The sequence below is a fragment of the Ambystoma mexicanum genome, chromosome 6p, assembly GCF_040938575.1.
Source record: "Ambystoma mexicanum isolate Mex_15411 chromosome 6p, UKY_AmexF1_1, whole genome shotgun sequence".
Classification (NCBI taxonomy): Eukaryota; Metazoa; Chordata; class Amphibia; order Caudata; family Ambystomatidae; genus Ambystoma; species Ambystoma mexicanum.
In genome coordinates this window covers 390,575,795-390,647,883 of record NC_090935.1, presented here as the reverse complement: position 1 = coordinate 390,647,883, position 72,089 = coordinate 390,575,795, and positions in this window count along the sequence as shown.

Below are 72,089 nucleotides of genomic sequence, written 5' to 3'. Positions count from 1 at the left end.
CTACATGTGTGGGTAGTCTAGTCAATACTGTGTATACATTCCTAGTGCATATTGCTGTTGTGTTTTACACTGCATGTTGCATTGATGTGTAACTCATCATCTGTGTCTATCTCCCAATTTGCAGGTCCCTTCCTCATGTCTACACAAGGCCCTCTAGTTTGGAGATGGGGTCCATGTTGGCAGCAGTGCACCTACAACTCTAAATGGCGCCAACACTGTACAGTTGGAAGTGGTGAGAGTGCAGGCATTTCCAGGTGGTGAGACTACTAATTTATTACATTTGTGATGTCATGTTAATGGTAGTACCTGCTCAAGTTTGTTGTTGGTCCTGCATTACTGTGAGCATTTCAGGTGTTGCAAGTTTCAATTAGGGACACTGTACATTGTGACACTTGTGTCATGTTGTGGGGATTACTTTGTTTACCTGCAAATAGCATGACATGGCACGGTGTGTCGTGTGGCGGTGCTGGGGATGGGTTGGCTGACATGGCACTGTCCTCTTGTTGCATTTTGCAAGTGGGTATTCATTTTAGCTGCTTGAATGTGTTTCTTCACAAAACTGCCTTGGTGGTGTCTGTGTGGGTAGGTTTGCACACATTGTAACACTTCCAGGTGAACAATCTCAGGCTGATATGGTTTTCACGGTTGATTCTCCAGACATTCAGGATCAGTGTCAGGTTGAGTCATCATTGATTGTCAGATGGAATGTGCCAGGGCAGTGTGCACTCCACAGGGGTGTGATTTCTATGTGAAGTAATTAGCCACTAGCTGTGTACGGGCTGCCTCCCCCGTGCCCTTTCCCCTCCCATGCGCAGCGGCTGTGCATGTGGTTGGGGATGTGGGGCCACCACCATGTCCACGGCCAGGCCCCGGCGTGTTGCAACGTTGTGCAGGACACATGCTGCCACTATGATCCTGCACACTACTGGGGGAGCGTATAACAGCTGCCCGCCAGAACAGTCAAGGGAACAAAAGCGTGACTTTAGCACTCCGAATGTGCGCTCCACTATGCCCCGGGTTGTAATGTGGGCTGTGTTATATCTTACCTCGGGTGGCGTGGTGGGGTTCCGAATTGGCGTCATGATGTGGGGGCTGAGAGGGTAGGCACTGTCCCCTGTGGAGGTGGTGATTGGTATCATTGGTGGGGTTGTGACCTTGCTCAGTATCTGACATGCATGCATGTGCAGTGGCATTCATACTCACCAAGCAGCCATGTATCGCCATGCCGCCCAGCTTCTAGGTCCCGGCTTAGGGTGGACATTCGGTAAATGAAGCTGTCGTGGGTGGACCCGGGATAGTTGGCATATACTGAGGTGATGATTCCCTTGGCATTACATACTACCTGCACGTTGATGGAATGCCAGTGCTTGCGGTTCCTATAGATGTGCTCTGATGCCCTGGGGGGACGTAGAGCCACATGGGTGCAGTCGATGGCACCTAGCACTTTGGGGAATCATGCCACACCGTAAAAATCCAGGGCGGCTGCATGCCTTTCTGCAGGTGTTCTGGGCAGGTATATGTGCCTGCGGACTGATGGGCGTGCAGTGATGATGTTCAAGACCTGGTGTAGGCAGCGTGACTGGGTGGCCTGTGATACCCCACCAACTATGGCACTTGTCCGCTGAAATGATCCAGTGGCTAAGAAGTGCAGTACATTGAGGACCTTCTCCAGGGGGCTGAGTGCTTGGGAGCACAGGGTGGGTGATGTGAGGTCAGCCTCCCACTCACTCACCAGGTCCAGTATTATATGTGGTGGAAACCTGTACCTCCCATACACCTGGTCATCAGGCATCCCGAAAAGGCTGGTTCTGGGTGTGAATATTCTGGCCCTGACTATCCTCCTCCTCCTCCTTTGGTAGCCCACGGCCACTGCTGCTAGGAACGGTATGTTCGTCCTGGGTCTGAGCTTGTTATTTTGTTAGCGCGCAAATGTATGCGTTGCGCGTGTTGTAGGCGAGCGTGTGACCCGCCCACCCCTGAAATCCAGTACCCAGTCCAATAGCGTGTGGAAATTCCTGCACACCCCGGGATACAGGTGCGCTGACGTACTTGCGTGTGTAAGTGCCCGCGCACCCCTGAAATACACGTACATAGGCCAATCGCGTGTACGCGCACTTTTGTCCAATTACATGCGATGACACTCTGACGTGCAGTCTTTCCACATGTGCTCCGTCATCACGTGCTGTGTGGGAAACACCCGTGCAGGTCACGTCACAGACGCGCTTACGCGCTGAGGGCCTTTGGTCCAATAGAATCGCGTATGCGTGCTGACGCACTTACGCGCTAAGGGCCTTTCCTCGAATTTCACGCTGACGTGCAGCATTTTCACGTGCCAAATCACTCCGTATCAAGCTGGCCACGCGAAAACACACGGAAGACCACGCTCCTGCCCAGAAGGCCGAATTACTGCCCCTCAGTGCCCCGAGCAGCCTCCTACGTGCCATCCGCTGCTGCCTGCCTGCCTGCCTGCCTGCTGCCACCGTGCCCTGCCATCTGGTGCCTGCACATCAGCCATCTGCTGTGTCCACCCCTGCTGGAACTGAAGACTCCCGACTGGGATTACATCGCTCCACAGCCCAGCCCCAGGACCCAGTTGCCCACCCACACCTGCCTCTGGGGTTGCCATGTCGGGCACTTCCACATCTGGCACCAGTGCCAACCCCAGGCCAGAGGGGCAGAGGGGCACCAGCTTCACTGCCACCGAAGTTGGTGTCCTGGTGGAGCATGTCCTGGGGCAGTATGATGCCCTCTTTGGATCGTCCCGCGCCAGCAAGGAAGGACGGGAGAGGATCTGGGCCGACTGTGTGGTTGCCATCAACGCGGAGGGGGTGGCAACCCGTGACGTCCAGAAGATCAAGAAGCGCTGGGAGGACTTGAGGTCCAGGACCCTCGTGAAGGCCCGGCACCTCGTGGAGGGGGGCCGGGGCCGCATGAGTTCCATCCAGATGAGGGTCCTGGAACGCGTACGCCCAGCGCTCCACGCCCAGATCCTTTAGAGGGAGACCCGTCTGGAGTTGAGCGGTAAGTGTCCAAGCATTGCTGTGTGAGACAGGGCATGTTGCGGTGTGCTGGTTCTCTGATACTTGCCTGTATGTGTGACATAGGCCATGTATGCATGTATGCGTGCAGGGACATCATGGTAATGCATGTGCGACCAGTGATGTGTGAACCACATGGTTGTTGCATGTGTTTAAATGCCACATGGGGAGCCCTATGCAGATTTTAAACATGAGAGCATGCCAGTCTCTGTTCCTGGACATGGGTGGGGGTGAGGGATGGGTGCTGATGCCAGGTACATATATGGTAGCCATGTCTGTGTGCCTGACCTGCGTGTCTGTGACTTGTGCATGCCATGGATGCATGACACATGTGTGTGACAATGCACAGATTCACTGATGCAGCCTAGTTACCCTTGTATCCGCTGTGTTTGGGGTCTATGGGGCCAGATGGATGTGACTGAGGTGAAGTGTGTGCATGTGATAGGCATGACCCATGATGCATGTGAGTTCCATATCATTGTATGTTTCAAGAGTCCATTGGACATGTATGGAAATGTCCATGGCATGCACCATGCCTGTTACTGTGTGTGTTTTGCCTGGACTGACCCATGTGTTGTGGAGCGACATGATGGAAGTGTACTTTGACAGTGGTACTCATCTGCTATTGCTTCCTGTCTAGGGGACCATTGTACAGTACCCTGATGCTTGTGTTCTTTGTCTCCCTCTACGCAGCGGCTAGTGAAGAAGAGGGCGGAGACGGCGCTGTGGAGCAAGGCGGCGGGGATGCCCCCACGGCTGCAGCGGAAGGGGTGGGTGAGCCCCCACAGGGGCCTGCTAGGGTGGAAGACGGTGAGGAGCCATCCAGGTTGGTGGTTTCCACAGAGGAGGAGGAGGCCGCCACAGGGGCACACATGGGGCCTGGTGGGGGCATCCCTGCTGGTGCAAGTGGTGCAGTCCAGGGCCAGGGGCAGGAGGCAGCACAGGTCACCGTGGAGGGGCCTGTGCATGTCGCTGTCCCTGACCCTGTGAGTGCACCACCATACACCAGCAGGGATGCCCCGTCCCAGGCCCGTCCGCAGGTAGAGGGGATGTACATGTCACCTGACTCCCCTCCACCTGCGGACGAGGGGACCCGTGTCCGTATGGAGAAGTTCCTGATTGGGGTTGCGATGCGCGCGGGTGCAATTCGTGATGACGTGCGTGCTTCCCAGGAGGAGCACGCACATCATCACGAAGAGCACCGTGCCGACGTGGCCCAATTGGGATCTTCCATGTTCGGGGGTTTCCTGCATGTGTCGGCCAATCTGGCGGCCCTCTCCTCCTCTGTGGAGGCTATACGCCGGTCGTTCTCCTTGCCGTCTTCCGGCCCAGATGCCACGAGGGCCCCCTGTGGACCTGCCCTGACCTATGCAGCCAGCTCGGTGGGGATCCCATCCCTGCCACAGTCGGGAGTCGGAGGTCAAGCAGGGGTGGACACCACAGCAACTGTACCCCAGCAGATGGAGGATGTGCCGGCATCATCAGGCAGGGCACGTGCATGACGGCGTCGGTGGATTCCATCAGCCTGGATGCCGTCGTGCTTGCAGAGGCAGTTGCGTCGGAGGCAGCAGCAGAGTCAACGTGGGAGGCATCATGGCTCGGGGCCATCAACATCGGAGGGGCAGGCATCGGCCGGAGGGCAGGAGGACCCAGGACAGGAAATGTCTTCCGTGTGGCTGCGGTTGGGCCAGCAGATAGGTGCGGAGCGGCGGCGGGCGGAAGAAGAGCGGCTCACGATGTTCAGGGCGGAGAACTCCATGCGGAGGGCCCTGAGGCGGGCCGAGTGCCTCGAGGCAATCCGCAGGGGGTTGGAGGAGCAGATGGCGTCGTCCCTGCGGACCCTCGGGGCCATGGAACAGGACCGCCTCCGGGACATAGACGAGGAGTTTGATGATGCCCTGGCCCGGAACACTACGGAGTGAGCCGCTGGACTTGCCCGCCGCCTTTGTATATAGTTCTTTAGTTTTAGGTTTCATTTGTTTATTCTTATGATTTGGAGCCGACGGACACAGCTCCACTTTTTGTATATAGTTGCATTTTTGTTAGGGTTTTTTGTAGGTTTCCTTTGTTCAGTTGGGCTCATGGACCCTTGGATATTTTGTACATAGTTCTTCATTGGATTGTTTTATTGTTTAATTTTTTATTTCTTCTCCATGGAGCAATGGTGTTTGGATTTATTTTTTTTCTGTCGGATTGATTTCATTTTTAATGTGACTTTGAAGTACATTTTTTTTGGATTTGGTGTTTTTAATTTTTTTGGACGGACATGCACCTTTTCTTTTTTTCATTGGCATTGTAGTTTGTTTCATTTCATTTGCATTCATATTTTTTTAATACAATTTTGTTTTCATACTTCACTGTGTGGTATCATCTCATTGGTTTCATGCATGTCATGTTGGGTGTTTTCAAATTCATTTGCAACCATTGTGTGTGACAGACATGGGTTCATTTGCTTTATGTACCTTGGGGGTGTAACATGTAATTTCCATTTCCATGTGGGTGAATGGGTTACTTGGTAGGGCCTTTTGGCTGTGGAGGCTGACCATTACGCACATGGTTGGTGATTGTGAGGACCTGGGTGCAGGGAGACATGGGTGGGGGCCTGGTGGAGGGTGCCCCTGCACTGCTGGGGGGTGGGGGTGATAGGGGACATGAGTGGGGGCCTGGTGGAGGCTGCCCCTGCACTGCTGGGGGGTGGGGGTGATAGGGGACATGAGTGGGGGCCTGGTGGAGGCTGCCCCTGCACTGCTGGGGGGTGGGGGTGATAGGGGACATGAGTGGGGGCCTGTTGGAGGCTGCCCCTGCACTGCTGGGGGGTGGGGGTGATAGGGGACATGAGTGGGGGCCTGGTGGAGGCTGCCCCTGCACTGCTGGGGGGTGGGGGTGGTGGGAGACATGAGTGGGGGCCTGGTGGAGGATGCCCCTGGTGGCTGGGGGGTGGGGGTGGTGGGAGACATGAGTGGGGGCCTGGTGGAGGGTGCCCCTGGTGGCTGTGGGGTGGGGGTGGTGGGAGACATGGGTGGGGGCCTGGTGGAGGCTGCCCCTGGTGGCTGAGGGGTGGGGGTGGTGGGAGACATGAGTGGGGGCCTGGTGGAGGCTGCCCCTGGTGGCTGGGGGGTGGGGGTGGTGGGAGACATGAGTGGGGGCCTGGTGTAGGCTGCCCCTTGTGGCTGGGGGGTGGGGGTGGTGGGAGACATGGGTGGGGGCCTGGTGGAGGGGGCCCCTGCACTGCTGGGGGGTGGGGGTGGTGGTAGACATGAGTGGGGGCCTGGTGGAGGGTGCCCCTGGATGCTGGGGGGTGGGGGTGATAGGGGACATGAGTGGGGGCCTGGTGGAGGCTGCCCCTGGTGGCTGGGGGGTGGGGGTGGTGGGAGACATGGGTGGGGCCTGGTGGAGGGTGCCCCTGCACTGCTGGGGGGTGGGGGTGATAGGGGACATGAGTGGGGGCCTGGTGGAGGCTGCCCCTGCACTGCTGGGGGGTGGGGGTGATAGGGGACATGACTGGGGGCCTGGTGGAGGCTGCCCCTGCCCTGCTGGGGGGTGGGGGTGATAGGGGACATGAGTGGGGGGCCTGGTGGAGACTGCCCCTGCACTGCTGGGGGGTGGGGTGGTGGGAGATAATGGTGGGGGCCTGGTGGAGGCTGCCCCTGGTGGCTGGGGGGTGGGGGTGGTGGGAGACATGAGTGGGGGCATGGTGGAGGGTGCCCCTGCACTGCTGGGGGGTGGGGGTGATAGGGGACATGAGTGGGGGCCTGGTGGAGGCTGCCCCTGCACTGCTGGGGGGTGGGGGCGGTGGGAGACATGAGTGGGTGCCCGGTGGAGGGTGCCCCTGCACTGCTGGGCGGTGGGGGTTGTGGGAGACATGGGTGGGGGCCTGGTGGAGGGTGCCCCTGGTGGCTGGGGGGTGGGGGTGGTGAGAGACATGGGTGGGGGCCTGGTGGAGGGTGCCCCTGCACTGCTGGGGGGTGGGGGTGATAGGAGACATGAGTGGGGGCCTGGTGGAGGCTGCCCCTGCACTGCTGGCGGGTGGGGGTGGTGGGAGACATGGGTGGGGGCCTGGTGGAGGGTGCCCCTGGTGGCTGGGGGGTGGGGGTGGTGGGAGACATGGTTGGGGGCCTAGTGGAGGGTGCCCCTGCACTGCTGGGGGGTGGGGGTGATAGGGGACATGAGTGGGGGCCCGGTGGAGGCTGCCCCTGCACTGCTGGGGGGTGGGGGTGATAGGGGACATGAGTGGGGGCCTGGTGGAGGCTGCCCCTGCACTGCTGGGGGGTGGGGGTGGTGGGAGACATGGGTGGGGGCCTGGTGGAGGCTGCCCCTGGTGGCTGGGGGGTGGGGGTGGTGGCAGACATGAGTGGGGGTCTGGTGGAGGCTGCCCCTGGTGGCTGGGGGGTGGGGGTGGTGGGAGACATGAGTGGGGGCCTGGTGTAGGCTGCCCCTGGTGGCTGGGGGGTGGGGGTGGTGGGAGACATGGGTGGGGGCCTGGTGGAGGGTGCCCCTGCACTGCTGGGGGGTGGGGGTGGTGGTAGACATGAGTGGGGGCCTGGTGGAGGGTGCCCCTGGATGCTGGGGGGTGGGGGTGATAGGGGACATGAGTGGGGGCCTGGTGGAGGCTGCCCCTGGTGGCCGGGGGGTGGGGGTGGTGGGAGACATGGGTGGGGGCCTGGTGGAGGGTGCCCCTGCACTTCTGGGGGGTGGGGGTGATAGGGGACATGAGTGGGGGCCTGGTGGAGGCTGCCCCTGCACTGCTGGGGGGTGGGGGTGGTGGGAGACATGGGTGGGGGCCTGGTGGAGGGTGCCCCTGGTGGCTGGGGGGTGGGGGTGATGGGAGACATGGGTGGGGGCCTGGTGGAGGGTGCCCCTGCACTGCTGGGGGGTGGGGTGATAGGGGACATGAGTGGGGGCCTGGTGGAGGCAGCCCCTGCACTGCTGGGGGGTGGGGGTGGTGGGAGGCATGAGTGGGGGCCTGGTGGAGGGTGCCCCTGGTGGCTGGGGGTGGTGGGAGACATGAGTGGGGGCCTGGTGGAGGCTGCCCCTGGTGGCTGGGGGGTGGGGGTGGTGGGAGACATGGGTGGGGGCCTGGTGGAGGGTGCCCCTGCACTGCTGGGGGGTGGGGGTGATAGGGGACATGAGTGGGGGCCTGGTGGAGGCTGCCCCTGGTGGCTGGGGGGTGGGGGTGGTGGGAGACATGAGTGGGGGCCTGGTGGAGGGTGCCCCTGCACTGCTGGGGGGTGGGGGTGATAGGGGACATGAGTGGGGGCCTGGTGGAGGCTGCCCCTGCACTGCTGGGGGGTGGGGGTGGTGGGAGACATGAGTGGGGGCCTGGTGGAGGGTGCCCCTGCACTGCTGGGGGGTGGGGGTGGTGGGAGACATGAGTGGGGGCCTGGTGGAGGGTGCCCCTGGATGCTGAGGGGTGGGGGTGCTGGGTGACATGAGCAGGTGTGCAGGGTAGTCCCCTGTGGTGTGTGCTGCCTGCAGGGGCCGTGGAGGGTGTACAGGGAATACCTGGGAGCACACAGCCAAATCGCGTGTAGAATTTCCCGCGTACCCCTGTCATACACGTGCCCAGCCAAATCGCGTGTGGAACTTCCCGCGCACCCCTGAAATCCACGTACCCGGCCAAATCGCGTGTGGAACTTCCCGCGCACCCATTAAATCCACGTACACGGCCAAATCGCGTGTGGAACTTCCCACGCACCCCTGAAATCCAGGTACCCGGCCAAATCGCGTGTGGAACTTCCCGCGCACCCCTGAAATCCACGTACCCGGCCAAATCGCGTGTGGAACTTCCCGCGCACCCCTGAAATCCACGTACCCTGACAAATCGCGTGTGGAACTTCCTGCGCACCCCTGCAATCCACGTACCCTGACAAATCGCGTGTGGTACTTCCCGCGCACCCCCCCTGAAATCCACGTACACGGCCAAATCGCGTGTGGAACTTCCCGCGCACCCCTGAAATCCACGTACCCTGACAAATCGCGTGTGGAACTTCCCCCACACCCCTGCAATCCACGTACCCTGACAAATCGCATGTGGTACTTCCCGCGCACCCCTGAAATCCACGTACACGGCCAAATCGCGTGTGGAACTTCCCGCGCACCCCTGAAATCCACGTACCCGGCCAAATCGCGTGTGGACTTCCCGCGCACCCCTGAAATCCACGTACCCGGCCAAATCGCGTGTGGAACTTCCCGCGCACCCCTGAAATCCACGTACACGGCCAAATCGCGTGTGGAACTTCCCGTGCACCCCTGAAATCCACGTACCCTGACAAATCGCGTGTGGAACTTCCCGCGCACCCCTGCAATCCACGTACCCTGACAAATCGCGTGTGGTACTTCCCGCGCACCCCTGAAATCCACGTACAAGGCCAAATCGCGTGTGGAACTTCCCACGCACCCCTGAAATCCACGTACCCTGACAAATCGCATGTGGAACTTCCTGCGCACCCCTGCAATCCACGTACCCTGACAAATCGCGTGTGAGACTTCCCGCGCACCCCGATATACATGCACACGTATTTTTTGTCAGCGGGTGTCCGTGTTTGTGGGTACCCCTTTGCACATCATTTGTCCTGGAGGGCCACAGTAGAGGACATTCATCATGGCTGTATATAGGTGCTATTTGTTGGCGCACCTTTTGGCGCACATTTCTTACAGGCGCAGAGATGCTACCGCCTGCTTTCTTGTGGCGGTCGTGTTTGTGCCTGTGCGCTGGTTTGAGCGTGCGCTTTTTTGCCCTATTCTATTCCATGAATACGTGTTGTAGGCGAGCGTGTGGGCGTTCCGCGCACTTGTACCCTGTACTTCCCCCGTGATGCCCACATTTTGGCAAGTTGTTCCCCATTCCGAGTGTTACGCCCCGTGTTCCGCCTACTTTTGTTGCGTGCGCCGCGCTATGTGCGATTTTCGCTGTGGCCTGTGCGATTTTCGCTGTGACCTGGCGCACGCAGTTAGATGGCCTGTGCGCCAATGGGCGCCGCGCACTTTTTTATCGCACATCCGATGGTTTTCTCGCGCACGGCCTTCCATGAATCGATGTGCGCTGCTTTTCGTGTGATTTTCGCACTTGCACTGCGATTTTCGCTATTCCACTGCGATTCACACGTTTTTTGGCCACTTGCGCCGCGCTAATTATTCCATGAATCGGCCTGATAGATTATAAATAAGGGGTGCAGTGACGCAGCCCTGCTTTACCCCCCTATCTTGGATCACATTTCTGGTCATGTTTCCAACCTGATCTAATCTCAGGCGCGATGTAGTATTTTGATGGTGTAATCTAAGGTAATATAATATGCCTGACGGACATCCCAATTTCTCTAGCTTAGTCCACAGCCTCTCATGATGGATGGAGTCAAATGCGGCCTTAAAGTCGATGTAGAGGGCGTACAGCGGGGGCTGCCCCTTACTAAGCACCCGTGTACGGAGTATTTCCATAACCAAGAGGTTATGTGAGGTGGAAAAGTCCTGTCTAAAGCCGCATTGGAATCTGCTGAGTATTTTGGCATTTTCTACCCATTTCTGCATCTCACTAAGCAATAGTGAGGCAAAAAGTTTACATGAAATATCAAGAATGGATAGAAGCCTGTAATTATTAGGGTCAGAACGGCTGCCTTTTTTAAATACAGGAATGAGAATAGCTGTCTGCCAGGACCGGGGAATTAGCCCCTGCACTAGAATCTTATTAAATAGTAGAGCGAACAGGTCGGCCCAAAAAAGGGGATGGTTCTTGATCACTACGTTTGCTAGCCCATTAGGGCCAGGGGCTCTAGAGGACTTAAGGGCAGCTATTTTATTCAGTATTGCCTCTACTGATACATCGAAAGGCAGATGGGTAGGTGCCTTTTCCGAAACTCTACTCGTGGTTTCCACTCCCGCTGAATTTCGCCTTAGTAGGAATTTTACCCATGTCTCCTCACTTATTGGGTTAATTAAGGGGCCGTTAACCTTCTCTCTATTCTCATTTAGTAGTGACCAAATGCTACGAGAATTTCTAGCGCAGATCGTTTGTATCGGCCGCTGATATCTGGTGTTTTTCTCTGTTATCTTAATGTTCTTGATATCCGCTTTATAACAGTTTTTGATATTTCTTAATTTTTCACGGTATAAAGCTCCAGATAAGTTCATATGTTTCAGGCCTCGGATCGCCGTCCGTAGCCCTCTCTTGGCGTCCCTGATTTCCCTGTTAAAGGGAAGTATAGCACCCCCAATTTTTAGCATATGTCCCTTGTTGGCCGTGGCATGCTGACCTGAAAATCCCGATATCCAGTCTTCGATTTCATTTACCGTCATAAGTTTGAAGTTACAGAAGCCCTGAACTAAAATAGGTTCAAGAGCTTCAGTGGCCAATCTTGTGTTCTTCTCAGACCACACTATTCTAGATCCTGCGCAGTTGGCTTGAATATTACCCATGTTAGCAGGTGAGGAAGTTGGAATAGGAATGCTGAGTGTACACTGTAGCGACGCATGGTCGCTCCATACATTAGGCTTTACTATCATATCGCTTACTCTAATCTGCATCTCGGGGCACATGAATATATAATCTAATGTGCTAATTGATGATCCACTCGCCCAAGTGTGTCTCCCCGGCCGATCTCCCAAAGTACGGCCATTAATCATAGTCATATCCCAGGCTCAAAACAATTGCAGCCAGCCTAGTCCTTCAACCTCCCTCTTTCCATGGGACATCCAACACCTTGCATTAAGATCAGGGTTAGAGGATATAAGTGTCTCGTCCGTCATATGGCAGTTAAAATCCCCCATAAACACCACAGCGGCATTGCCCGTTCTTAACAGCCAAGAAGACAATAGGTCTTGAATTGCCTCTTGTAATGAGTCCCGAAACAGTTCTCCTGGGGGATTATCCAGATTAATTAAAAGAAACCTTCCCGAGCCATTTTCGTCATGATATTCGACCTCTACTGCCAACAGCAGCTCCTCAGATTTACAACAAATCTTTCGGGACTTAAACGTGTTCATTACCCCAGTAAGTAAACCACCATATGGACGACCCTTACTGCCCCGTTTAGCAAACGCTTGATGTATAACAAAACCATCTAACAGTAAAGGGTCAAGAGACCATGTCTCTTGCAGACATATACAACTATGTTGGGACAGTAAGTCTACAGAGCCCTCCAACCTCAAGAGATGGGAGAAGCCTCTGCAGTTCCAAGAAAGTAAAGACAAACATCAATGGTTCTGTAACAGTTGCGGAATGGATTCTAGAAGTGACTTCAGGACTTGCTGTATTTCGACTAGAGCAGAATTGTCCCCTGCTCCAGATTTAAGCACATTAGCCGCAGGAGCTGTTGTCATAGCGTCCTCTGGATCAGCCGAGGGTACCTTCTCCAGCGGGTCCACATCAATGTCAATGTCCACTGCACTCAGATCTTCTTTATATTTTCTGATGTGTTGTGCCGTAGTTGGAAAAATGCAATGTAAGGCAGAGACATTAGGGTTAGGGCCCGACAGGGGTTCAATGAATAGAAAATCCTCAGATTTTAAGACATGAAGTTGAGGTATGTGATATAGTCTTGCTAATAACTCCGAGCGTGCTAACCAGGGATTTTTGCCACTAGAATACAAATTCTTAATGAAACAGATACGATTCGTATTTTGTCCTTCACTGCCTTCTTCTGGTCCAATGATAAGGGCTCGGCAGGTCCTTCCACCGCCCGTATTTCAGGGAGATGCTCCGGCTGCATATGCATACTAGTTTCCAGATCAGGCTCAGAGGACATAACTGAAACTTCGTTTAGGTCCATTCCCATTGACTTCTCTTTGGGTATCAGCCAGTCTGTTAAAGGGCCTTTTGTCATTGCCGCCCTTTGAGCTGCTCTCACCAGTCTTTTCCTGGCCTTTTTTGAGCGGGTCTCTGGTGCCGGTTTGGGTACTGTTATAAGTGGTTGGGCACCTTTTGCAGCGGACTTATTTTTAAGTGCCTTTTTTGCTAATCTTTGTTGTTTCCGTGTAGGAGGACACCGGGGGCTTTGCTCATGCTCTTGATCATCGGCCTCCACAGGGATTTCCTCAATTATGCTGTCGCTGTTGGGTACATATTGCACTTCGCCCCCTTCCACCACCTCATCCTGCTCATCAATCTCCTCAACTGTCTGTAATGCATCAGATAGATTCATTTCTGCCTCTTCTCGGAGGAGATCCTTTTGCCCTAATGCCAAAGTGATGGAATTAGTATTGGTCAAAATACGTCCCGACATTTGTAGGAGTATTTTAAGGGCAAATTGAAGAGCAGCCACTGATGATTGTAGCTCAGTTATCTGTAATGAGCTTGGATGTGATTCGATATTATCTTCCATCTCATTATCCGGTTCATCCTCCATCGACACCATTACCAGATTAGGAGAAGCAGATAAACGTCCGCTGATTCCCCCACCAGTATGCTCCCCCGAGACACTATTCATGCTGTTTTCTTTTAAAGGGATTATGCCACTGGATGACCTCTGGTGTGTTTGTGCTCACATCCCTCTCTGTATCGTTAGACAGAGGTCTAAGAGGGAATTATTGCCTATGTCGTCGAAATTGGAGGTGTTTAAAGAAGTGCCGCCACTATCTATCGGTACGGCTGTTTCCTCAATTACAGTGGAATTCGTGGCCAGGGAAGGATTCACAGGAAAGAACTCAGTTATGGTCCCTTGCGCCACCGGAAGAGCATATTTGGCGTTCTTTTTGGGTTTGCCCCCTTTCTTATGGGATTCCTTGGGTTCCTTTATGGGTTGAGACTTATTTTTACGTAGATTATAGATCGAGTGGGGTGCTCTTCTTCCCCGCTGCAAGTCTACGTTATGGCTCAATTCACGTCAGGAATTTATATCCAGTAAGTCCAGGTCAAACTAGGCAAGTGAGGTAATAAGGGCCGCTGCTAATAGGCGGGAATGATTTACCTCTTAATCTGCACTGGTGAGGTAACTAGATTGAATTTCCCACCTTTTTCTGGCACCCCCACATCAGTATAGTGACCCGGGGAGCTTACAAGCCCGGATCAAAGGCCACAGCCCGCAGTCTCCGGGAGAAACTCACAGGTTCCCCTTCTTCTCAGGGTCAACACCAGCACACTTCAAAGACAATGGATTGTGCTGAATTAGCCAGAGATTTATATAATTGTTCTCCCCGCCACGGCCTTCACAGGCTCGCTCTAAAAGTGGTCACTGTAATTATCTATCCAAGCAGTGACCACCTCTTTCGGGGGGGCTCCTTTCACAGGGGGCGCCTATCACCCAGTACCGCAGCAACTGGCCAGGTACTGAGATCATAGGCTGCAAGGAACCGTTACTGCAGGGAGCCACAGGAAGCCACAGGGAGCTGCCGCGCCGTGCCACGCTGTATTACAGCAGGGAAAGAAATTCCGCGGCTGAACGCGGCACAGCTAGCTTCCGCGTACTTCCGTTCTTCCTGGCTCTAAACCTGCTTCTCACCTTCGGGCTGCTATGTTATCCTTGCTCACCTTAACCTCCAACCGCGAGGCTTCCTGCTCACTCACTCGCTCGACTCTGGTCTCCGCTCCGTCTCCGCTCAACTCCTCAGTCGAGTTCCGATTCTGAGTTGGAGACTCTGAGGAAAGGACCCACATACGTGTGTGAGCGTGTCAAGCCGCACCTCTCTCTCTCTCTCTCCAACAGGTTTTGCACTGAGGCCGCTTCCGACACGACACGGAAGCCATCTTGCAGGCCATAACTGTAGGGGTGGAATTGATGTTTTGGTTGCAAAGAGTTCCAGTGGTGAGGAACAAGTACGAAAAAGGTGTGAGAGAGTTAGCTAGCGCAAAGAGGCAAGCAACAGAGAGGTTAAGAGCTGCTGCAGATAATAGAGTACAGAGGGGACTGTTGAAGATGGTGGTGGACAGGGTGCAAAGTCAAGTATACATTTGTAGGCAGCAGAATGAGTATAAAGAAAGAGTAGTTGTTGAAGGAGGAATTGGTGGCAGGAGGTATTAGCAGATTGGGCAAGAAAAAAGAGGATGCATAGGGAAAAGTTGATGATCTCATCCAGAGGGGAGAATCAGCACTGCAGCAGGCCCACAAACAAGCTGGTTCAGTATTGTAAGTGGCTGCAGAATAGGGTGGACATGAAAGAGTAAAAGATTAGATTGGTTGAATTCTCAGGCTGTTCATGAGGTTAATTCTGGCAGCCATTGCAGTGGAGATGATAAACCGCTAGAGTTTGAGATCACAGTCGAAGAGGGCACCCAAGTTGTGAGCCACAGGATTTGGACTAATGGTGTCCGAAGGAAACAATACAGGAGAGAGGAGGTGGTAAGGGCCAGATATGCTGGAAAATACATGATGTCAGTCATTGGTATCCTTCAGTAGCATATAGCTGTCATGTAGACAATGAATTTTGAAGAGAGTGCTGGGGTAAGCAGTGAAATACATATCTGAGTGTTGTTGTCAAAGAGATAAACAAGGAGATGAAATTGCACAGCGAGGAGGTGAGAAGGATGACAATGAGGGTGCCAAGCACAATGGGAAGAGACATTCCCGATGATGTTGCGCCATTCCATGATATGGAAAACGATCATCCAGGCAGGTAGGAGGCTTTCCCATTCCTCGGAGGTCAAGGAGAGCAAGTGTAGAGAGGAGTAATGAGTGGTCAACAGTTTTGAAGGCCAAAGAGCGATTAGGATAGATGACAATTTACGGTGGTGGGCAGTTGTGAGGAAGACATAGATGAGAGTTGTTTCCAGGTAGTGACAGCTGCAAAACAACACACTGGAGACTTGAGAGGGCTGCTGAGGCCAGGTCCTTCTAGATGTGAGTTGATTTAGTTGAAGAAAACACGTTGGAGTACATTGACTACGTTTTAGCAGTCAGGGGAGATCGCAGAGGAAAGGGATAGATTAACGAGGGAGTGGACAAGGTTCAATCTCAATATTCCGAGCTGAAAATGGTGGTGCAGACATATTTAGCCGACTTGAGGATAGGAAGCAATTTGACTGGAGAGGTAGGTGTGAAATCTGAGAATGTAGATGAGCAGGTTGGAGTTGCAGGTGTTTTGAATCAGGGAGGAGGGATGGCTAACAAACAGGGTGGTGAGGGTATCCTGAATCTTGGAGATATTGCAGGAGAATAAATAGGCAAAGTCGTCCACTGAGAGAGAAGAGGAACTGAAAAGTGGTCAACAAAATGTGGGAGCGCACTGGTTGGTTTAGTCAAGTTTGAGGGGGAGTTAGCGGATGGTGAAAAGGGGATGGATGAAGTAGCTGGATTTAGCAAAGTTAAGGGAAAAGACAAGGTAGCTTAAGGCCTCTTTGTAAGACTTAGGTGTATTTGCATATAAGGCATCCGTTTCTGAATGGCATTGGAGTTCAAGGATTGGTGATGGGGCAAGAGGAGTGTAGAATTGGGTAAATGGGTGGCAAGAGTATTGGAGAAGCATGCAAAAACACTCAATAATTGGGTGATTTGGCGCATGAGCAAATATGTTCACATGGTTAAGCAGATGATGTAACCTAGAGCCCCTCCTGGGCTTGTGCGGAGTCACGTGCACAGTGACAGGTGGTAGACATATCACCATGTTAACAAAAGGCATGCACGGCCGCCTGTGCACCAGTCGAGTACCATCTGACCTTGACTCATGTGTCGACTCATTGTGCAGCATCAGCATAGTAAGTGAGGCAGAAGGCCTTCCTGCAGAGCTCTGCACAAGAGCTGGCCGGCATCCCGGCCTAACATAACAAGCTGAGCAGTTGTATCGTGGTGTGCGAAATCAGGTTGGATAATCAACGACCACAGCAAGGTCCTGCATTAAGCGGGTGCACGCTCGAGAATTCCCAGTGCATTCTGCATAGATATGAAAAAAAAAGACAGGAACGCGCTTTTGCCTGGGGGAGAGAGAGGAGCGGCGTGTTGCAAAGATGGCCGGCGCATCACTGCTTGTTGTGCTCCTGCCTGATGAGAGAGGCGGGACACACACCACCACCACAGTTACAGTACACTGCTTCTGGCTGGGGAGAGAGGTATGGCAAGGACTGCCACTGCATTGGTGGGCAGTGAATTCCTGCCTGGGGAGGAAAGGGGCGAGATATAGACCGCCGCCACGTTGACCTTCAGCGAATCGCCTCAACTGCCAGGGCATGCCTGACAACCATCGGTCCACCAACGAGGACATGCCTGAGTGCAAGCCAGTGCTGCCGGAGAGCCCAAGTGTTCTCCTCCATCGACCTGCCTATCCTAGGGGCCCCCACAGCCAGGAGCAGGCCTTTCTATGCTACCACCCTCCCATGAAAAAAGAAAGGCAGCCGACGTGGCCCCCGATTCCCCTGTGTGTGGCTTTCCTGGTTGCCCAGACGCACAAGGAGTTTCCTTGCTGAACTACAACAGAACTATTACCCAAGAAGGGCAATGTGCATCCTGTACTGTGGCCCAGCCAAGATGCTTAAAAATGGATCCAGTAAAGGTGCATGTCCGGTTTCAACACCTCTCCTAGACTGATAAAGTGTCATCCCTGGAGGTCTGTGTCCCCAATGCCCAGTGATGTGGTTTGGTGCTGTGCTCTTACCCGCATGGCCGGCTTAATTTGGCCCCAATCAAAATGACGATTGTCCGCATTCATGTAACTAAGTAATGTGTTGAGTGCGTTGTTGAGTTTGTCCTCATTTTTTTTATACCCTTGGCATGGAATATTGCAACCTGTAGCCCTTCCTGGGCTTGTGTGAAGTCACGTGCACAGTGATGTCGTACGCGTCTCACTATGTTAATTAAAGGCGCGCACGGCCACCCGTGCGCCAGTCGAGTGCCATTTGACCTTGCCCCATTTGTCCACTCATTGCACAGCAGCAGCGCAGTAAGCAAGGGAGAGAGGCGGCCTGCAGGGCCATGAACAAGAGCGGGCCGGCGCCCCGACCCCGCATAACAGTAGACAAAGCCTTCGATGTAGCGGTGCCACTCCATTTCAACATGGCACATGCATCATATTGAATTCGGAACAAAATGTGTGATTTCACTTAATGCCAAAGAAACAATAGTAATTAATGTCATCTTTTGAATGAATAGGTAGCAATACTTGTTTTCAAACTCTGTCTTGCATTTAGTTGTACTTTTATGATTTCCTGCAAACTAGCAGTGTGGTTTTGCAGCACGAATTATGAGCGGCATTTTGATGACATACATGCCATCTGTCAAGCCTGTCTGTTTTCATTCTGCAAAGCGATTCCCATATGTATTGCGAAGGCACTGCTGACGATACTTAGCATGAAGAATGCTGGCCAGATGCAGTGGGATTCCTTTAAGTATTTCAAATGTAAACATGGCCTTTTGCTCGATGGTGTATGATGTCTCATCATGTCTGAAATACAACTCGTGCCCATGTTTTAGGGCGAGAGACTCGATAAGCACACAGCAAGCCTGGCATAGTTACCATGGGAAAGGTCCAGGGGAAATGTGTTCTCTGGTGACCATGTGTTTTCTTTGGATGCGCGTCCGTGGGCAACTGTCACATCTAAGTATTGGCTAGATAAGATAAATAGTAAAATAACATGTTGTCATCCTCATTGGTGTTTTCTCATAATAATCGTAAATCCTGTCCTTTGAAATGTTCACTGCCTCCCACTTGTTTCTGGAGCAGCGAGCTTTACAAGCGCTTGTGTTCCTAACATCTACAAAGACATGAGCTAACACTAAATTGATTATTACAGAGATTAAAAGAGATTATTTTAATAACGTGCCCGGCAGGCCAATGCAAAGAACTGCATATTTTAACATCATGTTTTACCGAGACTGGAGGGCAGCCGGGATGATATCTCCCACTCGCCATGGGGGCAGAATGATGCCATGCACCATAGGCTCCATACCCTCGTCGGGAATCCCCTACGTCAATGAATTGAGTATTACCTCCTGGCTAATAATGATGAAGTTAGTAACGTTGATTACCATTTGATAACATTCCTATACAAAACAATAGGCAATAATGTTATCTCTAAAACAGAGGTCATCTTCCTTGAGTCAGAAGGACCTCATGGTAGACTAAAGCTGAAGCCAATTGACCCATTCGATTTTTTAAATAAAATTCAAATGCTACACATGAAAAACTCGTTAGAAAACAACTAGTGCCGTTTACACATTTTCAAAACCCCTAGGAAGGGCGTTTGAGTTGGTGCAGAGGTACCTGCCATTTATTGTAAGTGCAGTGATCCTAGCTAGTCTTGTGTATTCTCCACGACAGTGCACTGGGTACAGGAGGAGTGTACTTTTGCTGTAGTTTGTTTGCATCTACGCATAGCAGAAGGGAGTGTGATAAAAAAGGACTTTTGCACCCCGCTGGAGTACAAGGATGAGTAGCGGTTAAACCCCGTACCCATCCCTCACACCTCTACAAACAGGAGCAATAGCAATGAAACAGCCACAGGTAAAAGATATACCTCCTTCAGCTTTTCTGGTAACGTGGGCCGAGGGCAGTGAAAAATCTTAAGAAGGCTGTGAATGTGAAAGAGTAGCCCTGCAAAGGGCAAGGTACAACAGTCCAAAATAAAGCAATGTCCAATCAGGGTTCTCTAAAAATATAAATACTTTAATTAAACATACCATATGCAAAAATAACTAAATAGAACAACATGATTAAGTGTGACCTGACCAGTGACTAGGGCCTAACAATAGAGCAGCGGGAAATTTAGCAGTAAATAATACCTTCTCAAAGTTCTTGGCGGTTCATCAGCATTGAACCAGTCTTCTTGGACCTGCGAGAGTGGTTCAAATCAGGTTTGGATGCAGCGGGTCATGATGATCCAAATGAGGAGCATGTGTTTAGTCAGGTTCAAATGAGGCACGCGACCGTTCAAATTCTTCTGTGTTGGCAAGCTTCAAATTTGTGCCGTGGCAAACACTTTCTCAGTTGGTGCAGTGCAGCGGCAAAATGCTTTGAGAGGTGCAACAACACTGCTATGAAGAGTTTACATTTGAGCGAAAGGCAGCACCACAAGTTCCATTGGTTTGAAGGCATTTGAACACAGTTGAACTACCAGAGACCAGCTGCTTGGCTTCTTCAGTTTCTGTGAGTCCTACTCCAGGGTCTCAGGGATAATACCAGTCCTTACTCTCATTCTCCCAATTATGGGGGTGGCTGGCAAACACCTGCAGTAGTCCTTCACCTTCAGTGAGGTCCTGGGTACCGGTGTTGCTGGCAGAGAGACAGGTCTTCCTCCAGCGTCAATATGCCATGGGGATGAATATGGAGCAGAGATTGTCTCTGCTTTCCATCAGCTGCATTTTTTAAATGAATGTTTATATACAATTGATTACTTCATCATGCTAAGCGTATGATGTCATATACAAACACAATACAATTTTGCTAACAAATGTGAAACACGGTTGTAACAAAAAAAAGTCATATTGCATGTTCTTGTTAAACGAAAAATACTATTATTTAGTTTCAATCTAATCTCTAAATAAATTCATCTTTATGTTATCAAAACATGTTTTATTCATTTGCTACCTCAAAAGCCAATAATATCAAATAACAAATATAATATATATGCCTCTACTTAAGGACTGTAGGCCAGCTCCAGGTAGACAGCCTTGAGTAGGCTGCTGGTCATGTGATCAGACACTGCCACTCAGTTGCTCCGCCCACCACCTATTTAATCAGTCCTTCTTAGACATCCTCATCGCCGGCATCCTCAGCAAAGGACATGCAAAGACAAGAACTCACCTGTTTGTGCCTGTTTGTGCATGATAGAGCCAAGGGCCTGTCCTGCATTTCCTACAAACTAATCGCTAAAACTGCTTCTCACCAAAATACATCATCATGTGTCTCCTCCCTCCAGAGCCCATTCCCACTCTCACTAGGGATTGAATGGCCAAGTGCCCTGGGCAGCCCCAGTAATCTTCGCTAGCAAAAATCATCAATATTTCCCCTGCCCCTATCCTTCACCCACAGACCACATGAACATGCCCTCTCATGTTTATCAATGCTTGCTCAGCAGTCGCTCACGCATCAGACATCACTGAATTTCTCTCTTACAACAAACTTGATGCCTTGTTCATCACTGAAACATGGTTTGCCCCATCCTCCCCACATGTTTTCGATGTCCTCCTACCCCAAGGCTACTGTATCCAACATGCAGACTGGCCAGAAAGGGCAGAAGGCGTAGTGGCAATCATCCTCAGGAGCGACTAGCCATGCTCCACAATCCCCTCTCCCAGAACAAGCTCATTTGAATCACTCACCCATCGGTTCACTCTATTGCAAAATTAATCGATCAACTTCCACCGCATCTAAAGATAACCCAAATTAGCACATTCGAATAATGTCTTTCTCATTGATTTTAATGTCCCCGGTTCACAGGCTGACAATTGAACTCGAAGCACGATTTTTGCACTGACCAATTCCATGCACCTTATGCAAAATGTGCTCTCCCGCATGCACAACAAAGGCAACACCCTATACTTAGTCTTCAGATCATACCCCTACATCACCTGTGCAGACCCTATCCCACTTGACTGGTCTGAACATGCTGCCATCCCATTATCAATCACCCACTCAACTACGGCTCACACAATTCAGGCTAAATGCCCCCTCACTCAACTCTTCTCATTCAAAACCTTCCCAAGCAATGAGTTAGAAGCAAACTTTGCAGTCTTCCCCACAACAGGGAATGCCTCAAGTCTCCAGGAATTTTTCAGCAACTCTGCTATGAAACTGGTGGACACTCATGCCCCCCTAAAATCCTGCCAGGCTAAGACCAAACCATCAGCCCAATGGTACATCCCTGAGCTAGCCTCCAACTAAAGCTGAATCAGAGCCCTAGAGAAATGGTGGTGCAAAAATCATAACTTGAGAGACTTTAGCAACCTCAAATCTCTGCACGCAAACACAGGATTCTGATTACGGAGACCAAAGCTGCTTACTACTCTATCTCTATTGCGGCATCATCTAACAGGAGCAAAGTGTTACAAAGCAAGTTCAGAAGTCATCTTTGTAGTAAGTCCTTAAGTTATTGGGTCACACATTTAAAGGTTACATCAGGAACAACAGGTACAGGAGATGGTAGGCAGGATAATAAGTATTTCAGGGAGATCCTACTGGCTCCCACCACCCAGGCTTTAGGACTCTCTAAATCTCTCTGGGCAGAACCAAGCTCAAGGCATAACATTCCAGGCTGCTGCATCAGCATGTGCTGTTCATTCTATGACATCCCAGCCACCCAGGATGAATCTACACAGATGTGCCAGGAGGTGGGAAACAGGATATAACACACCTCCTTTTGTTAGACAACCGACAAGGCAGATTCTGCAAACGCCAAAAAAGCAGGGGGAAACACACACAACACACTTTCTCTCCTTAACCAACCAAAAAGCAGGAAAGATCTTCACAAGATAACACATGGGAAGAACAGCAGGGGAGAAACACAGGCACAAAACAACCTCCCGCTCCTTCCTGAAAAACACCAAGACATCGAACTGCTTAAGGACTGGTAGATGCATGAATTTCTGAAGGGCGAATGGAACACCCAAAACGAGACATACCGGGACTAACACGCTAAAGCGGAACATTGCTCTCAACACCCATGTGAGACAGAAATCCACCACTCCATCACAGTCACAGTGACCTGGGGCTGACAAACCCAACAATAGTCCTCCAGGCTGTCATCACACTGTGCTCAGAGCTGCTGGCCAGGCAACTAAGAACCAAACTGCTATCGTACCACACACAACTGAGGACCACATGAGAAGATGGAACCTGTCACCGGGCTGAACAAGCACATTGCTCAAACACAAAGGGAAGCGACAGGCTGGGCTGTTGAGTAGCACACAATACAAAACAATCAACACTTGAACGGGTCAGTAAACTACATAATTGACGGTGATCGTGACTGTGTACTGCATGTCTGATCCCCTTCAACTCACTAGTGCCAGCAAATTCTTCCCCTACCTTCAAAAGCAACCTTGAACCACATTTCCAAACACTGCCAAATCACACTCGGCCTCATTATGACTGTGCTGGTAATGGCACCATTGTTACCGGACCAGCACAGTACGACTCTGCGGGCAGGTGCTGTCCTGCCCGCCAGGGTCAGATCTGTTGTTGATAACAGTGCCGGTGCTCCCGTGTGCCCATTCCCATGGAGTCCTATTGTAAGAGAATTACCGGTGCCTGACTTCCTGGCCACCAGACTTGGAATAGCCCAGTGGCACGAGAAGTCAGATGCCAGTCATTAAATACGTGTCTGGCAGCTAGCTGCCGGTTTTACCAGCGCGGCTACCACCGGACCCGTAACGAGGCCCACTGTCTCTAAACCAAAGCAAACTGAGTCCTCAGGGACCATCTTCATTATCATGGGAAACAAATGAGTAACACAGGTCTGACAGCTCACCTCACTACCAGAAATGGGTTGGACCTTTGCAGTGTTTTCCTGACACTTCCAAAACACAACATATTTTCACTGTGGGGACTTACAGCGTCCTACTGACAATGACCCGTGAGACCTTACAGCATCCACCATGATGCATGCCTACACCACAATACTTAAACATGTAGTGGCCTCACTGCCACAGCCCAAAACAATATCTTTGAGGACTTACCATGTCCTCCTTGATGCGTGCCTCATGAAGCCTTACAGAATCCACCCTGCTGCTTGCCAACACCAAAATGCATAAACACGTAATGACCATACTGCTACTGCCATGTAATGGCCTCACTGCCACACTCCAAAGCAATATTCTTGAGAACTGCATAAACACTTGATGGCTCCACTGCCACACCCTAATGCTTAAACATGTCATGGCCTCACTGCCACACTCCAATATTTAAACATGTAATGGCCTCACTGCTATTTGTATTTTATTTATTTTTAAAGCACAACCAAGCCCTGGACAATCTGGGCGCTGGGACTTACATGTTACACAAGCATTTGTATACAGACAAAATTGCAGTTTACAGGCATTGAAATGGAAGCAATAAAAATAACATGAGAAAAATGGTACAAGGCAACAGGTAAAACGAGCAAGGGTATTTGAACGATATATATTGTAGGTGTATATGGTACAAGAATAGAGGTAAGTAATTAAGCATTTTATAGGACAGATATATAGTATACGATTTAAGACAAATTACAGATATATATATACACCATGTGATGATGCTAAAGTAACAGTCTACGCCTAGTACAGGTTTTTTTATAGAGTTGGTAGGTTCCAGACCTGCTCGGAGAACCGAGCTTTGACCTTGCTACGGAATTGCGAGAAGGATGGTTCTTCTCTTATGGTGATAGGAAGGGCATTCAATTTTTTTGCAGCCAGGACTGGGGAGCTTACCCCACCAGCACGTTGTTTGCTAAATCATGTGACAACAACGCAATGCAATTGCGCTATTCTAGTTGGTCGCATTGAGTTGTGACGAGAGAAGGTGTTGCGGAGATATATGTGGGCATGGTTATTAAGGCACTTATGAGTAAGTGAGAGTGATTTGAGGTCTATTCTTTGCTCAATATTTAGCCAATTTAAGTTTTGTCTAGTTGAAGTGACATGTTGTTTCCTTGGAATGTTGCAGGCCACTCTAATTGCATTATTTTGCATAACTTGCATTTTGTTGATATTTTGTTGGGATGTACCCAAGTAGAGCGCATTGCAGTAGTCAAGCTTAGATACAGCTCTTGCTACTGAAATGCAATTGGTTGTAGTCAGATAAGGGCGGCAGGCTGTAATAAACTTGCATGTGTAAGCAGTGGATGATGTTAAGGCATTAGTTTGTCTTGTAAGTGAGAGTGCTGAGTCAATATAAATTCCTAGAGTTTCACATTGTTGGCTACTTTAATTACCGTCAATGTTAAAGGATTTGAGCATGGTTCCTAGTTTGTTCAGTTTAGTAGGTGAGCCAAGGAGGAGTAGTTCGGTTTTCTCATCGTTTAGACATAAACCATGCTTAGCCATCCATATTTGTATAGTGCTGTAGATATCGTTCAGGGTTTTGCTGTCTGCAACGTAGTCACCAGTTACAGGGATGAGAATCTGGGTGTCATCCGCATAAAAAATATACATGACACTGTTAAGCGGCTTCACTTCAACACTACAGCTAAGTCAATGCCTAGTCTGGGATGCTGAGGGAAACCCTTATTGATATATTTTTAGGTCCAGTTCATGTACTCTGGATGACAACCCTTATATAACACCCCTCTCTTAGAATCCCCCTGACCCCACTGAGCCAAGAAGTAGATCTGTTTTGCAAATGTAAAAGGTTTATTTGAGAAATATAACAATATATATCTATCACACTTTTATAATAAATTAATACTAGATATCACACTTAAAATATGACAGTGATCAACAATGGATAATGTTCTACTGGTAAACTGATTTAGTTACTTAGAAGTAGTATAGAGGATGAGGTAGCTGAAATGCTTTATGGTTTCAAGGAAATGCACAGTGGAATAAATGCAGTACAGAAAATAAACTGATATGGTTTCACAAGAGATAATAAGTTCACTTTTCCCCTGGTGGCAATTCACCCCCCCTCTATGCAATGTAAGAAATGGAAGGAGATGGAAAGAGGAGCACACAGTCTTCAGGAATACAATCAAATACAATACGGAATTCAGTCCCCCCCCCCAGTAAGCTTAGACAACAGGTATGCTTTTTAAAACACAGGCCCAAAATGCTTTTAAATGTGATGGAAATGGATGGGAAAATGTGCTAATTGATTTTAATTCCCTCTAGAGATTCAGGGTGAGTGAGAGATGCTTGTTGGTATTAGTTCAGGCTCACTTTAGCAATGCTCTATGAGTTATTACCAGGTTGCAAACGGATTTTAACAAAGGAAGGAATGGAGATGCTATTTTGACAAGTGGAGAAATTGAGCCAAAATTGTAAATCGCGGTAAATTTCGCGAGTGCGTAAATCGCGATTGCGGAAAAAGTATAGGGAGTAGGAAGTCGGTTCTAGGTTCCGGAGATACAGACGATTTAATAAAGGTAGATTTTCGGATTTAAAGTAAAACTCAAAATGACAGGTGACAGCTTGCAGCTTTACAAATGACAGATGACATGATTTCTAGGAGGCTGTTCTAATTAGGTTAAAATAGTTTGGATTAGATTATTTTAACTAAGAGATTGGGTTCTGCACAGTTCTGGCGGATATTCACTCCTAATTTTGAAATAAATGGGCCTCGTCACGGATCTGGTCAACATGTCCAGCGGCGGTTCTGTCTGCTCGGCGGGTCAATCAGGCACCGGTTCTGCTCACAGCGATCCGGATCTCTGGTTCTGCTCACAGTGGTCTGGGTCTGGTCTGCGGTTCCGGCACAAGTTCTTGGCAAAGAATTCAAACAGCTCACCCGGCTATTGAATGGTTTGGTTAGGTTTGCTGGATTCTGAAGGCCTGCTGAGAATACTTTTGCTTGCAGTGGGCCTTCTTGGTTCAAAGTTCTGTAGCCTCTGTTTAGCTTGGAAGTCTAAGTGTTGGATCTCTGGATGTGAAGTCGTCGGTCAGCATGCTCCGCAGCAAATGGAATTGAATGTCTCTACCTGTCCCAGCAGTCTCTTTTTATGTTTTTTGGAAGTGGGAGTGTGCGTGGCATAACTGAGCCTGCTCCTCTCTACTTGTCATTGGCCCAATTCTCCCCTCTCCCATGATTGGGGGAAGGAAATGGATTGTCATCATGATGAGGTCTGTTTATGGGTCAGAGGATCCTCCCCTGGTCAATTTGCCCACAAATCTATATTTGATTCAAATACATATTTCCCAGATACACAATTTGTTGAAATTACATGTACACATTATATATTCCTTATAGTCCATGCTTGTCCGCCTCTGATCTTCCTGGGGGCTTGCATTAAAAAATGACAACATTTTGCGCTTTTTGACTGGTTTACCAATATCGGACATTTACCAAAAATTACACACATGTGCGCAAGGAGTATGGACATTAATTGATGAAGTGTCAGATTTTTAACATGCAGACATTTGGAGTGAGACCCTATTTTCCGCTAGCAACCCCCCAGAATACACCACAGGGTCCTAACGCCTCTTAAAATGTGCACAGAAAAATCACAAGAATAATGATATTACTTATATAATTTTGACCAGTCCGCACTATGAGTTATCTATCTTTATAACTTATGCCCCGGTCAAAAAGGGGTGTGGCTTCCCACAACACATGGTGGAAGAACTGGTTTATCCACTTGGTTTATCCACTTCCCCCAAGCTCAGCTGGCTCTCACAGGCACTTCTCCTCCCACTTCTCCCAAGAGGAAGCCACTTTACGGCCCCCCCAATATAACATTTGCCTGAGTCCATTGTTCAGTTTCCTGCAGTCCCCAGGTAATTCAATCAGAGAGGTGTCACCTCCTTTTTGTGGGGGCAGCAGAATGCAGCCAGGCCTGGGAGCACAGCTGTTGATCCAGTTTCAACTCCTGTCGGGGGTAGTTGTCAGGCAGAATCCAGTTTCATTAAGCCAGGTTTCAGCTAAATGTCACTTTTTGTTCCCAGTTTCTACATTCAAATCAAACTGACAATTTTTACACATGCAGCTAGAATGCTGATTCCAAGTTAAAAACTATGACATTTTAACAGTTACAAACTATGTGACACTCAAAAGTAGGTCCCTCATTTAATTTAAACATTTCGATTTTAGTGGTTTTCAGTTCAGTTTAACTTAAGCTGCTGACCTCCACAGCTCAGCCAGTTTTGTTATGAACATTGTTTTGGGCTCTTTTTCTTTCCAGATTTTGTATGCACACAAAACGTCATTCTGCCAAATGTCTGCTGGTGTTCAGTGAGATTTTTGAATATCCTGCAATGTTTGAAATAGGCATTTTGAGCTTGCATTCAGAGAAACCAAGGTGATTTCAAAGGGCTTTTTAAGCTAACAGGCACTGCTGTTTTTCCCTTGGCACACATTCCACTCATGGCACCCCTGGCCCATCACGCTCGCACAGGTGGGTGGAAAGTTAGGCGACCATTTTGATGTACGCACAAACTGCGCGGTTCTTCTGGATTCTGGCGCACATGTGGGCTTTTTGGCCATCTTGGATTTTCTAAGCCCACAGCACCAAATGTTGCAGCTTAATGACTCAAACGTGGGTCAATACACCTCACAAAGCCCCCCCACCTGACTGCACTTTGAATTTGAGTCGAGGGGGAGTCAGGTGCCAAGAATGTTTTGACCCACGCACTGGTATGTCCGCATCATCTTCTTCCAATTCCGCAAATGGCACAGTTCAGCATCTTTTCCTCCATCCCGTTGGATCGATCGGTTCTCCTCGCCGGTCCTGATGGGAATATTGGGCGGTACCCCGGGCCCCTCGGATCTTTGCCCCCGGTCTCCGGATCGTCCTCCTTGGCCAGTCTCCAGGTTTTCTTTCTCCTAGGACGACACAGGAAAGCGGCAATACCTATTCGTAGATATTTCTTCCCCACCATTGATATAGTGGGGTGGCATATACATTTTATAGTCAAAACATTTGCGTTCTTATTTTAACAAAAAACAAGATACAATTATAAGACATTTTTTTTCCAAATTATAATATTTTAGAGACTATATGTGGGATATTGTAGGGTTGGAATGGAATTACTCTGGAGCGGTCCCCTCTGGTATTGCAGAGGACTCCTCCAGTTGTTGCAGAGTGTGCCTGGATTGGCAACACTTTAGCTGATTTATATGGACCCACTTATCTTCCCCCTCTGCCAACTACCTTTGGAGATGCAGATCTTATAGGCAACAGGGGAGATCTTGTCTATAATTTCAAACGGTCCCTTCCATGTAGGCAAGCCTTTTCGCTGTTTGGCCTGGTTCCTTTGGAAATTGTATAGATAGACCCAATCACCCACCTTATATTCCTTTCAGGTAGTTTTTAAATCATAGTGGGTCTTCATGCTCTCGGCTGATCTTTCTAGATTCCGCTGAGCATAGGCAAAAGCATGTTGAAGGTGTTTCCTTAAATTCTCCACATACTCATGAGTTGTGGAGGCATTTATCAGTGTCTGCTCTTGGGTCCTGTAGAGCAAATGCTGGGGAAGCACCATCTTGTGCCCCGTCATCAACTCAAATGGTGACATTTTGGTTGCAGATGAAGGGGTAGATCTGATGGCCATTAGGACCAGAGGTAATCAGATATCCCAACTTGACCCAGAATCTGCCACAAACTTTTTTAATATGCTCACAATGGTACGGTTGTATCTCTCTACGGCTCTAGAAGAAGCTGGCCTGTAAGCAATATGTAGCTTCCTTTTGACCCCCAGTATCTCCCACATCTTTGTCATTACTTCACTGTTGAAGTGGCTACCCCTGTCTGACTCAATCCTTTGAGGTAGACCAAACCGAGAGAAGATGTGGTTAATCATCAGAGCAGCTTCTGTTTCTGCCTTGCAGTTTGGGGCCGGGAGACATTCCACCCACTTGGTAAACAAGCATGTAATGGTCAACATGTGCTCGTATTCTCTAGACGAGCGAATTACAGGGCCTACAAAGTTGATATGCAAATCTGACCAATGCAGTGTCATCCCCCTCTTTTGGAGAGGCGCAGTATGCAACCTCTCTTAAGATTTCCAGTGTTGTGTGAAACCCCCTATGACCGGCGGTGGCCGCATCATGGGCTTGACTTAACATCAGGCTCCGAATGAGGTAGGAACCACCCACTGATCGTGGCCAGCTTTGGATTTCCTTACCAGCAAACTATCTTGGATTCGGAACATTTTTGGACATTTCATCAACACTCTTAGGTCCTCTTTCCCAATGTAATCGTTATCCGTCAGGGGAAAGTTCTCAGGGTCCTCAAGGTGTTGGTAAAACTTACCAATAATTGGATCCCCCTTCTGAACTGTAATTAAATCAACATCAGGGGTCTCCTTACTCCATTGTGCAGTTGAGAGATCATTGTGAGCATTTGTCTGGGACCTAGTGATAGCAGTGACCTGGATTTCCCCCAACAGGGACTCTGTTTCTATTAGATCCCTTTGGATGGCCCCGGTTTTGGCCAGCTGATCAGATAAGTCATTTCCAGTTTTGTCTGGTCCCTCTACTTTGGAATGACCCTTGATCTTTTTTCAGTAGATGGTCATCCCATTCGATGTGACCAGATCATCAATATTTTGGATTAGCTTCCCATGTTTCAGGGTTTGTTATTAGCACATAACATGCCTCTGGTTTTCCAATTAACCAGGTGCTCCACGAACCCGTTCCGTACATAGTCCGAATCTGTGATTATGACCAGTCGGTGGAGTTGATGTTGGACAGCAGTGAGGATGGCCTGATGCACAGCCATCAATTCTGCTACCTGACTACTTCGGGGACCAATTTTGTATCCAGCGGAGGGTTCTGGAGACTCCTTCACCCATGCATTCCCTACGCCGGCCACCAGTTCTTTCTCCCCGTTGTTGTCAACATGGTAAGAGCATCCATCCACATAGACAGTGGGCATTCCCTCACACTTGTCTTCTTCAAAGACTTTGTGTGGGGAATTAAGGTATGCCTCCATGTTGTCCTTGATTTTTAGACTTTCGTCCTCGAGACTCTGGCACAATCATGAAAGTCAGCCAGACCTTGCGCGAGGGGACTCTTCTTGTTTTGGCCATATCTGACCTCCACAGGAAAGCCTTGCATTGACAGAATCCAGGAAGTAATTCGGGAATTACTCACATTTCCGGCCCGGATTCTGTCACTTTGGAGATATTGCAGAGGCTGGTGTGGAGTCTCCACTATGATGTGTTCCCCCTGGATGAACGGGCGGTAATTCTTCAATGCCCACACTGTGGCCAGGAGTGCCTTCTCAAAATTGTTGAATTTTTCCTCCCCAGAGGATAAAGTTTTGCTCGCATAGGAGATTACTTTATTGACCTTGTCATGCTTTTGGTATAATATTGCCGTCAAGCACGTATTAGAAAACCATGTCTCCAGGAAGAACTCCTTGTTTCTGACAGGGTAAGCTAGGCAAGGCGCTTGTGAGAGGCTTCTTTTGAGTTGTCTTACTGCCTCGGATTGTTCTGGACCCCATTCCCACTTGACCCCCCCCTTCAAGAGATGAATCATGGGTCTGGTGATCTCTGTGTAGCCCTCAATGAACTTCCTGCTGTAATTAGTCAGTCCAAGGAGGCTCCTTAGTTCCCGCAGAGTGGTGGGGTCTTTCAGTTTCTGAAGTGCTTCCATTTTCTTTTCCTGGGGACAGACACCCTGAGGAGTAATCTCATGCCCTAGGAAATTAACACGGGTTCTACACCACTGTGCTTTCTGAAAGGAAAGTTTTGCTCTGGCGGCCCTCAACTGTGTCAGAACATAACGGATCTCCGCTATGTGTTCCTCCACTGATGAACTTTTGATGAGGACATCATCTACATAAGCCAGGTTACCCCTCGCACCCAGGTCGGGCATGGCCTTGTGTAGGAAAATGTTGAATTCATTGCCGGAGTTGAGGTCTCCGAAGGGAGTCCGGGTCCATGTGTACTGCTGGCCCCCAAAGGTAAAAGCTAGTTTGTATTGGTCCTCCCTACTGACAGGCACGGTCCAGTATCCATTGGTCAGGTCTATTGCAGTGAATACTTGTGACCCTTGAATCTGGGCCAGCCCTTGGTCAATGTAGGGCAGAGGCCATCGGGAAGTATGGACCCGTTTGTTGAGCTCCCTAAGGTCGACGCAGAGTCTCCACTGGCCGTTTGGCTTCAATATTCCCAGCACCGGATTATTGAAGGTGCTGTGTACTGGACAGATTATTCCCCGGGACTCAAGGTTCTTAATTATTTCAGTAAGGGACTCCATGGATGCGAGAGGCAAATGATATTGCTTCACAAACACTGGAGTCATTCCAGGGTCCGTGGGAATTGTTGTGGTGTGGATGTCGGTGCGACCACAGTCATATGAGTCTACCGCAAAGAGATCTTGGAAATCCAAGAAAACTTGTTTCAACTTTTGCTTTTGTTCCAGAGTCACACAGGCATCAGCTAGGTTGACTCTCTCTTCCACCATCTGCCTGAAGCCTGGAAAGACTTCCGGTTTGGCTATCTCAGCGGCCTCCTCCAGTTGGGTGGAGAAGTTCCTGGTCAGAGTGCTGATTTGGACCGGAGGCTACAGGTGGGAAAGGCAGCCCTCATGGACCTGGAAAATCACCTCATCCCCTCTGAAGTCACAAGTCACATCTTCCTTACCATAAGGGCAAGAAGTGCAAGAAGTGTACACCAGGAGGTTCCTCCCATGCCAGGTGAAAATCCTGTCTGATGTTGTATTGTCATCACTGCCACTGTCAATCGGTCCTAACAGTTCATTTCCTAAATCAATGGAGAAATGTCGGTCATCAACCGCCATTCCAATAATGGTGCCTGCGGCTAGAGTAATACTCTTTAAGTTGCTGTTATCCACCTCTATTGGAATGGTGTCTTGTTCTATGTTGACTAATGGTGTTGGGTTTACCCCTAACCGTTGCTGTTGGAGAGATGCATTTAGATGAATATAAGCATCAGGGTTTTTCAATTTTTGTCCTCTTTTAACTTTCACTTCCAGGGAGAATTGTCGGGTCCTTTCTGGAATGGTGACTTCCTCTTTAAGCTTGATTTCAACTGCATAAGGTAGCAATTGAGCTGACCTAAATGCTTTTTCTTGATCATCCAAGCCCATGGGATTATCCGCTAATCGGGACCAAGCTTTGAAGTGTATTAGGTCCAAACTAATGGCAAAGCGATTGAGAATGTCACTGCCTAAGTAAAAGGCGGCAGTGACGTCTCGCACGACCCAACAGTTATGGACTATGCTCTTGTTGCCAATGGAGATTTTGAGCATACACCTGCTTGGCAGGAGATCTTTGGAATTAGGTGCTTCCAGGTCCATTTCCCATTTGTCTATCAGTTTGAATGTGGGAATGGCTGGATCTTTTGGGAGTTGGCGGAACATGGCTTCGCTGATGAAGCTCTTACCGTTGTTCACACACACTCGAGCGAGGACAGAGTCCTTCCCATCATTTAACTGAAGAGGGATGAACAACTGCTCTCCAATTTGCTGAATATCAGCCAGGCTCTGAGCTGATTTCACATCTTTCTGGACTATAGGAGTGGGAGTTTCTGATTGTGGATTAGTAAAGAATTTCAGGGTGTTTCCTTCCAGTGTGGAATACCACCTTAAACTTGAAGGAAGGTTGATTTTCAGAAATAGAGAGGATACCCCGTCACCAGTCTGTTGTCCTACTGCTATTACTGTCACGTCTGGAATGTGGTTGTCCTGGAAGTGAAATTCTACTTGGTCAGATTTTTGTTCAACCATGTGGCAGGTGCCGTTTAAACTAACATGGTTGACACTCTGTTTTAATTTTATTGGTCGGCTAGCCTTGGTCCAGAGGACCTTGTTTGCACAATCTATTAGGGGTGACAACCTTCTCAGGAGGTCATTCCCTAGTAAAGAAGGGGTGCCCTCTGGAGTCACTACTATGACCGGGTGTTTCACCTTGTGTCGCCCAATTTTGATGTCCAAATCTGCAGTCCCCTCGACAGGAATTTCCTTCCCGTCAAAGTTCTGCAGTTGTCCAGGAAGAGAGGTGAGAGGAATACGGTAATTCTCCCCCCTTCCTGCATTTTGTTCCTCAAAGGCCCTTTTGGACAGAAGGGTAGCTTGGGATCCAGTGTCCACCAGTGCCAAAATTGTACCCTGCCCCTGTACTTGTACCGGGGCATAGTATCTTCCCTCCTTCTCCTCAAGGGGGCACAGATAATGCACATTTTTGGACAACTGGTGGGCTAATTTTCTGGTTTTGGACATGGCGAGAGAAGAGATTTGGGCGGAATTCTGTGGAGAGTCTTGGGAATCTGAAAGAAAAAGTTGGCAACTGGAGATCAGAGCCATTGTGGGTTCCCCTGGTTCCGTTTCTGGGCCGCCCCCCTTTTTGGAGGCAGTCACCAGGATGGGTTTGACCCATGGGATTTTGGTATTGTCGGTTCTGGGATGAGATGATGGGCGGCGGTAGCTCAGTCTCCACATCTCCCCAGTCTCAAATGGCATCCCTTGGGACCCATTTTTCCTTGAGAGGAGTTCCCCCATCTCTGAAGGAGAAGATCCTTTCCCCAGGATCTTCTGAGGATCCCTCTCCCTCAAATTGGAAGCCTGTACCTCCTCCACAAAGTGGGTATGTTTGGGTCCTTTGTTTCTCCTACCCCCTCTCTGCTCCTTGGGAGGCAGGCTTTCAGGGGCAGGAGATTTTGTTTCCGGTTCCTGGTTTTCCAGGGGCTGTTTACAAGTTGGGAAGGAAGCTTCCTCCAAGGCTTTACACCCCCCTACCCCTTGTGCCTCCTCCCTGGGAACCGGTGGGTTATCGGGGTGCTGCCCCGTCATTGTTCTGGAGCACCAGGCCCAGAGTTTGGGGCATTCTGCGGTGGCATGCTCATCTGAGGGTTCTGTTGAGCCCTCAGTATGTGACCCAGATCCCGTGCCATATTCTGGACCTGGCGCTCAAGTGGTGAAACCCGCTCAGGCTGATATGGGGCTCTATTTTCTCCCCTGGGCTGATCCCGGGAAGGGTAGCTATCCCTTCTCTGGAAGATTTTGGTACCCCTCCACCCTTGGCCTCCTCTCTCCTGGATTAGGTTGTCTGGGCTCAGGGAATTGGGGAAAGAAGGATGGATGATTTTGGGGCTGGAAACTGGGTGGGTACCTGGGAAAAAAGTTCTGCCCAGGATTTGGAGAATTCCTGCCCTCCTGTGGGAAGTTGGGAGGGAAGTTCCCTGGGTTAGGTGCTTGGCTGGATCCCCCCCCTTGGGCTGCAGGAGTCCACACATAACCCAGGATGGGTCGGTTTCCCTTGTAGCGGGGACATACATAATCAGGGGAGCGAGGGACCCCATTTGTGGGACTACCTCCTTGACTCCCTGTCTGTGACTGGCCCGAGGGCCTTCTGGGCTTGGCATTATTAGGAGCAGGTAGGTTTTTAGGCCCCCCATCTCCAAATCCAAAACGGGGGTGCCCTTTACCTCTGCCACCTTGGCAGCAGCAGGGGTGCTGTTGGTTTTGGGTTTTTTCTGCGCATTATTTTTATTTTCGATGGGCTTCTGCACCTCAAAGATCCGGGTAGCCTGTTCAATGACCCAGCCTAAAGATCTTTTCTCATGTAAATCTCTCACGAGCTGGGTCATTATGTATTTGGGTAAGGCATGGAAAAACGTATTTATAAATTCTCTGCTATCAGTGCGCACCTTTCTGGTGGTCTGCACAAAAGCACGCTTTAATTCTTGCACAAACTCTTGTGGGGCCTGATCCTCCCCACATTGCAAATTGTATGCTGCATTGCGAGCCTCTTGAGGATTTCTGTGCACAGAAAAATGTATCAAGATGGCCGCCCTGTATGTGGACCACCTTGAATGGTTTTGATCCTCCAGCCCTGCAAAGAAACTGGAGTATTCTGATGAGAAGGTCCATTTGACGTACTGGATGCAGCTACTGCTGTCCTTCAAATGCAAAGTCTCCATCATTTGCTCATAGAGCTCCAAGTGTTCCCAAACAGAATACTTGGCGTTCTTATGATAAGGCGTGATGACACTCCTTATTGCCTTTATTTGTTTCAATGGGTCCTTAAGCAAGGCCCTTTTTGCCTTATTGGCCTTGTTGGTTCGGGTAACCCTGGTCCATTCATCCTCTGACTCAGAAGCACTACTCCCAGAGGTGCCCGTCTGATCTTCCAGGTTTTCCTGTATTCTGCGAGCCTGGGAATGGCTGGCAGAATGTGGGGACCTGGTCTCCTGTGTCCTGTAATGCTCAGAGGAGTCTTCAGATCCCTCCTTGCTGCCAGGATTTGATGGGTACCCCCTCACTGACCTAACTGGGCAGAGGTTTTCAGGATGCTCTTAATGGGCCTACTCTCCTGGGGTTCCCCACTAAATTGCACTGTGCTTCGGTGCCCATACCCGTATTCCCTCCCCTCCATTCCTGGGAGATACTGGCCTATGAGCCCCATACTTCTAGCTGGGTAGTAATCTGCCATCCCTGTGGCCCTGGGCTCATGTGCGCGAGGGTACATGGGGGTGGCAGAGTCCAGGGACTGGGAGAGATGAAGGCCTCTGGTACTAGGGCTCCTGAGGTTATGCTCTCTTTCCCAGCGAACCTCATCTCTATCCACCCCTGTTCCCTGTTGTAATGCAAGAGCCTGCGCTTTCAGTTCCTCAGTTAATGCCTTACTAGACTCTATCAGTCTCTCCTGCATTGCTACCTGTTGCTGGAGCCTATCATTGTGCTGGCAGAGAGCCTCATTCTCTCTCTGTGCCTCCTGATTGGTCCTGGAGTACTGGGCCAGTCTTTGCTGCAGGAGGGTTACCTCCTGAGCTGTGTCCCTATTGGCCTGCTCCTTTCTTGCCAGAGCATCCTCCACCCTCCTGGTGTGCTCTAACAAATTCTGGTGTTCTTTATGGAGGTCACCCAGTCCCTGGAGGGCCAGGTGATTTTCTTCCATTTTCCTTTTTAAGTGGCAGACTTCCTGGCCTAAGGTATCCCTTTCCTGACTAAGAGCCTGCATCTGTGCCGCCAGGTCGTCCCTTTGCATTTGGAAGGCACCAGCTTTGTGGAACTCCTGGTCAAACTCTGCCTGGGTATCCAGGTCTTTCAAAATCAGTTTATTGCTCTCTGCCTCTCCCTATTTAGGTGGCTTTGCAGGGTGATTACCTGCTCAGCACATGCCCTATTGAAGTCTAACTGTTGCTCCAGCTTTTTCTGGCTCTTCAGTAGGGAGTCCAAACCTTCTTGGTACTCCTTCTGCAAGGCCAGAAATCTGGTATCCTGGTCCGCTTTTTCCTGTTGCAGCACATCCATATCCTCCTTTATTTTAGTGATGTACTGTCTGCTGTCCTTTTCTGACTCCTGGCTCCTGAGCAGCCTCTGCTCAGAAGAGTCCAGATCAGATTGGGCCTTCTCTAATGCCATCTTTTGCCTATTTGCCAGATCTTGGCCTTCAGCACATTTGTCCTGCATGGCTCCCACATATAGTTACAAATATGCCGCTATCCTGGCAATCTTATTATGTTCATCTTTGTCTTTAGGGGCCATATATAGTTCACTCAGGGCCACATGTAGGGGACCCTGATCTCTCCATTTATCTGACCGTGTTTCAGTGACCTGTTGCGCGATTGCCTGCAACCAGACAGTTTGGTCCTGATGAGTCCACTCACCTCTCACAAATAGCTTATGTAAGAAGTGTTCTCTGGCTATTTTGATGTCTACCAGTGTTGTCATTCTGGAATTTGAATTCCTTCCTGACTTACAGAAGTTTGTATTTTATTTTTGCAAAACAGACCATTTCCTTAGAGCGTTCCTTTGAGTAGTGCTTTACAGCATAACGCAGCGTGGTGATCCGACCGTATGTATGTCTCCTGTCAGTTAGCACACTGTATTAATCTGCACAAGTGATAGATCTAACCCAGAATCTCCGGCTACGAGCCCCCACTTTGTTAAGCAGCTTCACTTCAACACTACAGCTAAGTCAATGCCTAGTCTGGGATGCTGAGGGAAACCCTTATTGATATATCTTTAGGTCCAGTTCATGTACTCTGGATGACAACCCTTATATAACACCCCTCTCTTAGAATCCCCCTGACCCCACTGAGCCAAGAAGTAGGTCTGTTTTGCAAATTTAAAAGGTTTATTTGAGAAATATAACAATATATATCTATCACACTTTTATAATAAATTAATATTGAATATCACACTTAAAATATGACAGTGTTCAACAATGGATAATGTTCTACTGGTAAACTGATTTAGTTACTTAGAAGTAGTATAGAGGATGAGGTAGCTGAAATGCTTTATGATTTCAAGGAAATGCAAGGTGGAATAAATGCAGTACAGAAAATAAACTGATATGGTTTCACAAGAGATAATATGTTCACTTTTCCCCTGGTGGCAATTCACCCCCCCTCCCCTCTATGCAATGTAAGAAATGGAAGGAGATGGAAAGAGGAGCACACAGTCTTCAGGAATACAATCAAATACAATACGGAATTCAGTTCCCCCCGCAGCAAGCTTAGACAACAGGTATGCTTTTTAAAACACAGGCCCAAAATGCTTTTAAATGTGATGGCAATGGATGGGAAAATGTGCTAACTGATTTTAATTCCCTCTAGAGATTCAGGGTGAGTGAGAGATGCTTGTTGGTATTAGTTCAGGCTCACTTTAGCAATGCTCTATGAGTTATTACCAGGTTGCAAACGGATTTTAACAAAGGAAGGAATGGAGCTGCTATTTTGACAAGTGGAGAAATTGAGCCAAAATCGGGAATCGCGGTAAATTTCGCGAGTGCGTAAATCGCGAATGCGGAAAAAGTATAGGGAGTAGGAAGTCGGTTCTAGGTTCATTGGAAAGCCTAGAATCACAGCTTTACAAAGTTAAACCATGTTCCTAGGACAAACGGTTCCGGAGATACAGACGATTTAATAAAAGTAGATTTTCGATTTAAAGTAAAACTCAAAATGACAGGTGACAGCTTGCAGCTTTACAAATGACAGATGACACGATTTCTAGGAAGCTGTTCTAATTAGGTTAAAATTGTTTTGATTAGATTATTTTAACTAAGAGATTGGGTTCTGCACAGTTCTGGCGGATACTCACTCCTAATTTTGAAATGAATGGGCCTCATCACAGATCTGGTCAACACGTCCAGCGGCGGTTCTCTCTGCTCGGCGGGTCAATCAGGCACCGGTTCTGCTCACAGCGATCCGGATCTCTGGTTCTGCTCACAGCGGTCTGGGTCTGGTCTGCGGTTCCGGCACAAGTTCTTGGCAAAGAATTCAAAAAGCTCGCCCGGCTGTTGAATAGTTTGGTTAGGTTTGCTGGATTCTGAAGGCCTGCTGAGAATACTTTTGCTTGCAGTGGGCCTTCTTGGTTCAAAGTTCTGTAGTCTCTGTTTAGCTTGCAAGTCTAAGTGTTGGATCTCTGGATGTGAAGTCGTCGGTCAGCATGCTACGCAGCAAATGGAATTGAATGTCTCTACCTGTCCCAGCAGTCTCTTTTTATGTGTTTTGGAAGTGGGTGTGTGCGTGGCATAACTGAGCCTGCCCCTCTCTACTTGTCATTGGCCCAATTCTCCCCTCTCCCATGATTGGGGGAAGGAAATGGATTGTCATCATGATGAGGTCTGTTTATGGGTCAGAGGATCCTCCCCTGGTCAATTTGCCCACAAATCTATATTTGATTCAAATACATATTTCCCAGATACACAATTTGTTGAAATTACATGTACACATTATATATTCCTTATAGTCCATGCTTGTCCGCCTCTGATCTTCCTGGGGGCTTGCATTAAAAAATGACAACATTTTGCGCTTTTTGACTGGTTTACCAATATCGGACATTTACCAAAAATTACACACACGTGCGCAAGGAGTATGGACATTAATTGATGAAGTGTCAGATTTTTAACATGCAGACATTTGGAGTGAGACCCTATTTTCCGCTAGCAACCCCCCAGAATACACCACAGGGTCATAACGCCTCTTAAAACGTGCACAGAAAAATTACAAGAATAATATTACTTATATAATTTTGACCAGTGCACACTATGAGTTATCTATCTTTTTAACTTATGCCCTGGTCAAAAAGGGGTGTGGCTTCCCACATCACATGGTGGAAGAACTGGTTTATCTACTTCCCCCAAGCTCAGCTGGCTTTCACAGGCACTTCTCCTCCCACTTCTCCCAAGAGGAAGCCACTTTACGCCCCCCCCAATATTACATTTGCCTGAGTCCATTGTTCAGTTTCCTGCAGTACCCAGGTAATTCAATCAGAGAGGTGTCATCTCCTTTTTTTGGGGGCAGCAGAATGCAGCCAGGCCTGGGAACACAGCTGTTGATCCAGTTTCAACTCCTGTCGGGGGTAGTTGTCAGGCAGAATCCAGTTTCATTAAGCCTGGTTTCAGCTAAATGTCACTTTTTGTTCCCAGTTTTCTACATTCAAATCAAACTGACAATTTTTACACATGCAGCTAGAATGCTGATTCTAAGTTAAAAACTATGACATTTCAACAGTTCCAAACTATGTGACACTCAAAAGTAGGTCCCTCATTTAATTTAATCATTTCGATTTTAGTGGTTTTCAGTTTAGTTTAACTTAAGCTGCTGACCTCCACAGCTCAGCCAGTTTTGTTATGAACATTGTTTTGGGCTCTTTTTCTTTCCAGATTTTGTATGCACACAAAACTTCATTCTGCCAAATGTCTGCTGGTGTTCAGTGAAATTTTTGAATATCCTGCAATGTTTGAAATAGGCATTTTGAGCTTGCATACAGAGAAACCAAGGTGATTTCAAAGGGCTTTTTAAGCTAACGGGCACTGCTGTTTTTCCTTTGGCACACATTCCACTCATGGCACCCCTGGCCCATCACGCTCGCACTGGTGGGTGGAAAGTTAGGCGACCATTTTGGTGTGCGCACAAACTGCGCGGTTCTCCTGGATTCTGGCGCACATGTGGGCTTTTTGGCCATCTTGGATTTTCTAAGCCCACAGCACCAAATGTTGCAGCTTAATGACTCAAACGTGGGTCAATACACCTGACAACACCCAGATAGTCGAGTATATCAAATAATGGTTTGGTAAATACATTGTAGAGAGTTGAGGGCGCACACAAACCTTGCTACACTCAAAAGCAACATCCTTGAGGACTGCATAAACAATCAAAGGCCTCACTGCCACACCCCAATACTTAAACATGCAAAAGTCTCACGGCCACACTCCGAAATAGGATCTTACGCCATTATCTACATTTGTTTGCACACATTCACATCAAAAATAAGGAACTTTTACATTAGACAATTTTTGAAATATGTAATATAGCATGATATTTTCAAGTCCATTGCTGTATGATGTGCAGCATAAAGCTGGAAATTCATCAAATTCATTAGCTCTATACATTTCCCTTTGCATAGGTAATATCGGCAGTAAACATTTCCACACTCTCATAGCTAAAAGCAAAATCTCCACTTCACACACATTTGAAAGGCAACAGCAGCATTTTAAACAACCTCACGCATCGCACAATATTCCCATCACACACCTTTCTGACATTGCAAAAATAGATAAAAGTGTTGCATTATTTTTCCAAAAGTCCTTATTGCATTTGCGCAATGTAAATCTGTAATTCCTCAAACTGATTATACTGACATGCATATCTAAAAAAAGCTGTAAGGCCGTTTCATTCCAAAACACAAAAAATCGCATTTCATCCTCCCATTCATCCACACCTGGCTGCACTCACAACCACTAAAGGACATTGAACAATCACGTTGACACATGCGCCTAACGACATTTCCATGAGATGTAAACAAACTACACAAGCACCAAATAAGGAGAACCTGAACAGACAATAATAGTCTGGCAACATTACTGAATAACAATAGGTGTGCACATCACGTTTACCCATAGCTGTATTTTGATTGCCTGAAGCCAACAGCATTGCAGGACAGTTCCGATGAGCGCTCACTTCCTTGACAACTGATGTCTCTTGCTCGCCAGCAAGATGTGCCCTGGATGAGGAATGACAAGGAGCAGGGACCAGGCTGACCCAGGTGAGTACAAACAGACAAGATGCTTTATTCTTCTTAGTTTCATAGATACAGCTTATAGAGGTGGTAGAGAAGGTCTATAGCATCTGCCCTGGTCCCTATTCATACTCCAAGTCCCCAACTGTCAACCTCAGAACCCCCATGCCCTCAGCCTTCCACATTCCACCCAACATTCCATGAGGCCTGGCTTGCACACACAGTAATTCTCATTCATTCAAGATACCACAACATGTCCTTCCTTAACAACAAACAGCCATTTAGATGACACCCACTCACATGCCAAGACTAACAGTCAAAACCAAACTAGACTCCTTCTACCCTGGCCTGCCATGCCAGGGTCTCAGTGCTGCAACCATCGAGCACATAACTTGTCACACAGCGACAATGAAAACAAACCTACAATCTGAACCCTCAATTTGCTAAACTCCTTCCGCCAGACCTGCCACCCCTGGCCACAGGTCTGCCTCACCTGAGAACAAACCTAAACCTCAACCCGGGGTAACTTCACTTGCCAAAACAGCGTAACCCCAAACCTGGGACTACTACGATGGTCTAGGCATACCAACTAAATACAACAAAAACACAACCATTCACTCACAAACAAAACCTCATCCCTTTTCCCTCAAGAAAACATAGAACAGAAATGAAAAGTATAGTAAAGTGACTCACAAGACAACGAACACAAAAATCACAAAAGACACAACCACAAAAAGAAAGATGCATTGCGTATGCTATGCACAGTCACAACCATGCAAACAAAAACTATCCACAACCACCACAAGAATGGAAAATGTAGTGGTATGCATAGATTCAACTATGCGAAAAAACGTATTCAAAAGCACAACAAGAATGAAAAATGTTGTGCTGGCTAACATTGTTAAATAAGAAAAATGATCTTTTAAATAAATATATCACTCACCTAATAACTTACCAGTGTATAGTTCACCTGGTCCTCACCTGACCACAACTTCACTCAATGAACTACACATAACAACACTGGCTTCAATCTGTGTGACCACCTCAACACAATTTAAAAGTCAACTAGTCTTGCTTAAACCTACACTCCCACTTTACTTATGCACTGCCTGGCACCACAGAACTCAGCAAGGAGTCAAAACCATCACTCCTAAATGACACTATTCAACTCACTATTAAAACCAGAGACATGTGCGGTTACCTACAACGCACTTTATCCTAATGCATGGGTCCACTATCCCACACTTCACATGCCCAAACTGCACTTTATCAGTCTCCTATGTAAACCTCAGGCTTCTAGCCATAGTGTCTTAAAATACTACTACCCTACTCTCTAGGGTTCAACACATCAGAACTCTGCTCCTCTAAGAGTTCAACCCCTCTATTATGCAGGGTTTCGCATAGGTTTTCTTTTAACGGCACCACACCTGGCCACCGTGTGAGAGCTACACTGTCTCACTCATGCATGCTACATCTCAATTATACTAATATTATCAAGTATGTCCCTACATACTTCACTCTGCATTCTCTAATGCAACCTCAACACGTGCTTGTGCTACCTCTCACACGCATGCTATATATCACTCAAACATCATAACATTATACACTTGCGCTCACTCAACGCAATCTCAACATCACGTGCAAATATCAGTATACTTGCTCTCAAATAAACACATAGGGCCTCATTACAAGTCAGGCCTAAGGGGTTAACGGCACCGGTAAAGGTGCCGGCGCAGTCAACCCCGTACCGCCTGATTACGAGGTCCCCTCACCAGACGTGCAGAGCGGGTCCCACGAGGGGAAGAGGGAGCAAACAACGGGCCGCTCATAATCGGCCCGTTGTTTGCTCCCTCTCCCATTCCCATTCAGCCCTATGGGGGCTGAAATGGGAATGGGGAAGGCCCGGGTCCGGGTTCCCAGAGGGAGGAATTACGGGTCCTCCAAACTCGGAATGGCCCGGCAATTCCTCATTCTGGGAACACGTACCCGGACCCGATTTTGGCGGCAGCCATGCCGCCTATAGTGGCATGGATACCACCAAAATCATAATGAGGCCCATACACTCAAACCCTGTCCACACACAAAGCACAAAAAAACACATGTGCTTTAACAGAATACATTCTCCAAAGTAGGGATGTGTCACACCAACAGCAATGGTGGTGATCAATCACCAATCTGAAGGTGTTCTCAAAATCACATGAATATAAAACATCCCCATAACTCCTTTTGACTCATCATTTAAGAAATGTCATAATTCAAAACACTTCTAAGCAAACTCATACATTTAAAAAATGCAGTGGTCTTTTCATCATTTAAAACTAATAATCATCATTTAAGAAAACCTCATTTTCAATGCTTCGTGAAACATCATTTAAAAATGTCATCATTAAAGAAATCATCCCTGCGCAGACCTTATGTAAAATACTGTACATATTATCCAAAATGCAATTTTCATCCTTGCTCTCTCAGCACATAACGCGCATAATTAAATAATGCACACCCTATACATGCTGTGTAAAACATTTGCCATTACGATTGTGGACTTAAAACTCATCAAACATTAAATTAATTATGCACTATTAGCATCACACACGTAACAGTGCTACTAACGTACATTCAATCTCATAGCACAGTCTAATTGCAGCAGTACACTGTGTTCTTCTAACTTTAGAATGTTAAAACGACTCAGTAAAAAAAAATGAACTCTGCTATAGCGCTTCAAACTCATGTAGTTGCAGGAAAATTACTATAAAAATCAGACTCCATACGCCGCCAGCCTCTTGCTTCCATAACTTCTCCATGTCGTCGCACTTTTCCAATTACAGTACTTCACAAATGTCTAAACTGCCAGCATACCTGCTACGCAGCTTGAAGCACACGTATGAAACCAAATGTTCTCATTTAGTTCTGGAAACAACCACTCACTATTTCCGTGTACATAGTTATGCGTGTACACGTTTCAAGGGCCGATCCTCTAATGTCTTCACTGAACACGGAAAGGAACACTTATGGCGCTGTGTCTTTTCAACGCAGGGTCTGCTCGGAGCGCGCATTGCCAGCAGCTACTACGACCCTCACCAAGGGTCCAAACATGTCTGCCCATAATTTCTTTTAATTTTTTTCCTTCACAGTACCTTGTGGCTACTCATCTTCCCGCGTGGATTGGACCTCATTAAAACTTCTTTTCATGTAATTACGTGCACCGGCAGTGTGCACACACTCCTTATGGCTGCCTGCACGGGTACTCTGCTCCAGCCTCATATACCCCATAGCACAGGACTTATACTTGTGCCAGTCCCCTCCTGGACCTTCCTGCTGAAAACTTCCAGGCCTCAGCTCCTGCTTCCATTTGCTCCAATTGCTCTTCCCATGAACTGCCATCTCTTTTGGGTCCTTTGAGGCCTCACTTCTTCTTTGCCTCACTTCTTCTTTGCCTTCACTCTCCCCTCATCTCAGGACTCGCTTAGTTCCTCGACACCAAATGATGTATCCTGCTCGCCAGCAAGATGTACCCTGGATAAGGAATGAAAAGGAGCAGGAACCAGGCTGACCCAGGTGAGTACAGACAGAAGAGATGCTTTATTCTTCTTAGTTTCATATATATAGCTTATAGAGGTGGGAGATAAGGTCTTTAGCATCTGCCCTGGTCCCTAGCCATACTCCAAGTCTCCAACTGTCAACCTCAGAACCCCCAGGCCTCCAGCCTTCGACATTCCACCCAACATTCCATGAGGCCTGGCATGCACACACAGTCATTCTCATTCATTCAATATACCACAGCAACCTCTGAAATCCCTTTCTGCTGCAAATGGGCTGGCAGTACAACGTGACCTCATCACGCTCAAGTGGGTGCTGGCAGTTCCTTTTCTCCATACCTGCGGGCATCCTCTGAAAGCAACATCCAGAATTCAAAGTCACCACAGGTCTTCACAAGGAGACACGCATTGTACTCTCTCTGCTCTTTCCCCTTTTGCTTTACAGCTTGTCCCTTTGTTTTCTTCTCAGCCGGGCTTACATTATTTTCTTATAATGGTGCAGGGACTTCACCCTTTCCTCCTCTACTTCATGGCAAAGTGAGGCATCCATTATAACCACAGAAGCCTTCTGCCTTTTCCAGGGAGGCATATGCCATCTAGCTTTTTCTTTCCCCAGGGAACGTCCTGGGTGTATCACATTGCACTGGTGTATCACCTTGCCCTGGGTGTATCTCCTGCCCCTGTGTGTATCACCTGCCCATGGGTGTATCACCTGCTCCTGGGTGGTGGGACTGTCTCGTGGGGGGAGGGACATTGGGTCTCCATCTTCCTCATTTTCTTGATCCTGCACTCTGCACCCCCTGCAGCAGTCACCTCATACCTCTCTCATCTTCTCAGGTACCTCATCTCTTCCTTGGTTCACTTGAAGTTCCTCGTCGCCAGTGTTACAAAGCAAGTTCAGAAGTCATCTTTGTAGTAAGTCCTTACGTTACTTTATTGGGTCACATGTTTGCAGGTTACATCAGGAACAACAGGTACAGGAGATGCTAGGCAGGATTTTGATTATTACTACCCAGGCTTCACATCTCTCTCTCTAACTCTCTCTGGGAGGTACCAAGCTCAAGGCATAACATTCCAGGCTGCTGCATTAGCATGTGCTGTGCATTCTATGACATCACAGCCACACAGGATGAATCTACACAGATGTGCCAGGATGTGGGGAAGCAGGATTTAACATAAATCCCTCTTTTTAGTAGTAAAGCACTGTACCAAACCCTCACCCAACCATGAAGTACGAGCAACTCAGGAAAAATGTGAAAGGATCAACACATTTTTTTGGAAAAACAGACAAAATCCCAGAGACCATTGAATCAATCTCTCACAGCATTAGCATTCCATGCCCGCCGAAACTCACAATGCCCCACTGGACCGAATTCTCTCCTCTCTTTCCCCCACATCTCCTAAAAAAGATTGCCTCCCTCAAACCTAATACTTACTTTGATGATGTAATTCAGGCATCCATCATTAAACACTTGACATGCTCAGCACTCAATGCGCTCCTCAGCATTATCAATGCCTCCCTCGCAGAAGAATCATTCCCAGACACCCTCAAGACTGGTCTCATACGACCTCTTTTGATAAAAAAACAACCCTAGATCCAGATGGCCTGGTCAACTACAGGGCCATTACAAACCTCCTGTTTATTGGCAAAATCGTGGAAAAAATAGTTGCTAGACAACTACTTGCCACAATTGAACAACTCCACCTCCTAAATGACTATCAGTCAGGGTTCCTCCAAAAGTGTAGCATCAAGACAGCCACCATCCAGGTGGTGGATGATGCTGTCCAAATCATGGATAAGGTTGACTCAGGTTGACTCAGGCCTTGTCATCCTCTTTGACCTCTAGGCTGCATACGAAATGGTTGACCACCACATGTCTCTTTCCCTCCTTGCTGACAGGATGGGATTCACTGAACTGTCCTGAATTGGTTCACCTCCTACGTATCAGGCTGACACCAGGCTGTCCAGATTAACTCCAGATCCCCTGTGGGGTCCCCCAAGGCTCCAACCTCTCACCCATCCTTTTTAACTTTTACATGGAGACTCTAGGCACTCTCTTCAAAGATCCCAATATAGCCATCCACCATTACGCAAATGATACTCAGTTGTGCATGAGAATAAACAGCGCACTTCACATCATTCTTCTCCACAGTTACCTAGCCATCATCCAGTCCAGGATGTCGACTTCCTACCTCAAACTAAACCCATCCAAGACTGATTTGATCCACAAATCTCAGACTCAGCAAAATCCTTAGGCTTCACATTTGACAGCAATCTGTCTTTCCAGAAACACATAGCAAACCAGGTCCAAATAGCCTGGTTCAGAATCGCTACTCTTCAAAAAATTGAATCCTTCATCCCGCTGGAGGACTTCCAGACAGTAGTGCAGGCCTTGTGGCCTCGCACATCAATGGCGGTAATGCTCTCCTGACAGAGCTCCCAGCTGCTCACTTAGCTCCCCTAAAAGCAGTCCATCATCCTGCAGTATGTCTTATTATGGGAGCATGGAAATGTGACTGCATTACCCCATCCTACTCGAACTACATTGGCTTCCACTCCAAGCCAGGATACTATTCAGGACTGCATGTCTCATCTACAAAACAGTCACTAAGAGCCCACCACCGTACCTGCTGGTTAAGCTCCACATATCTGGTGACACATGCTCCCCGCACAGCAAATTGACCAACCAGCTTGAATCACAACTCGTATGCAAAGAGAGGATGCACAAACAATCTTTCTCTTAACATGCACCCACCCTCTGAAAATTTGATCCCAGTGTTGTCTCCCAATGCCTCCACAATTCCCCAATTTCACAAATCTCTCAAAACATGGCTCTTGCAGCAACACCTGACCAAGGAATAATTCCAACATACGCACATACCGACGCAAAGTCCTCACAGTACTGCACTAATGTTTAAAGATGCCAGTCCAAATTCCAGCTACCCACACTCAGTGCAGAACTTTCTCATCATCCAGTTGATGCATTTCATTCCAGTGGTTATTTTGTGTCTTTATTACCATTCCTGCTCAGATGTTCCTGTATTCTCACACATAATTTGCGGTCCATGCTACCTACATATTTTCTTACAGATATGTATATTATCAAAGACAACATATTTACTATGACAGTTCCCCAAATGTCTAATGTCAACAGTAAAGTTATTCATGGTATGTAGTGTTTGTATATTATTCTTTGGGTATTGACACATATTTCAGTGCCCACTTTTTAAAATAAATACCCTCATTTGTTGACCTTGTTGTAACCAATCCATTGTATGACTTGATGTTTATGTAAACCCCATTTCCTGTGGGATTTCAGCTGTTGAGGGCTAAATGTCCTGGTATAGGGACAGGCTGGTATTGTATAGTCCTTCCTCTATGGCCGCACCCCTCGCCATTGTATGGGTTTGAAAAAATTAAAGGACCCGAGATAGTAGGCTACACCAGCAGGGGGAGCGGGGCCACTGATGAGGGGATTCCACTTCAGGTGCTGATGGAGCTCCCTTGCTGGTGGTCAAGAATGGAAGAGCCAAGCAGGGATATTAGCTGGAGGAGGGATCACAGAGGAGGGAGCAGGAGAGAAGGAAGGCAAGGTAGAGGTCCAGGCAACTCCGGAGGGCATCGAGGCCCTCTGTTGAGTTGGGGACTCCCTCCCCATTGACCAAAGTCTGACTGCCTATCGGTGGCTGGCTTCTCTCCCTCTGCCCCCCCTGGGTCGAGAGATAGCGAGCCGGCAGAATGATAGGCAGCACTTGGCTCAGACGGCAGCCAGTGCCATCCAGGTAGGAGAGAAGAGAGAAGTGAAGTTCAGTGAGGTCACCCGCAGACCGCATGTGACAGCGTAGTTTCCCAGCAGGCTATGGTTTGTCTTGAAAAGTACTTGGGTGACTTAGCCACCGCTCCAAACTGGCGTCACCTGGTTGGTTCATGCAGTTGGATCAGGAGTAGGAGGCCGTGGGCAGGATCTTCCCATTTGTCGCCCTTAAGCTTGCTCACTGGAGTAGTGCCCGTAAGCTATTTGTTCCTCCCGAATCTTGCCTTAAACTTTTAGGTCGGGTGGTATATTTCCCGGTTCTTAGCGGCCACTTCCCTGGGGGTCTGTATTAGTAGCTTCCTTTGTAGTTTGTACTCTTCAGGGGATACCTGGGGTCAGATAGGTATTCACTTACCTAAGGTGAAATAATTCAGTCACAACAGTAGTGACAGTACCAGTCAGTTTATTTAGCAAATGGAAAAGTGATTCTCCTCAGGGGATACCGTTGGTCCGAAATGTTATGTGTTTATCAAAGGAGAAAGCGTTCTGTCACACAAGAAAGAATAGTGGCAGAACCAGTCAGTTTATTTAGCAATTCTCCTCAGGTAATACCGTTGGTCAGAAATGTGGTGTATTTATCAATGGTGGAAGCATTAAGTCACACGAGAGAGGCCAGTGACAGAACCAGTTTTTGTTTAATGAATGAGAAAACGTTCCTTCTCAGGGAACACCTGTGACAAGAAATGTGTTCTATTTATCAAAGGTTGGGTTGGAAATATTCAGTCACACGAGAAAGGTCAGTGACAAAACCAGTATTTATTTAATGAATGAGAAAGCGTTCCTTCTCAGTGATTACCTGACAAGAAATGTGGCGCATTTATCAAAGGTGAAAGCGTTCAGTCACACGAGAGAAGCCAGTGACAGAACCAGTATTTATTTAATGAATGAGAAAGCGTTCCTCCTCAGTGATTACCTGTGACAAGGAATGTTGTATGTTTATCAAAGGTGAACGCGTTCAGTCACATGAGAGAGGCAAGTGACAGAGCACATTATTTAGGTAGCTAATGAGAAAGTGTTCCTTCGGCGGGGATACCTGTGCCATGAAATGTTATATATTTATCAAAGGGGAAAGTGTTCAGTCATTAGGGAGGCTGGTGACTGTAAAGCTTATTCATTGGGTAAATAAGAGGTTGTTTACTCTCCAGTGGTACTGGTTACAGGGGAATGAATACATGTAAAGAGTGAAGTGATGGTTATCTTCAAAGGACACCTGTGAATGAAAAGTGTATGTACAGGTCAAATGTATAACCACTCATCACCAATGGATGCCTGAAGTAGTGAAGGCTCAAGTTTTTACCACGTGTGCCACTTTAGTTTTGCAGTGGGACTGGAGAGGTTCCTTTTTATGTTTATGTGACCATGTTATCCAATGTATGTGATGAGAGCAACTCTGTCAATGGCCTATTCATGTTGTACAGACTCAGTGATTGTATTGTCTGATTTAACCCTCTGTCTTTATATAAAGCAAAAGTGAGCCTCGCTCAGCCAAAATAAAGAAGTCTGTGCTTGTTTACTTGATCTTTGACACCTGCTGCTGTGGGTGCCTCGGCAGACCTTCCCCCAATTTGAGAGCTCATGGGGTTATCTCCCTGCTGGCAGCCATCTCACCCCCCTTGGGCTATTCAATACTCTGGCACATGTGTGCAGTACGGTGTTACACACCCATACTCAGGTCTCCTACAGGCTAAGCACTCACTTCAACAGAAAGAAATCAAGCCATTTCAACCCACAGGGAGAAACACTTTACACTTTTGGAGACACTGCTGAGATCCCATAGGGGGAAAGGGATTGCTCATCCAGGTATTGTGGAAAAAAAACATCCCCCTATTAGCATTTGGCACCCATAGTGAAAATGGCACAAGATTACGTGATACAGTGGATTCAGACTGAGGGACTTTGTTTCATCATAGGGGAGGTTCCTTCACACATAACCACAGATGACATTTTACCCATGACTGGTCCTTTAGAATCTGTCGCTGGTAAAGTGAAAAGTGTGGGATTGCATACCAGGGCATGATAATAAATGTAATATGTTATGTTAAGGTGGAGTTTCTCTTTCAGGAAAAGTCCTGGATATTGAAATTCAAGGCGGGGAACCTGCGTTTACCTGCCCTGTGTGGTAGCAAGACACATGGCCCGGAATACCTCAATGCCCTGAAGCTGCAAATCCCACTGAGGACGCCATTGTTATTACTGCTGTGGTGGCTGAACCAGTCCGGTTGACCATGGACAGACAATCCTCTTTGCCGTTGATCAATCAACATGGAGCCTAAACTAAGCTGCGCCCCTTTTCAGGAGACAAACCAGTGCCCAAAGGAGAAGAAGGGTATGAGGTAAGGGCCAACCTAGCTCAGCTTATGCTTCAGGATTGGTAAGTGTCAGAACATAAGAAACAGAGATTTGTGTTAGAGGCCTAGTGAGGACCAGCACTGCAGACGTTACAGTCCCTGCGCACTCTGAAACCAGATCCCACTTTGCTGCAAGTGATGACTGTGCTGGAAGGAGCATTTATACTACCAAGCATGCCAAGGATTTGATGATGAGGTTCCATTCCACCTCACTAAAATTGGGAGAGAAATTATCTTTATTCCTTGTGAGGATTGAACAAATTTTGCGTTTGGCACATCATAGGAGGAGTAGAGACTACCCAAATGAACCGGTGTAACTTGAAACAGATCCTTCGAGGAGCCAAAGATGCTGCCATACCCATCCTTCAACTGAGGCTGCGAGAAAAGCTAGACTCACCACCTCCGTATGATGAGCTACTGAGGTCAATAATAGCTTTGGAGGAAGAAACAGGTGATGTCAAGGCTCAAAGTCATCCAATCCAACTCAAGATCCCAACTCCCCACAATGCTTTCGTTCAACAGAAACAGATTGAGGACCTGCAACAGTTAGTGAAGAGATTACAGACAGGCAAGGGCTTGATCGCAAATCCCAAGAAGAAAGACAGCATTAAGGGGATCAAAATGATCAACAGGGTCAAAGGCATCGGACAGAGAGAATTAGGATAGAGGATAAGTTGGACAAATTCATGAGAGCCATTTCCGTGGAGTGACAGGAGCAGAAACCTGCTTGTAGGGGGTCTCAAAGGTTGTGGATGTCTAAGAAATGATGGTTGAACATACCCCTGCAAACACTTTAGAGTAATGCAGAAGGAGAGACACAGGAGAGAAAGTTAGCCAGTAGGTTTGGGTCAGTCCCTTGGATTTTTTAGGAGTGGGGTGACTGTTGCAGTTTTGAAAATAGAGAGAAGGTAAGCAGAGTTGAAGGCCAGGTTGAAGAGTTCAGCGAGGTGAGAGGTCACTAAAAAGGCAATAAGGTTGAATAGTTGAGGAGCAAGACGGTCTGATGGGGCACAAGAGGGGTTAGCTTTCATCGGTAGACATAGCACTTTGTCAGTATTAGTGTAACTATAGTGGGAAAGATAAGCAGAGGATGATACGTTAACTTGCAAAAACATTTGCACACAGCCATGAAGAAGTTCACAGTGGGTGTTGTATTGATAATATTGATACCCACATTCTGAAACATGCATAGGCATTTAGGTTTTTTTTGTGCACTAATCAATCTTTATGAACTCCAAGTAGTGTACATAACGTAGTTCATGAATCGATAATAATTATTATATAAAAAGTGCAGTGAAGAATTGTGCCTTTCACAACGTTTTTTGACAGTAGCAGGTGAAATGTTTGAGGCATATTGATTTCTGTGTACTGCTTATCAGCAATAGAATTTATTGGAGGCAAGAGTTAACATTTTGAATAATACAAATTGAGAGCAACCACCCTTACACCATATGATTATTGAATAATCAAGTTAAAGCAAATGACATCAAAGCAGACACCCAGACTTGCTAAAATGAGTACCTCACAACAACATTATTTGTTAATATCTTCACACCACATTTTATACAAACAACAAGTTACATTCATAATCAAAGTACAGACACACACACACAAACAATACACAAACACAACACAACACACTGCTAATTCCATAGCACATTAGGCCAATAATCCAAAATACATGATTGAGTTAAGTTTTCAGGGAAATTGGTTTTATTCTATATTATGTTTAATAATTAATATAGGCTAAAGCTTAATGTTTGCATTCCCAATGTCATCGATTTTACATTTTTAAACGGTCTCAGGTATTGTAAATTACCATAAAACATGAAATAGCCCACTGTATACATATAGAGGTTCATATATTTCAAATTCTCAAAATCAAAAACGTCATAAACATATTTATTATAAGCTGACATGCAGCCACTTTGGCCATATCACAGTCACTGCAATCACCCTCAGCAGTCTCATGATTTCTACCGGATGGTCCAATTCCCTCATATAATTTCAATAAGATTAAAAACATCCAGAAAGTTTGTATTCACTGTGCAGAAATGAACCCTCCATTAGGTTGAGGTGCGGGGAGGTTTTGTGAATGGAAGGGAGGCAGGGAGTAAGCCTGTCGGCGGGCACACGCCAACATGGCATCCAGGATGTGGGGCAGTGGAACCAGAGCTGTGCGGGAGAATAAGGAGAGGCTGGAGAGAAGGTTTAAGGGAGGGTTAAGGGTGGATGAATGGGGAGTGGGTTGTCCCCTTAGGGTTTGCATGGGGCAGGGTCTGGTGGTTGAAGGTGGGATCCCTTTCGAGACCTTTTGTGGAAAAGAGCCCCACAGTAATTACATGCAGACTTGAGCCATGGAAGCTTTTATGAATCAGTATTATGAAGATGCCAAAGTAGATTACAACATCAGAGGTATGACATGGCATACACTGCAGAAGCTGCATCCCCCTTTGAACTTTGACAGTGGCTTTAAATTGAGCTATATCACATTTTCTCAGAACACCAGGATGGAACCTGGAAGACAGTGGATGCTACTGGCTCCACTGGTGCCCTTCCTACTCGCAGATCAGTCAAACATATAAAGTGTTTCTGAGTATATGTGTTTTCTTGACACATGGGATTTAGAATTTCTTCACTACATCCAAAATATGACCGATGGCGAGCAAAGATCTCAGTTCACATAGATGTCTGCACCATGTGCATTAACCGCCTCAGCTCTAATAATGATGTTGAATTTACTGGCTTACGCATATCTACAAACAGTGTTCAACTCACTGATCTATTTGTGTGGGAATCGGTCCTATAACGTGCATTTATTTCTGAAGCACAGATACATTAATTCCAACAGACCACCATGTGCTCCCTCATTCCTTATAACTTTGCTATTTGAATTTAGGGTGATAATCATACTAAGCAATCCCAGCGGGATGCCCCAGTCATAAAACTTCTGCCACAGCCTCTCCTTGCAAATATTATCAGGCTGCACTAAAGTCAATAAAAGCGGTGTAAATTAACTACTGCTGCGTAGTCCGATTATACTCATTTATATCAAATAATGTAAGTATATTGGTCAGGTTGCCAGCGCCTTTTATAAAACCTGTATGATAAATGGATATCAGATTAGCTCTTCAGACCATTTTGTTAATTCCAAAAGAAGGTCCATGGCAACTGTTTTGTCTCTTGTATAAAGCATTGCCAGCAGCTTATAGTTTTATTTGAGTCAGAGTTAGAACCTTTTTTGTACTTAGGTACTATAATGCTTTCTCACCGGCTCTGGGGTATCAAGCCAGTAAAACTAATAGAGCTGACAAGACTAGAGAGAAGATTACTCCACCAATTTGGGTCAGCTTTTATCAAATCATTAGAGATGCCGTCCGGGCCCGGGTCAGGCAAACTCTTTATCGATCTTAAAACATTAGTTAAGTTGTTCAGTGCTAAAGTATAGTGCCAATGTTATGCATTCAGATCACCTGTAATTGCAGCAACCTATGTTCTACCCAAGGTACTATTAATACACTCTTCCCAGCTTACTTTCAGAGGTCACATTACAGCTAGTTTTTGGAAGGCTAGCCTGGGATATCACTATCTGCCAGAAGCGGCGGTGGTCCCATATATGAACCATGTGTGCTAAGGCCTGCCACTGCTCTTTCCTCTTCTGGTAGTGATGATGCTCCAACCAGGCTGTATATAAACGCTTAAGTCCCTTGACCAGGCCTGCTACTACAGAAACATACGTAGTGCAGTTTAACACTAGTCAAACATCGCTTCTTAGCATCCTCCTTTCAGTATGTATCTTTCTGTCATATGTATGCTTATATAGACCTTGGGAAGAAGCACAAGTGCCATGATGTTGCATGACTGCCACCACATGCGTCCGCATATTGTCCAGCAAACAAGGAAAGGATTCTAAAAAATAAAGTCTGTAGCACCAGATATAGGGTCTATATCCCCGGAGTAATCAGTGGCTTCCACTAAAGAATCTTTAGGGATAGAAATCAAAAAAGTGTAAAGCCAGACTTCTACTTGTAGGATTCCCTATTCATCTATGTGTCTTGTATTCACTTCTATGATATCTATCGATGACACAGATTCAGTATTTAGGTCCAGGTCAAGTACAATAAACAATGGGAAGTGATCACTTTCCTCCCTTGAAATAACAAACAGATCTAAGTTCCGCTGGAACATGTTTGAAGAACAAAAGGTATAATCAATAGTGGTAGATAAGGACCCTGGTACATGCAGTATAATTACCTGCTTGGTCATGTGGACAATGGCCATTCATCATTCAGACATCGACAAGTGCAGACTCTCTTTTCAATGCCTATACAAAAGCCAAAACTATTCGCTTTGGCAATATTTGGTACACTAACAACTATTATTGATGTTATTATTATTTAGAACACGTTCGAAAGAGCTGTGAGGATTAATTGACCACTCAGTTGTCTGGAGAGATAAGCGCCTTTCATTCAGAAAGGTTAATTGTCCAAGGTCATTACCGATTGCTTGAGTGGATAAAATGTCAGGTTGCAACGTATTTGCACATTAAAGCAGCATCTAATGTCTCTGTGCATTTGCCTGTGCATTTATCGATTCAAAAGAAATATGCACACTTAATAAAATCTCAGTGTATCATGCTAGCAGGCAACTCTTTTCCAAGTTCACATTGATCACGTTTAACATAAAAGGCTGCAATATTTTTAAAGCCACATATTTGCAAATGATGTATTAAAAGCAACAGGAAAGCACACTGCCAATCCGTAAATGTGACACGAGAGCACAGGAAACGAGGAATTATGGAGCCCTTCATCTGTCAAAGGTGATAAGGGTGGTTTGGAAATAATTGTGTTTTATATTGGAGTTGATTAGTCTCACAGAGCCTTCGGTGATTGGGATCATGATGAAAACACATGAAGGAAAATTAAAATTTAACAAAAAGCCGAGTACTGGATAAGGCTCAGCGAGCTTTCCCAGAAGTGATTATCGAATCACATATTCACGGTACCAAATGATTGGTTACCCACGAATATTCATTGATCACTTTTGGAGGATACATACCAGTCCAACTACATCCCCACAGGCACACATATCCACCCCACCACCCCCACACTGCTCTCCTGGGCCTCCATTACCTCCTGCAGCATCTCAAGATTATTACAAATCTTCTTATTGTAGTTATTTCCAGCATAAGAGTGCTGGAAATAGAACAACCTGAAGGAGCTGCCCGGCACCAGTGGGGTGGTGAGTCATGTTATACCACAGGATTCAGGATGCAGGCCCCTAACTTGGACCTCTGGGTGATCTGGTACGTCGCTGGATGTTCCTTTGGAAAAGTTTGAGACGTTCATATGAACAAAGAAGTGCCTAAAATTGGATAAATCCTCGAACCCTTTTGCCCAGCACCAGTTCTGTGTGGGAACATCCTCTGATGGGTGGAAGCTGCAAGCACCACCACAGTGGCTTAATTCAACTATACTTTCCTCAGTTGACAGCAGAAGCTTAGCACTCAGGGGAGTTGGCTGTGGTCTTTTCACAGAGAATATATTGGCGCCATTCTTCCCTCCAATTGCCCCATCCAGGAATAAATCCCTGCTATTTACCTGCAGTCTGCATTACTCCTATGTCAACTCCTCCTGCTCACAGTTCTTATTGACAGATGAGAATAATAGCTCCAATAGAAAAATCTACTTTAGCATGTCCATTATATAAACACGTTATTCCTTTTCTGCTCACAGGAGGCCATGCTTTCACTCCTCCTTACCTGATGAAGGAGCCCTACTCCAAGCATTCCGTATTTCATTCCAAGCCAGTCCAACAGCCTGAGGTCCTAGTCAAGTGGGGTAGTAGGGCCATAACCTCCTCCCCACGTTTAGTGACTTTGTGAATAGCTATGAGGATTTGTCAATCTAAGAAAAGGCAAACACAAATCAGGTGCACTACGCCATTCACACCATTGAGTGAGCAGTTCCAAAACATAACAAATCCTGAAAAACGGTGACAAGTTTCCAAAGCCTGTCATCAAAGTAGGGCAACAATAATACCACAAGAGAACATTTTTGGGAAGAACATACATGTTGAGCTGCCTCAGCATCATCCCTACCAATAAGCCAGGGGAAGAATTGAATCTGAGCTAATAACTCAGAGGTACAGAGAACCATTCCTGCGCAGTTCCATGAACACAAAGCTCATGACAAATGAGAGATTAGCGCAAAACAGAATGTCAAGGTCAGGGACGTCATTTCACCAAAATTCCAGGACTAGCGGAAGTGAAATCACAAGACCCTTAACCTCCGATGACATCACAAGAAATTATGTAATTTGACCGCAGCGCAAGGTGATATCATGGGAAATGATGGAACATGACCTTTCACCTCTAAACAAAATAGTCAGGGCCATCACATACCATTGGTCCTAAGTAAACTGTGAAATGTACGGTTACAATATCACTCTAATGTGATATACATTTCCTACAAGTATGAATCACCATATGTATTGTTAATATTAGTGTGTATAGGCCCATATTCCCAAATTAATGTGAATGCAGGCAGACGTCCAAGGTGAAAGGATAATGATGTGTTGGTACTCATTTATCAACCTCAGAAGGATGAAAGGCTGAGTTGGTCTTGCCGGGAGTCAAACCTGCAACCTGCAAATCACACACACATTACAGCAGCAAGTGTTCAACTCACTGAGCTATCTTACCTGCTATAACTAACTTACTGGCTATAGTAAAATGAGCAATTACGTGCCTCAATGGTCCGAAAGTCAGAAAGCAAATTACACCCTGTGGTGGATACCATTAAACTGGTAACTGACATTTGACATCAGGCTAGTTGAACTGCAGGTCTGGTGCAAAGTTCTCCACTTGTTAAGCCTGCGTGGATATACTTTTCAGGCTTCAGAGGTTGGCAAAATACATACCATTGGGCGGGTTCATAACTGTGTATTAAAAATTTTAGAGTAGAGCAGAGAAAGCAGTGCACACCCACTGCATCCCGAACTCTGGGCACCCGTTATCTCATACATGCAAACAAACATCCCAAACAGCATGCCAGGGAGATAGGAAAAATAGACACATTACAACAAAGCATTCATTGTGGCACAATGAAATCAAGGGCCACTTTATGTTAATGTTAATGTGAAAGGTATTTGTACTGTGCACCGTCACCACCGGATTGGTCTCTAGGTGCCCTGGCGGATTTGAAAAAGGAGGGGGAGATGGGTTAGTAGGGCACAGAGGGAACAGGAGAGTGAGAGGTGTGATGTCCTAATGGCAGTTTCAGTTTGGTTTCAACTGTTCGCTGAGGTTATCGGGTCGGTGCTAGACCCGATATGCTGATGGTCTGGGTTATGTGTTGTTTGTCTGTTGTTGGAGGGTGGTGAAGTACATATGGCTTGCTGTGCAGAGAAGTGGTTGTTAATGTTAATGTTAAAGGTATTTATACAATGCACCGTCACCACCGCTGTGGTCCCCAGGTGCTCTGGTGGATCTGAAAAGGATGGAGTCAAGAGGAGGGGACAATGGGGGTTAGTAGAGTGAAGTGGGAGTAGGAAAGTTGGAGTCTGTTGGCCGCTTCAGTTCGGTTTGAACCGTTTGCTGAGCTTAAGTGCACTTTTCAATAGGTGCCAGAAATCCCATGAGCTGCTGGGGTGGGTTATGTGTTGTTAGTTTGTTATTGTAATGTGGTGAAGTGCATGCGGATTGCTGTGCAGCGAGGTGGTCATGTAGGTTTCTGTATTTTGAGCATGTGGAAAGTTGACATTTTTAAGGTATGTTTATCATGGTTTTCAAGTATTTGTTGATTTCTTACCACTTTGTCTTCGCATTTCTGTGCCGAACTTTCACACCCATCCTGTGAGTTTGGTAGTCCAACTTGACCGTCTAGTTGGCATGCAAGCTGCGTAGTCAGAGCTCTCTTTTTGTGGCTCTAGTGGCTTGTCTACCTATCTCATTTCCACTGCTTTGCCTGCACTGCAGCAGGTGTAGTTTTGGTCACAGGACTTGTCCCTTATTGTCCATACTGTTGGGTGTTCCCGCCTATCCAAGTACCCTTTAGGAGTGGTGGCGTGTGGGCCTGGATGGGTGGTGCACGTCCACCCCTTATTTTATAATCGAGTGGAGGCTTAGGGATTATGGTTTCCTACCGGGGTATTCAAGCTTTCGTTTTGGTCCTTTCATCCTAGTTGATTCCTCCTGAATTTGGAGCAAAGAGCCATGTTTTTAGTAGTTTTCTGAACTCCAGATGACCCCTTGTGTTGCGTATGTTTTTTGGTACGTTATTCCAGGTTGAAGTTGCCAGGTGAGTGAAAGATGATCCTCCGAGGTTTCTTTTGTTGTAAGCTTTGGAACTAGGCAAATGTCATTGCTTGAGCTGAGAGATCTTGTTGGGTGGTAGATGGTTATTTATTTCTTTAGGAACTCTGCTCCCTAGCCATGTACTGCTCTGTGCGTTATGCCCATCGTTTTGAAATGTATTCTCTTTTTTATTGGCATCCAGTGTGGCATTTTCAGCGCTGGGGTAATGTGTTCTCTTCATGCTAGTCTGAGAAGGAGTCTTGCCGCTGTGTTCTGGATGTGCTGAAGTTTTTTTAACAATCGTTCTGGCATTACTCGGTATATGCTGTTGGCATAATCTACTCTGGACATGATGAGGGCGATGATGGTGATTGTTTTATGGGTGAAAGAGAGGAATTATAGGATACTTTTTACTGATTGTAGCAGGAAGAAACACTTCTTGATTATGGCATTTACTTGTGGTTCAAGTGTTATTTTGTTGTCCATCAAGACTCCCAGGTTTTTTACTATCATTGATGGAGTTGGTGCTGTAACCATTTATGTTGGCCATGGGATGTAGCGGTTGTTTTCCTCGCTTTTAGCTATGATCATTATGTCAGTTTTGGGGATGATTGTGAATTTCTGTATGGGATGTGTAGAGGAGGAGTCAAGTACCGCTACTGGAAATTCCGCCCCTATTCTGCCTATATGTTGGCAACCGGAAATTGCAACATGCACAAAGCCAATAATGGTGCCTATATCGCTAAATGTTATTGAAACAAGGTATCCTCTGAGAAAACCCTATATGTATCCGCTGAGAGATTACAGTCTTCTGAAGAAAATTCTGGAAGAAGTGTGAAAATTAATGAAAGAGAAGACTGGTGACGTCACATAAAGGAGACGTGACACACCCAGAAGAGATGCGAATGAAGGAAAAATATAGACCTTATAGAAGCTGATGACAAAGTAGTGAAGAGAGCAACATTTCGAGAGTGAAATTAAGATTGCACATGCGGAGAAGCACTGAAGAAATGCAAAACAATTTTACAAATGTATAAATGCAGTAACACAAGTAGACAAAGTAATCATAAATCTGGCTATGTAGTGAATATATTACAGGTGATGCACCAATATATATATATAGGAATGTATAGAATCTGGATGTTCTACAACACATTTTAGCAAACTTGAACCCCATGAATGAAAGGGCTGGAAGTGTGGCTCAGTAGAATAAGAATAGCTGATGGTGAAGGAAAATTCGAGAAAGCCTTGTTTGGCCCCGTCTCAAGAGATGGGGCCACCGAGAGCCTTGCCATGTATTCAAGAAGATACAATAACGTGAGAAGCAAGCTGAGCTCCTATTTGAGGTGTAATGAAAACCACTGAGGATGCCAAGATGTCTTCATTTAATAGTATTACATACAAAAAAGGAGCTAAAAACGTGGTCATCAGTCACATGGTCCGATGAAAATAGACTTTGGGGCGAGCTACACCGAGACCAGAAGATAAAGCCATGCCACACACCCTTTTATTCTCAGGCACAGTGAACCTCTGCAAGGCTGAGTTCAAAGAGCTAATTGAATGGCAGACCGGGTACCTGCTTGCGTGCTGCTAGCGAGTGGAATATTCTAGAAGGGTACAAGCGCGCCAACCAATTGTAGAGGGACACATATTAAAGAGCCCTATAGTTTGAGAAGCCAATAGTGTGTTGTGTATTAGTCTGACACGGAAGATGACTTACACTTGGGATGGGCTTAGTTGTCCACCTGATCTTAGAGACCCAATCACGTCCCTGTATCCCATAGAAAGACCACATAGATGTTCCCCACAAACCAACCACAACCCCTAGTAGGTTTTTTTATTTGCTCTGTAGTTTGAAGTCACTTATGATTAATTATTGCTATAAAAGTATTGTTTTTTATGAAATGCGTTGAGATCGTGCTGTGCGATGTCCATTGATGTCTGTTGTACTCCCTGTTTTAAAGACTTGTTATTAAAACAGCCTTGATTTTGACAACTTCTTGAGTCGGTCTGATTATTGATGTATGGGTAAAATCTGCATTCCCATCTATCTCAGATTCTGTTACCTCGTCTTAAAGGATCCGTTCCTCCGGTTCAGAAGTTTATGTGGAAATTGAGGTTTTAGAGTTGGATTAGCGTTGTTTTTTCTCTTTCTTTCTTACCGCTTTCTCTTTGCATTTATTTCTTATGCAACTGTGATTTTATTGTTTGTTTGTTATTGTAAAATGCCCACCTAGTTGGCAAGTATGATGATAGGTGGCCGTTCTCCTCTGTTTACATTAGTGTTTTTTTTGTACCTGGCTGGCATGTACCCCCACCCTGGGTTGGTGATGTTTAGGTTGGTGGATTATGGTCCCTGCCTGACAATTCAAGTTTAGGATCCTTACCTACCTTTGTTTCCTCTTTGGACATTGTCCTTTTGCCCACACTCACTGTCCGGCCTTTGCCATTCCGTGGGTTGTCCCAGCCTACCTATGATTTGTCTGTGGGCTAGTGGTATGCGGACATGGTGTCTTCACACCATCCTTCGGTTAGTGAAAGTTAATTTAGGGGTGCAAGGTTCCCTCTCTAGGATTGTTGTTTCCCACTGCGTATATCCTTCCTAGTCGTTTTATGCTGGTTCAAGAAAAAGAGCCAAGTTTTAAGTAGTTTCCTGATTTGAAAATGACCCCATGTGTTGTGTACATTTTTTGGTAGCTCATTCCAGGCTACTGGTGCAAGGTGTGAGAAAGATGATCCTCTGAATTTTCTTTTGTTGTATGGTTTTGGTTCTAGGCGGATGTTGTTGCTTGATCTAAGTGGGCTTGTTGGGTGGTATACGTTTATTTTTTCTATTAGGACCTTATTAACGATGGATTGCTCTGTGCGTTAGGCACATCGATTTGAACTTTATTTGCTGTTTTATTGGCAGCCAGTGTAGCATTGTAGCATTGGCTCTCTCAACTTAACCTTCATTCAGATTCTGTTGGCTGTCTTCATGACCACCAGTCTGGCTTCAGAGTGGCCAGAAGCACAGAAACTGCTCTCCTGAACATCCGTGAAGATCTGCTCTCCAACCTGGACTCTAACATTCCCTCTGTCCTCATCCTTCTTGATCTCTCTTCTGCCTTCAACACGGTCAAGCACACCACCCTGCTCAAACGGCTCCATGATAACCTGGGTATCACTGATCAGGCTCTGGCCTGGCTGACCTCTTTTCTCTCTGATCGACCCTCCCAGGTCCAACTCGGGTCCTTCCTATCATCTATCTTCCTCTTTACCTGCGGAGTTCCCACGGTTCTAACCTCTCACCCTGGCTTTTCAACCAATACCTGGCAACTCTTGCCCACTGCATTGCCATTTCTGCTCAAATTTCCAGTGCTACGCTGATGACACTCAACTAATTTTCCGGCTGCCCTCATCCACCTCCTCCACATCTCTCATCTCTGACTGCCTAACCGCCATTCAAGATTGGTGTGCCGCCAATGATCTTTGTCTGAATGCCAGCAAGACTGAGATCCCCCTCATCGTCACACCATTTCCTTCCTTTTCCCTCTCTCTCTGGCCTGCCTCCCTTGGCCCACCTCCTACCACTACCTGCGAGGCTAAGAACCTCTGGGTCATCTTTTACTCCACACTTTCCTTCACTGCCCTTATCTCTGAGGTCTCTAAAAAGTCAAACTTCCTACTGAACCTCCTCAGAGGTACTTTGCCTTTCCTCTCCTTCCCTCAGAAGCTCACTGTCTCTCAAGCTCTGGTTCTCTCTAGGTTGGACTATTGTAACAGCCTCTTTCTAAATCCACCTGCCTCTACTCTCTGCCCTCTTCAACTCATCCAGAACAGGACTGCGAGACTTGTCCTTGGCCTCAAGCCATGGGATCGTATCTCTCCAGCTCTGAAATCTCTCCATTGGCTCCCAGTGGATGCAAGGATTAAATTCAAAACCCTCTGCATTGTCCACAATGCTTTCTGGGGCTTTGGTCCAAAATATCTTCATCTATCCCTTCACAAACACCTCCCCTCTCGAGCTCTTCGCTCTACCTCTAACTCCCTCCGGTTTAATCGTTTTTCAAAGAAACAAGCTCGGGTAGATCTCTATCTTCGGCTGGGGCCTCCCTCTGGAACAGCCTCCCTGCCACTCTAAAACTTGAGGAGAACCCTTTCTGGTTCCGGAAGCACCTAAAGACCTTCCTCTTTGTTTCTGCCTTCTCTCCCCCTCTCCCCTGCTGACCCGCTCTCTCTTGGCACTGTGCACCTGGCCATCCTCTTTCCTCTGGGTAGAGGTACCTGCTCACCCTGCCGCCCTCCTGAACTGCCTCCCGGCCGCCCCTTGCACTGGATGGACTGTATCTGTACCCATACAGCCCCCACCCCATTTTCTTCTTTTCTGCACTTATCAGACTTACAAAGTCTGCCGCCATAAACACAGCACTTGCCACATGCTGGCTGCACTATCACTGTTTATTGCCTCCTTTCTATTTTTTTTATTTATTATTTATTTATCTACTCTCCTCTGCTCTGCACTTTCAACTCTCCCCCTTCCATGCACTTTTTCCCTTTTCCCCGTCCCATGCACTTGCGTGTTCTCAATGTCACTGGGCCTAGTAAGATCGTTGTTGTTTTTGTGTTCTCCCTTGTTTCCCCTCCCTTGACTAGTCACGCTCTGAAACACCTGTGTACGAGCGCGATACAAATAAAATATCATATCATATCATATATCATTTTCAGTGATGGGGTAATGTGTTCTCATCGTGGTAGTTTGAGCAGGAGTGTGGCTGCCGTGTTTTGGATGCCCCAGAGTTTCTTTAACTGTTGTTTTGGTATTCCTAGGTATCGGCTGTTGGTGTAGTCTACTCTGGACATGACGAGTGTGAAGATAGTTCTGTCGGCGATGGGTTGTAGTGATTGTTTTCTCTGCTTTTAGATATGATTACTATTTCTGTTTTGCCCAGGTTGAGTTTGAGGTTGTTTGAGTACATTCAGCCATAGAGGTCTTATAGGCAGCGTTCCAGTGCTGTGTTTTCTTCTCATTTGTCTTGTATTTTGTAGACTGTGTCATCGGCGTAGTTGTAGCATCTAAGCCTATGTCCTTTAATGAGCTTGATTAGTGGAGGCAGGTAAATGTTGAAAGGTAATTGGGAGAAGGATGATCTTTGTGGTACTCGTAGGTGGGTTTCCTTGAGGAGTATTTGAAAGGTTTGATCCATATGGTTTCTGTTCTGTTTGTTAGGAAGGATTTAATCCATAGTAGGGCTAGGCCAGTGATTCCTATTTCTTCTGATCTCCCAATGATTATGTTGTGGTTGACTGTGTCGAATGCTGCAGATAAATCCAGAACTATAAGAGCTGTGCTTTTGTCTGAGCTGCATTCACCTTTCAATCATCCCAGAATTAAAGCAGTGCAGTTTTTGTTCCTCTCATTGGTCTGAAGCCTTCTTGTGCCTGCTCCAGCAGAAGGTGTTCTTCAATGAATTCTTGTGTTGTTCTATGGACGTATGTTTCAAGCAGTTTTCTGTGTACAGGATGTTGGGGATGGGTCTGTATTTCAAAAGGTCCTCCACAGAGCGGCTTCATGTAGGCTGATTTGAAAGATTGTGGTACTTTCCCTACTGAGATTGACTGGTTACAAAGATTTCTTTAGTATTGAATGGGTGTTCCTTGTGTGAGGATTGATTTGTGTATGTCTGGGGGGCAGCGATCCATGGGGGAGCCTGCTTTTTTGCTATTACTTACCTGCTTGACAAATGTCTCGGCTGATATTTGGGGGAAGCTTCAGTGTTTGTTCTGGTGATCCTCAGATGGGTGGGCGAGTTGCATGTTGAGGTTGCTTGGTTTGCTTTGTATGATCTGTTGGATGGAGCTTATTTTGTTTTGAAATTTTCTGCAAGGTCATTTCATAGTTTCAGTGAGGGTATCAGTATGTTGTTGCAGCCAGGGGTGTTTCTCATTTAGTTTAAGATTTTAACAGTTCTTTTTGGGTGTTGGGAGCTTTAGTGAATCTGTAAGTATTCCTTTTTGGCCTTTTGGATTTCCTTTTTGTAAGAGTGGATTTGACATTGGAATTTCAATTTCTTGTACCAGTGCTCATGGCACTGAGTAGTGGGGTAAACCATTTTTCTGTCACTCTTTTGTGTGATTGGGAGAGGGGTTTTTCTTTGGAGATCTCCTCTATTGTTTTGATGATCCACTTGTGCAGTAGTTCTGTTTTTCTGTCAAGGTAAGCTTCATCCATGTTTCTTGCTGGTGGTTTGTTTATTTCCAGTAGTTTAATTAGGTTACTATTTTTGACGTTCCTCCAGTTTCTTTTCATGATAGTCGGTAGTTTGTCGGTTTGTTTGGCTGTTGATGTAGCCAGCGTTATCACGAAGGGGATGATGAGGTAATCGCTCCAGAGGATCTGTATTGTGGTGCTGTGGTAAATAGGATTTTGTTGGAGAAGATTGCGTCTAGTGTATGTCCCACCGTGTGAGTTGCTCCTTTGACTAGCTGATGTAGTTTCATTGTTTTCGGTTGTTTGGCTAATCATTTTTGTGTGTTTGTGGTTTCTTCATCAAACCAGATGTTGAAGTCATCAAGGATTATCAGGTGTTCCTGTTCGATGGCTAGGTTGGTGATTGCATCCACGAAAGTTGCACCATATGTCGGTGGTCTGTATACCAGATTGAACTCAAGATTTGATTTGGGGTTTGTTGATAGGTGAAGGATTAGGGATTTGCAGTTTCCGATGCTTAATGGATCTTCTGTTTTGATGTTTAGATTTTCCTTGTGTGCTATTGACAGTCCTCCTCCTATTTTGTTTTTTTCCTGTTTGCTTGTCAGGGAGGCAGTTATGGAGTGTGATTTTGTAATTGTCGTCTAGCCATGTTTTGGTTTTGAATAAGATGTTGATACCTCCGTCGAACTGGAGATCGTAGATCTCAGTGGCATGTTTGGACATTGGCCTGGCATTGATTATATTGCAGTGGATTTTTTTGATGTGGGTTGGTTTGTTTTTTGATCCTTTTATTGTCTTGCAGATGTTCAGTTGGAGAGCTTCTGTGTTGTCACAGATTGGATGGGGTTCAGTGGAGGCTACTTTGTCGTTGAGACATTCTCATAGGTTGATTGTTGGGTTTGGGAATTCTACAGTTTCATCTTCTTTTGTGTTTTGATTTGGTTGCTGGTGGTGCCCTTGGGTTTTTGTGATATATGGGGTAAGGGCGGTTGTATCGTACATTTCTCTTCTTGGGTCATATTTTCTTTTTTTTGCGGGGTTCCAATAGGTTTCCATCATGTTTGGATATGTCGGTGGCATTGCAGTGTTGCTGCTCTGTGGATGTTGCGAGTTACGAAGTAAGGTATAGGGACAATTCTCTTATGATGTTTGTTCTGTTGGTAGTAGTTTTTGTTGGAGTTCGTTCTGTATTCATTGTAGTAGCTACTGAAGGAGGGTGAGGGTGTGGATCTGCTCTGATGGATCCTTGCTCCATTTCTCTTTGGCAGCATCCAGTTCTATGGCAGTGCATTTCTGGTCCTGGGTAGTAGGATGGTTTGGTTATGGATGATATAGGGGCGGTTGCCCACCTGCAGGGCCTTGTGTTTGGATAGTATTGAGTTGTGTCCTCTAGTGTTGTGATAGCTGGATGTCCTTTACGGGTGGCTGTCCCCCTAGTAGCTTATGTTCAGGTGTTCCTTCATCCATGGGTGGACTATCTTGGCTGGGTGCTACGTGTTGGCCGGGGTGGCACAGTTGGGTCATGGAGGTCAACTATGGGTTCCTGGTGTGTTCCCAGGTGACTTGAGGGCCTATGGTTCAGCGACGGCAGGCAATGAGATAATACACCTAGTTCTGAGATTCCTAAGTAGTGGGAGAAAAGGCCTAGTTTTTTCAAAATGGCAGGCAGTGATAAAAATCATAAATGCACATAGATTTGAGATTCCTAGATAGTGGGAAAAAGGCCATGGTTTCCCAAAATGACAGGCAGTGATAAAATTACACCAGGATTTGGGAGTCCTCGATAGTGGGAGAAAGGCCATGGTTTCCCAAAATGACAGGCAGTGACAAAATTACACCCGGATTTGGGAGTCCTCGATAGTGGGAGAAAGACCATGGTTTCCCAAAATGACAGGCAGTGATAAAATTACACCCGGATTTGGGAGTCCTCGATAGTGGGAGAAAGGCCAAAGTTTCACAAAATGACAGCAAGTGATAAAGTTACACCTGGATTGAAGATTTCTAGATATGTGGAAAGGCCTAGGTTTCACAAAATCACAGGCAGTGATAAAGTTACACCCGGATTTGAGATTCCTAGATAGTGGGAGAAAGGCCTGGTTTCACAAAATGACATACACTGATCAGAATTACACCCGGATTTGTGATTTCTAGATAGTGGAAGAGAGGCCTAGGCTTCACATAATGACAGGCAGTGATAACATTACACCCGGATTTTAGATTCTTAGATATATGGGAGAAAGGCCTATGTGTCAGAAAATGTGCTACGGTGAAACATTTCTACACTGTACACAAGATTTTAGGCACAAGGATTTTGTCAAGTGACCGAGGACACTGAGATGGAATGTCTTGTGATAATCTAACAGCGACAACAGCAGAAACAAATATGCTATAACGGCAACTTGTGAAAAGCTAAATACATAGGACTTCATCAGAGGTTGGGCGGAGTGAAAATAATGTGGCAGCAACGCTATTACAGCCGCATTACCACTCAGCCTTGTTATGAGTTTGGGCAGAAAGCTGGAGGCTACGAGCTGGAGGTAAATCTCCAGCTTTCCACCCATTTCAGTGCTATTGCCGCTTGCGCTATTACCGCCAGTGGTAATAGCATTGAAAAAAGCCCCATAGAGTCCTATGGAGACTTAACAAAATTGGGAATTACATCCTTACCACAGCTCGGGATCTGGCACTAATAGCGCTGGACCAAATGCAGTAAAGCTACTTGCGCTGGCGGTGTCCCGGTCGCAATTACCGCTGGGATAATGCTGACACTGTGATGCGGGCCATAGTCCGAAATGGATGCTTATTCTACTCTAAACGCTTTTTGACATTTTTTGTCTGCATTGTGAATTTGAGGTGCTTAAGAACAGACTAAATCAGTGATTCACCCCTTGAAGAGTGCACGAAATAAACCTTTAATGAGTCCAGCAATTATTGCATAGAATTCCAGAAAGACAAATTATTTGTTATTCCGCTCCTTTCTTATTTAGGGTCACTGCTCAAAGTGTTACACTTATGTAACCCCCTGATTTTATTTAAGAGTCCTGAACAAGAAACCCAGCCTCTTCAGAAACATAGAGCCATATGGTGCTGGACACAGCTTAAGAGCTTCAGTTTAAAGAAAAATAAAGTTTTCTTTTTTTTAGGGGGCACAAGGAAGACCTTGTGTAGCACTTGTGGGAACACTTGTGGAAACACTTGTGTACGAGCATGTAATAAATAAAATATATCATATTATTACCACAGGGGTAGCAAAGGAGAGCACAAAGGACACAGTTGCGACCCCTGGCGACCCGCAAATAACGTCTCAGGTTGATGAATAGATGTCTATGGGCCTCATTACAAGTTCGGCGGTAACCATGCCGGAAATTCCGGCAGGTTGTCGCCGGACTTGTATTACCATTGCCAGGATCCCAGTGACCCGGTAATTCCGGAGGCGGAATTCTGTTAATTCCCATAGAACTCCATGGGAATGGGGAAGTGGAAACACTGGCACCATGCTGTAATGGTGCCGGTGTTTCCATGTCCGCCAGCAGGCGGGTGGTGTTAAACCCGCCAGGTCAGACCTGGCGGGAGTGACACCTCCCGCCTGCACGACTCTTAATCAGCCGGTCCGGAAAGAACGGTGGTGGCAGGTTTTACCACCACCGTTCATTCCAGACCAAATGACTCGTAATGAGGCCCAGTCTAAAAGATGTGTAGCACCACCATAGAGTGTAACACACCAGGGAAAATATTGTGAAAGATTTTGAAATGACAAATCAATTGGTTTTTTTCTGAATAGCTATGAAGGTTGCAGTTGGACAAATGTACCGATTATACATGAATACATTAACTTTTAAATTAAATGTCACATAACTGTTAGGCAGGTGTGCTAAAAGTAGTCAAAACCAACCGAAGGATAATGTGGGCATTTCCATGCAATTCCAGCTGGTTTAACCAAGAGTTGAACCAGACTCAGTTTACTAGGCACCGTTTGAGTCGTGCCCCCAAATCGTATGGCCCGAGACTCCGGATCAACTAGTAATCAATGCCCTTGAGCCATTGTGATTGTAGTGTGAGGGACATTATAAGACCCATTTTTACGTGTTGCAAGCTACTTTTATTATAAGTGATACAAAGCTTTTTCCCCCCATGTCACGTTTAACTCTTTTTACTCAATTGTCATGGTTTTTGGTCTCTTCAAGGCTGCGAGTATGTTTATTGTAAGCTTCTTTCAGATTTCTGAATAAGAGGAGCTGCTGTGATCGACAGCAGCTGCTTTGAAGGTATCAGGCAATCGGTATGTCCATAAGGGAGGGCTTGGCCAATCCCAGCTGTTGGCAAATGTTTATGGATGGAGCATGTTAAAATCTGGATCAACACTGTTCCTCCTTCCTTTGTTGGTTTTATTTGCATATTAGACTAGATAGGGTCACACATTGGTCGTTTTGGCGAACTGTGTAATGTTTTTGACAAATCTAGTACAATTTGCGAATGAGTTTCGGAGGATTTGTTAGTTGCTAGTGTTGCTTGTGTTTTTGATATGTGTTTGAACACTTTTTGTGTATTTTGTGTGCCTTAGTAAAGCCACCTCTCTAATATTCCCATTTTATCTTCACCCCCTAATTAAAAAAGAAGCACAAATATTTCGCATCACCATTCCTTTTCTTTGTAAAAGGTATGTGTTAACCTGTGAAGTGTTCAGGTCCCCTGAGCCCCTACTGTTTGTATGTTTGAAGAACACTTTCCCATGATATGTAAGTCTTGCGTGAATCAGTTTTTAATATGTCCTTTCATTTTGGTGCGCAGACAGAGGTTCAGCTGGTGTGTGGAGTACGGGAGGTGGAAGAGTCTTGTCATTTGGAGGGGTCCATGTTGGTGCAGGGAGACTTTGGATAAGACTTGATGGTCATACAAACTGGAAAGGAACAGGGAGAGAGTGTAGTTACCAGTGAAGATGAGGGTTGGTTTTTTTTTTCTAATTACACTTGCAGCAATTGCTTTTTGACTGCACCATTGGTTTATCACATCAAATTACTCACCAATCATCAATGCAGGAAAAAAAAAACATTGCACACATATACATGTGTGAAGTTTGTGTCTGTGAAGGCCGCAACAATGCAAATTCCTTCAATCACACATATGTAGTTATACGTCATTCTCAGGAAAGTCACAGTAGAAACACAGATAAAGGAGAATAACCGGAAATGGGTGGGATGTATCATGTATAATGCTGACTGTAGAACATGGCATGCTCATCTCTATAAGTGGCCATTTTATACGCATCGAACAGGTTTATGAAAACAAAATGTATTGATATAGTCGTACACGCACAGTAGATCAGAAGTTAATTCAATATCTAGTGACAATATGTACCAACTAAACAGCTAAAAACACAACAGTTGTGGAGTGTCAGCAATATGTGCCAATTAAAAAGAAAACACGGATCACACAAAAGAAAGAACTGCAAACACCTTAAGACTCTTAACAGATAAAACAGAACTAGGCGTCAAACATCAATACTCACAAACAGAAGAAAACAGTGCGAAAAGAACAGATGACCACACGCACCACACATACACCTTCTCCACACACCCCTCCCCACCACACACGCACTTGAGACACATATTTCTGTGTGCAACCATGTGGATGTTATACGCCCACACAGCCAACACTACCAACAAGTACCAATGTAGAGCAATGTTTTGTCACCACCATACACGCAGAACAGCATGCACAATAAGCACAATAAGCAGCAAGAACTACACAAACCTGAACACACAAGCACAGAATGAATGCATGGATAAAGAATCCACACAAAATGAGAGGCATCAAAACAGTCACAGCCAGCGTGTAGTTTTGACGTGGACGGCTTCCTATACACATACCATATGCATGGAATATGTATGTTCAAATATTGAATTTGGAATGAACAATGAAACACACATATTTTAAACAAAGAGGGATAACAGTTTAACATTTTTTTTAAAAAAAAGAGTGTACAGTCTATAACCAAGAATGCTTCTATAAACATTAGGAAGACCAATAAACAGGTGCCAACTCTCACTCCAAAGAAACACATTCTCTAATACAAGCAAAACCCAACACACTACGTATTTAATCTTAATTCACCACGATTCCACAACACGTTGTTTGATCATACAACAATTTCCCATGCAAACGGTTGCTGTATTTGTATTAGTTTTGTCGAGCACCCAATTGGTAGGATGCAAGACTCTACCACCTATTATCATTGAACAATGAAAATACGAACAGGTTTTAACAAGATGGAATATGCTTTGGAATCATACCTCATTGCTTTCCTATAGCAATGGGGCTCAGATTACGTACCTGATTAATGGTATCCCTTCCCTGACTACCAGCTTCATTATGAGTTTGGGCACTATTTCTGTAGTGCAGAATGACCATTACCGCCATCCAATGCGTTGGAATAAGCACCATATCG